The sequence below is a fragment of the Oryctolagus cuniculus genome, chromosome 8 (assembly GCF_964237555.1).
Source record: "Oryctolagus cuniculus chromosome 8, mOryCun1.1, whole genome shotgun sequence".
Lineage (NCBI taxonomy): Eukaryota > Metazoa > Chordata > Mammalia > Lagomorpha > Leporidae > Oryctolagus > Oryctolagus cuniculus.
The window spans coordinates 141,705,475-141,777,563 of NC_091439.1; the positions used below are offsets into that span (position 1 = coordinate 141,705,475).

The window sequence follows — 72,089 nt, forward strand, 5'->3', positions numbered from 1 at the left end:
ATTTATCTAGGGATTATGTTGTATTTTCTCTGTATACAATAGTATCATCCAATATATTAACAATTTTGTTGCTTAAAAGTTTATCAAAAATTTATACCTAATATTTCCTTTTTTGTTGTTTTATTTACCTGATTATACTTCCAAGATGAAGTTGGAGAGAAACAATGAGAAGAGATAGACTTGTCTAGATCTGTTCCCAGGAAAAAAGCTTGCAATGTTCTGTAGTAATTATGCTGCCTTAGGTTCATTTTACACAATCTTAGTTGGAATGTGGAAGTTGCTGTTTTAATATTCTATTAGTTGTTGTGTGTTTATGGCCCAATGATGAATTTTATTATATGTTTTTTAACATTTACTCTAAATGATCACATTATTCTCTTGTATTTTTCACCCATGTGAATGTTTACTCTATTTGTTCCAGACTGTTAACCCCCTTTGAACATTTTAGTATATTCTGTTCATTATTAATTTATGATCATTTCATATTTTTGCAGAACAACCCCCCAAACTAGTTGGAAATGTTGTTTTAGAACCCCAAACATGGCCTACTTGTTCAACATGCAGAAAGCCAATTACTGACATCAATGTAGAAGCAAAGAGGTGTTTATTTCAAAGACAGAGCAAGAATCCATGCAGCTATTGCTTAATTCCTAGACTCCCCAAGGAGTAGGGTTGAAGGTTTTTATAAATGAAAGCTAGGGCTGACAGGTAGAGGTTTGTCTTGTGTGCAAGGCCCTGGTGTTTCAGTGGTACTCATGACCTTCCTTTGATTGGTGGCATGGTGCACTTTGGGGGATTTTTTTTTTTATAATGGCCCAGTGGGCTTCAGTTAGTCGGGGGACTACATATAAGTGGTGGTTATCTTTTTCCCAGACCTGGAATTTCCATGCTGAATCTGGAATCCCCCTAAACAAACCCATCCAGGGAATATTGACCAGCAGGATTTGATCTACTGCAGGAGCAAGTGCTTCCTTGTACTGTGGGAGAATGGCATTTAATTTTAATCATATCCTTTGCCTTTTACATTAAAAGCATTCTAGGTGCAGGCACATAGGTGACGAATGAAGTAATAAAGTTTATTTAAAAGGTAAGAAAGCAAACACAAACATGAGTGGGCATAATTGAAGAGTAGAGTTGGTCAGAGAGAGAATGTGTAGGGGAAAGGAAATATAGAGATGGCACCTCACCACCTCCATTAGTCTTGATCTCCAATGGAAGACAGCATAAGCACCTCCCAGCACCTCCTTTTATGAGATAATGTGGTCACTTGTGAGGTTTATGGAAGCTCCATAAAATTCCAAGTGGAGCTCAATATACATATTTACATGACTTTCCCCTAGGTCCCAGATGAAAAGAAGGTTTCCTGGGAAAGGAGGTGTTCTGACAAATATTGTAGAATTACACGGGGGCAGGGCTTTATGGCTTTTGACCTCCAGCTCACTTAGCTACCTTATCCCATATCACACGAGCCTGATGATTTGTCAGTACAGCTGTATCACTTCTTCAATTCAGTGAACTTCTTTTGGTAAAGGACAAGCAAGGACCTTGGTCTAGCGAAACAAATGAGATGATGGTTCTGCCTTTACATTACAGGGGTTCAGTCACAATATGTAATTGAATATGATAATACTTTAAAATATTTGTATCTCTTATATAGAGAGATGGTCCTTAAGTTCATTTTTATTTCATGTCCTTGTCTGACTTTGTCATCAATGTAATGCTGATTCACACTAAAACTATTTCCTGTTTGGTTCCACTTTGGATGAATCTGCAAAATTTTGGAATTTTTTTCTTCCTTAAAAGTTATCTCACTGTCCACTCTGCCTGTCAAAACAAACAAACAAACAAACAACAAAACAAAAAAACAACTTTGGGCCGTTCCATAAATCTTGGACTGAAATTTTGTTTGTAGACATGGTTTGTTGGCTCTTTTCATTTGTAAAATATTGATTCACCCTGTTTAGTTTATGAGACATTTTCCTATTTATGTTACATTCACATTTTAATATTCTGAGTTCAAAAATTTGGTGGACTCTTGTAGTGCAATGAGAAGGCCATGCCAAGATGGCTTCTGGCAATGGAAACTGCCTGGCAACAGGCTGTGATTGGATGGCTTTGGAAACCACATGGCAATGGAGCCTGCCTGGCAACAGGCTGTGATTGGATGGCTTTGGAAACCACATGGCAATGGAGCCTGCCTGGTAACAGGCTATGATTGTATGGCTTTGGAAACTGCCTGGCAACAGGCTGTGATTGGATAGGGCATGGACAGCCCCTCGACCAGATTGGCTGCCTTGGCTATTTAAGCTGCTGTACCAACTGAAATAAATAAGTCTGTGGGCTGCTTGCCTCAGGCTGATTTCCGGGGTCTGTGTGGTGACTCCATGCCTCCTGCTCCCATAACACTCCTCCTCTCAGAATGCATCAACCTCAAAATCTGGTGCCCAATGTGACTGAGAGAGAAATAGACTATCAAACTCCACGAGGTCCCCCCTTGATTTTGGCAAGTAGGCCCCTCGGTGTTTTGTGTGCTGTTTGGTTCTGTAAGGGTGAGTACAGAACCCCCTCCTATGCCCGTTTCCTTGTCTTTGTCCTCAGTCTAAGTGCCCCAGGTAGGCACACATCACCCAGAAGCATAACGCTGTTTCTCGGCGCCTCCTTTTACTTTCAGGTTGCCCGTCAAATTCACATAAGGGGCTGATCATCCCAGAATTCAGAACCAAGTCATCTTCCCTCACTTGAGAGAGGTGACACTCCAGAGACACCATGTGGGCATACGGCCTTGACCTAATGAATCAAGGAAGCCCCCCACTAAGCACAGGACATACATACAATCTGATACACCACTGTCTGTCTGTCTAAGGTAGGGAACCCCTGCAGAATGCTATCAGCCACTGAGGTGCTAGGAATTTGTTTTGTTATGGCAGCAGTGCTGTGCATGTCTTTCCTTTGGCTAGAGTTGGTGTGGCGCACTGCTCTTAAGCATTCAAGCATGGGAAAGATACCCCCCTCTCAGAAGCACACACATATTACCGAACACAATGAATCTGGGTAAAAAGAGCCTGTCACTCCAGGCCTCTGCTTCACAGGCAACAGTTGATGAATTAGGGAGAGAGAGCTCCCACAGTGAAAATGACATGACAGTAGACAATGCAACAATGCCTAGTCAGCCACCCCCCAAATACTCATGGAATGAACTTAGACAACCTCGAGGCAATAACCCATGCAAGGTCATCCCATCCACACCCAGTGAGGACTCCCACACTTGTGGCAGTCCTCAGGCACCTCAGGCTCTCAGGGCAGCCCCACCCATATGTTTGCCATTAATGTAGGAGTGGACACAGAATTCAGGACTGGGTGACCTTACTGTGCTAAAAAATAAATGATCTTGGCCAACACTGTGGCTCACTTGGCTAATCCTCCACCTGCAGTGCTGGCACTCCAGGTTCTAGTCCCAGTTGGGGTGCCGGTTCTGTCCCAGTTGCTCCTCTTCCAGTCCAGCTCTCTGCTGTGACCCCGGGATGGCAGTGGAGGATGGCCCAAGTGCTTGGGCCCTGCACCCACATGGGAGACCAGGGGGAAGTACCTGGCTCCTGGCTTCAGATTGGTGCAGCGCACCGGCTGTAGTGGCCATTTGGGGGGGTGAACCAACAGAAGGAAGACCTTTCTCTCTGTCTCTCTCTCTCACTGTCTAACTCTGCCTGCCAAAAAATAAATGAATAAATACAATTTTTTTAAAAATGACCTTACTATGCTAAAAAAGGCTTCTCAAGAGTCAGGTCCTGACTCTCCCTACTTTGAACAGGTGCTCACACAATGGGCAGCGAATCTTCAAACTCATTTTGACTAGGTTACACTGCTCAAATCATATCTGTCAAGACCACAGTTCTTACAGTCAAAAGCCTCCTATGAGGAAGAGGATGAAACTGTGGTGAGGAATAATGCTGCCTATGGAATAGCAGTAACCTTTGATATGCTTAGAGGCCGTGGCACCTACATATATTCTCATGAACAGGCCCTCATTGAAGTAGTTGCCTATTTTGATCAGGTCAGAGATTTGGCACTTAGAGCCTTAAAAAATATAAATCCTCCTAAATATAGTCAGCTCTTTAGAAACCTAGTTCAAGGCCCAGGCCAATTTCCTTGCCAGAGTCTTGGAAGCAGTAGAGAAAAGATTACTTCTTGGCCTCAATCAAGAAAATCTGGTCAAACAATTATCTTGGGAAGGCACTACTAGAGGCAAAAGCTGCAATTGCCCCAGTCTGTAAAGAAGACCTTTCTAAATGGATAGTAGCTACATAGGAGGTAAACCCTGCTGATACACCCATACAAGCCATAGAAGCCCTAACTGAAGCCATTAACAAACTGAACACAAGGAAGTCAAATGAACCTCCAGTTTATTGGGGATGTCAGGAAACAGGACACCTATGGCCAAACTGCCCAAACACTGACAGATGGGGCAAGCCCAAGACGCTGTGACCCAGATGTAATAAAGGCTTTTGTTGGGCAAGATTGCAAGACCAAGCCTTTAAACACTCCCAGCAGGGCGTCCCTCAGCCCAGCAAGTAAGATATTGACCAGTTAATGGTCAATCAATATCTTCAATCTGAGGCCAAAATGGACCCTATACTTAGATGACATTGCCTTTGTGGCTTTAATTGATATGGGGGCAGATGCCATTATCTTAAAAGCTAGGGATGCCGGTGGAAAGAACAGGTCATCAAAGAAGGAGGTACCTTTCTCTGAAGGGGGGAGAGAACTTCCACTTTGACTATGGCCTTGTCTAAATATGATCAGAGTCACCGAACTCAGGGGGCTTCCATAGCCTTGGCAGCTCATGACAAGAGCTTAGGGTGATCACTGATGCCATAAACAAAAGTGTCAATTTGTTAAGTCAACAACAGGAGTCACTGTGCACTTACTCCTCATGTAGTATCTCTGTCCTTAGTGTTCTGTACATTGAGATTTAATGCTATAACTAGTACTCAAACAGTATTTCTCACTTTATGTTTCTGTGTGGGTGCAAACTGTTGAAATCTTTACTTAATGTATGCTAAAATGATCTTCTGTATATAAAGAGAACTGAAAATGAATCTTGATGTGAATGGAAGGGGAGAGGGAGTGGGAAAGGGGAGGGTTGTGTGGGGGGAGGGAAGTTATGGGGGGAAGCCATTGTAATCCATAAGCTGTACTTTGGAAATTTATATTCATTAAATAAAAGTTAAAAAAAAAGCTAGGGATGCAAGAAAAATGCAACATTGGAAGACAGTGCCCAGGCCTGACCTCCAAGGTGTTGGAGGATTAAAATTGGCTGATCATGTCAGCACACCTATAATGTGGCGAGATGACAGCAGAGATACAGGAACCATCTTTTCACTAATTGCTGTGGTTTCCATGACCCTATGGGGGAGAGATGTGCTCTCACAATTGCAAATGGTCCTTACTATGGATCACAAATCTCCACGAGCCTACAGCTTTAATGGAGAACCTACAAGTAAGATTCACCCCCAATTCTATGAGCCACTGTTCACCTCATACAAAAGCCACACCCAAACCCCACTGAATGGGGAAAAACAGGAAACATCTGGGTAGAGCAGTGGCCAATATTACAACCCAAACTTGGCATCTTACAGAATTGGTACAGGAACAATTGGAAAAGGGACACATAGAGCCCTCCACTAGCCCTCACAACATCCCCATTTCTGTGATACAAAAGAAACAGGGAAAATATAGGCTACTACAGGATTTGAGGGCCATCAACAAAATCATAAAAAAGATGAGAACCTTTCAGGTGGCATTCCCCATCCAGGGGCCATTCCTAATGGATAGCACATAGTTACCATTGATGTCAAAGATTTCTTCTTTTCCATTCCCATCGTGGAGGAGGATAAGGCCTACTTTGCCTTTACAGTATGGGAGCCCAATTTCCAGCTCCCCGCAAAAAGATTTCGCCCACAAGGTATGAAAAATATCCCTGCCATTTGCCAAAGATACATTTCTCATGTGACTAGCACACTTAAAGATCAGTGCTTGGTCATATATTATATGGATGATAATTACTTGCTCATGAGAATGCAGCAACTCTGAATGCCTGTCTAATTGAGACAGTAAGAAATTTACAATTCTGGGGCCAGTGCAGTGGTGCACTAGGTTAATCCTCTGCCTGTGGCACCAGCATCCCATATGAGCACCGGGTTCTAGTCCCAGTTGCTCCTCTTCCTGTCCAGCTCTCTGTTGTGGCCCGAGAAGGCAGTGGAGGATGGCCCAAGTGCTTGGGCCCCTGCACCCACATGGGAGACTGGGAAGAAGCTCCTGGCTCCTGGTTTTGGATCAGCATAGCTCCAGCCATTGCAGCCATCTGGGGGGTGAACCAATGGAAGGTAGACCTTTCTCTGTCTCTCTTTCTCCCTATCTGTAACTCTACCTGTCAAATAAATAAATAATCTTAAAAAAAAAGAAATTTACAATTCCTGGGTTTGTCTATTGCCACAGAAAAGGTACAATATTTTCCTCCCTTTCAATTCTTGGATTATCAAATCTCCTCCCATATATCTCCAATGGGCCCAAACCTAAAAGTCAAGCATAAATACTCACTTAATGAACTTCAGCAACTATGCAGCCAAATCAATTGGCTGAAACCCTTCCTTCCCCTAAGACTTTCCTCTTAGACTGCTATTGAACTTACTAAGGGGAACAGCCCTTCTTCAAAAATCATATTGACACCAGCAGCCAAATCCACTATAGGAAAGGTAAACACCCAGTTGTCAAATTTTAAAACATTTAGATATGACTCTCAGGTGCCTCTGTTTGCCCTAACCATATGTACCCTCAAAACCCCCTTAAGGAGTTATTTGGCAACAACACAGACCACTTTTTTGGGTGCACATAACCTGGAGCAAGTGTCGTAAAATAGTTAACAAAGAAGATGCCATCCTTATGATGGGACTTAAATTTATATATATTATGCCAATAAGATATTTAACACAGAACCAGACATAGTGGTCCTATCCCTATCACAATTAGAACTGTCCACATTGATGCAGTATAGCATGCTCTTTCATACTTTAATGATAAATTTCCCAGGACAGGTTGACAATCACCTGCCAGTGGACAGGCTACTCCAGACATTACAAACCTTAGAAAATAGACTATCCAAAACATGCTTTCCCTGCTAATCAACCTATACCCATGGCACCGTGTGTGTTTACAGATGCCAACACATCACTGTTTGGAATAATGATCAAATCCTCAACAGAAAAAGATAAGATCCATGTAGAACCCCATGGGGGATCAGTACAGTTGGGAGAAATAAGGACAATAGTCAAGGTTCTACTCCTTAGCCAGGATGGGCCGGTAAATATATTTTTGGACAGCAAATACTCAGTACAGGTAGCAAAGGTGATCCCTTTTGCAGTCTTTAATCTGACCAATAAGCCAATTGACAGATGTTCACAACACTTAAAGAGCTAACTGAGAACAGAAAACACCCATGGTATATCTCACACAGAAGTTCACATACTGGGTTACCTGGCTTTATTTTCCAAGGCAACAAAAGGTTGATCGTCTTATCTCCTGCAACACGGCTACCATTGGACACCTAGAACAAGCCCATATTCTACACCAAAAATTTCATATGTCAGCAAGCAACATAAAATTGCTTTTCCCAGAGCTAACAATGATCCAGTGCAAACACCTAGTGCTCTCTTGCAAGAATTGTGCACCCCTCATCCTGTTAGGCCCACTGCCACAAGCAGGAGTGAACTCATGAGGCCTTGCTCCTAATAAGCTCTGGCAAGTGGACACCACTCACATTAACTCCTTTGGTAAACTTAAGTTTGTCCATGTGGTGGTAGATACTTATTCAAAGGCTGTATTTTCAACAGCCCAATCTGGAGAAAAGGCTAGTAATGTGATAAAGGCGGTCAAGTCAGCCATGCTGATCCTTGGTGTCCCCTGGATCATAAAGACTGATAACAGGCCAGCATATACATCACAGGAATTCAATTCCTTCCTGAAATCCTGGAACATACAGTCTGTCACAGGTATCCCATTCAACCCACAGGGACAGGCAATCATTGAAACAACTCATAGGACAATTAAAGATCTCTTACAAAAACAGAAAAACAATCATATGCCCCCAGACCCACAGCTTGCTTTGACTGAGGTCCCTTTCACTATCAATTTTCTTACTTTTGATTCCCAAGGGATCAACCCAGCTTACAAACACTGGGGATCCTTTCCATCCCAGACCCAAGCCCATATGGTTAGGTGGAAAGACCCCCCTAATAGGAGAATGGAAGAGACCACACCCTCTGCTAGCCAAGGGTGGAGGATATACTTGTGTCTTTCCAGAGAATGCAGGATAACCCATTTGGGTAGCAGCCAGAAACATCAAGCCTGCAACTGACAGTCAACCAGAACCAGCTGAACAAGACTGAGAGTCCATCTTGTTAGCAGATGCACCTGCCCTATCATCCTAGCCTGAGAAACTGCCCATGGCCACATCCACTACTGCTTTATACCCCACTTAGCTCTGGTCAGCCACTCATATGGCCCACAGCCTGTGTGTGGTTATGCCATTCCTGATTGCCATTGTCCCTCATTCCTACCTCCATCTGAGCAAGCACTCCTGTGGTCTCCCATTTTGAGCACTGGTTAGTCTACGAGGGTACGATCCCCTGGGGGACAACCTAAGACAGGCACAGCCACATATGGAGACCACATGGAAATGGGGTCAACAATGGTATGGCCAAGAATCATGCCTCCTATTGCTCAAAAATAAGCAAAAAAGGGGGAAATGTGGTGGAATGAGAAGGTCATGCCAAGATGGCTGCTGGCAATGGAAACTGCCTGGCAACAGGCTGTGATTGGTTAGGGCATAGACAGCTCCTTGACCAGATTGGCTGCCTTGGCTATTTAAGCTGCTGTACCAACTGAAATAAATGAGTCTGTGGGTTGCTCGCCTTAGGCCTGATTTCACCCAACTCCCAGGGTCTGTGTGGTGACTCGTGCCTCTTGCCCCACCACGTTCCTCCTCTCAGAATGAATCCACCTCAACAGATTTAGATCTCTTTTTAAAATTATACTCCTAATTCAGACACTCCTCTTAATATTTTTTAAATATTTATTTATTTATTTCTTTGAAGGTAGAGTTACAGAGAGAGAGAGAGAGAGAGAGGTCTTCCATCTGCTGGTTCACTCCCAAGATGGCCACAACAGCCAGAGTTATGCCAATTGAAATCCAGGAGCCAGGGGCTTCTTTTGGGTCTCCCACACAACTGCAGGGGCCCTAGGACTCGGGCCATCTTCTATTGCTTTCCCAGGCCATAGCAGGAAGCTAGTTTGGAAGTGGAGTAGCTGGGACTTGAACCAGCACCCATATGGGATGCTAATACTGCAGGTGATGGCTTCATGCACTACGTCACAGTGCTGGCCCCTTTAATATATTTTATATATATACATATACATATATATATATATACATACACACACACACACACACACACACACACATATATATATATATATATATTTGAAAGGCAGAGTTAGAGAGGGAAAGAGAGAGATCTTTTTTCCACTGGTTCACCCCCCAAATGGCTACAATGGTCAGGGTGGGACCAGACTGAAGACAGGGGCCTGGAATTCCATCCAGGTCACCCACATCAGTGACAGGGGCCCAAGTATTTTTTCCATCTTCTGCTGCTTTCACAGGTGCTGGGACTTGAGCAGTGCCCATGTAAGATGCAGGCATCACAGGTGGAAGATTAACCTGCTTTTCCACAATGCCAACCTCTTCTCTTAATATCTTGTTAAGATATGTGACATCTGTAAGGCTAATTCTATTTGATTTGTGAAATTTGTTATTTGTGATGCTTTCCTGTTTTTCTCTTAAACACTTTTATCAGATACGAATTTTGTCAATATTATCACATCCTGGTTGGGGAGCTGCTTCCCATAGTCTATGGACTTGTTGTTCAGCATAGAAATAAAAAGAAGAGGGCAGCACTGTGACATATTGGGTTAAGCTACCACCTCCAATGCCAGCACCCTATATGGGTGCCAGTTCATGTCCTGGAAGCTCCACTTCTGATTCAGCTTTCTTCTTGCTAGTGTGCCTGGGAAAGCAGGATAAGATAGCTCAAGTACTTGGCATCCTGCACACACATGAGAGACCAAGAAGAAGCTCCTGGCTCCTGGCTTGTGCTTCACCCAGCCCTTGCTGTTGTGGCCAGTTGGGGAGTGAACCAGCACATGGAAGAACTCTCTGTCTCTCTCACTCTCTCCCCATACCCAACACTAACTTTCAAATAAATAAATAGCTCTTTAAAAAAGAAATAAGGAGAAAAGTCCAAGAGAGAGTACAAGAGTGAGAGCAAGCTTATTTGCAATAAATGACAGAAGCTCGCACATGTTGGGGAAGGGACTTGGAGTTGGCAATCCATTGCCTCCAGGGGGTTGGTCTGTTTTATGCTATTTCTTTTTTCCCTCTTATGTGTTATGTACTAGTCCCTCACCTGGTGCATGTAGTAGAGGTCATGTTTGGGTTGGCTTCCCTGTCTCTGTCCAGGAGTACAGAAGGGATAAGTAATTGGATCCCCTTCCTCTGTGCAGGAAGTGTTGACTAATATTTTCCATATCCTTGTCTTAGGTGCCATATCACCCCACTTCCTCTCTTTGGTCTATTCTAAATTGTGCTTTGTTACATTTTTTTTCCCCTGGAGAGGTACAATTTTTCTGGAATTCTCCCAAAGTCTACTCTTTTCTCTAACCCTGCTTCAGGGTCCCTCTTGCCCTACAATATGATTTAAAACTTTTTTCTTGCTTATTAGTCTCTGCTGTACATTTTTACTACAGGTATTTCATGGATGTTTACTATTCTTTTTTTCTTTGCATTTATTCTATGCTGTTTTAGGATGCTCATTTTAGTTCTTAAGAAGAAAACCAAAATGAAGAGCTTTCAGTCTTCTGTTCTAACGCATTCACTTGAGGCTAAAAATTTCCTCTAAGCACTGCCTTAAATAACACCTGATGTATTCTTTCTTATGTTCCAGGTCCTGTACCTGCAGACCCTGTCGGCCTCCCAGTTTCTCTATCCCCTTGTGTCTGCAGCTATGCCAACAGATTTATACATCCAACATTGTGCCTGAAATCACAATATTTGCTATCCAGTATCACCATCTCCTAAAATTCTGACCCATGCTCATCCTTGCATTTTTCTTACTTTAAAATCTTGTCTGTCTATAGCCCAGGCCAGTTTTCAAAAGTTTCTGAAAAGGACTCAAACCAGCATCCATATGAGATGTCAACACTGCAGGCGGTGACTTTATCTCCATGCCACCATGCTGGCCCTGACCAAAAACTTTTAAAAGCATGATAGTCATGAGAGCCAGGAAATTCCCTTAGGTATAGTGTTATTTTTTTATTGAATGTTTTAGAAGTAATAGCTCCCTTCGAGCATTTTAGCAAACTGAGAGAACTTGCTGAGATGAAGCTGTTTCCAGGCTTTCCTGTAAAATTAGCTATACCTGGGCCCGGTGCTGTGGTGTAGCAGGTAAAGCTGCCATCTGTGGTGCCGACATTTCCTATGGATGCTAGTTCAAGTCCCAGCTGCTCCACTTCCAATCAGCTCTGTGCTATGGCCTGGGAAAGTAGTGGAAGATGGCCCAAGTCCTTGGGCCCCACATGGGAGACCCAGAAGAAGCTCCTGGCTTCTGGCTTTACATCAGCCCAGTTCTGACCATTGCAGCCATTTGGGGAGTGAACCAACAGATGGAAGACCTTTTTCTCTTTCTCTGACTTTCTATAATTCTACCTTCCAAATAAACAAATAAATCTTTATAAAAAAAAAGTCCTTGGGGCCGACACTGTGGCACAGCCAGTAAAGCTGCCACCTGTAGTGCTGGCATACCATATGGGCACCAGTTTGAGTCCTGGCTGCTCCACTTCTGATCCAGCTCTCTGCTATAGCCTGGGAAGCAGTAGGAAATGGGCCAAGTCTTTGGGCCCTGCACCTGAGTGGGAGACCCAGAAGAATCTCCCGAATCCTGGATTTGGATCAGCCCAACTTCAGTCACTGCAGCCATCTGGGGAGTGAACCAGCAGATGAAAGACCTCTCTTTCTCTCTGTCTCTTTGCCTCTGCCTCTCTGTAACTCTGCCTTTCAAATAAATAAATAAATCTTTTTTAAAAAAGTCCTTGCTATGTTCATGGTAAGGTATTGTTAGCATGCTTAGCGAGTCCTCTTCCAAATCTCAGCAATTTAAACAAAATTCAAATGTTTAAAATTGCTCCCTAGTAAGTGCATACCAGTTTGATTATTGTATTTGTTTTTAGTGGAATAAGGATGTACTGATGTCAGTTTTAAAAAACAACCTACATATTTTGGAAAATCCTACATAATGTATTTACTATTTTCAAAACAAAGTATTATTTTATATACTAACAGACTATATTTGCTGCAAGTTAAAGTCTAGAAGCATGTGCTGGTGCTGTGTTGTACTAGGTTAGGCCTTTACCAGGGGCATTATCATCCCATATGGGTGCTGGTTCATGTACCAGCTGCTCTTTTTCCAATCCAGTTCTCTGCTAATGGCCTGGGAAAGTTGTGGACAATGCTGCACCTTTATGGGAGACCCAGAAGAAGATCCTGGATCCTGGCTTTGGAATGGCCCAGCTCCAGCTATTGCAGTTATTTGGGGGAGTAAATATACAAATTTAAAACCTTTGTCTCTCCCTCTCTCTGCCTGCAACTCTACATATGTTATAATACATAACAGCCATAAAGTGTCATGTATTAAAGAGCTTAGTTAAATGTTTTTTTTAAAGCCTTAGAATGAATTTTACCTATTTCACACCCAATAAGTCCTTTATTCAGGAAGAAGGGTGGAGGGAAGGAGAAATTGTGGGACTAACTTGATCCCATTCCCTGATAAGCTCCTGTATGAATATAGACTGTGTACTCAGCTCTTTCCTGAGATGTCCACTTGATCTATCAGGAGTATTTCAGCCCCCCCTAGTTCTTTGCTGAGATGCACATCTGAGCAGTCAAGTGTGTTCTCTCCATTAAACTGTGTAACTTTGCTTATACCTGTCTGAATGGCTGAGTACTCTCTCAGATTCTGTCTAGAGAGGGGTCCATCCATTCTGACAAATTCTCTACCCACTAATTCTTGCTACCTTCCTTATCACTACTCTCTTACATCTGTTCAAAGTCCACATTATGTTTATGGGTAATGCTTTCAGTATTGTATGTAAAACTAATTTTTGTACAGAATTCTTACACATTTTATTCTTACATATCTGTGCTTTCTACTTTTTTAAAAATACAAGTTTAGTCAGCACGTTTGTGCTTGTTTTTTGAAAAATTTATTTGTTTTAAAGGCAGAGTTATACACAAAGAAAGGGGAAGAGAGAGAGAGAGAGAGCTCTCATCTGCTGATCCACTATCCAAATGGCTGCAACAGCTGGTGCTGGGCTGATCCAAAGCCAGGAGCCAAGAACCTCTTCTAGATCTCCCATGTGAGTGGCAGAAGCTCAGGGACTTGGGCCAATTTCTGCTGCTTCCCCAGGTGAATTAGCAGGAAGCTGAATTGGAAATGGAGTAGCCAAGACTCAAATCAGTGTTCGTATGGGATGCCAGCACTGTAGGCACCAACTTTGACCTGCTAAACCACAGATCTGACCCCTTATTCACTAGAGTGACTTCATGTGTTATTTGCACAGTATGCATTTTTTGATTTTCCCTTATTATCACCCATTTGCATTTTCACTATTTTTGTAGACTACATTACCTGTACCAGGCTGCCTCTGTCCCTTTGACAAAGATTAGTAAATTAATAAGTATTTGAGACCATTTATACCTTGCCATTTACCTACATGTCTATTCTTTGTCCAACATTATGAACTTTCTTTAGATTTATTTATTTGAAAGGTAGAGTTTCAGAGAGAGAAAGAGAGAGATCTTCATCCACTGGTTCACTCCCCAAATGGTTGCAATGGCCATAGCTGGGCTTATCCAAAGCCAGGATCCAGGAGCTTCTTCTGTCTCCCACCTGGGTGCAGGGGCACAAGGAGTTGGGCCATCTTCCACTGGTTTCCTAGGCACATCAGCAGCATGCAGGATTGGAAGTAGAGCAGCAGGGATCTGAGCAGGTGGCCATATGGGATGCCAGCACTACAGACGGAGGCTTTACCCACTAAGCCACAGTACTGGCCCCATATTCTTGATGATTGTATGTTTAGATTAAAGAATAAAATTAGGAATTGTAGATTCCTCAAATTTGCTTTTATTTTTTATTTTCCAGACTTCTCAAGGATGAAAAATAGCTTTTAATTGTCTACAGAATAGCTTACTGAGATTATTGTTGAGATTGTACTGAATCTATTGCTCAAACTTGGAAGAATTTACATCTTAATAATATATCATTTGATCAATAAAAAGACATATATACACAAATTGATTTAAATTTTCTTGTCTTTCAATAGATTTTCAAAAAACTTTCCACACACATCTATATACATTTGATGAATTGATGCTTCAATAATTCTATTATTTTATTCTCAATTATTCTTTTTTATTCTCACTTCTTTCTCTTATTATGTCTTGTTATTTTTGGTTTATTGTAAATTTTTGTGTTATTTGAAATTCAAATTGTCCATGTCTGGTATATATAGTATTATTTTACTTTCTATATTGCCAGTTAAGTTGGTTTCCTGTAATTTCCATCAAGTCTCATCATATATAAAATAATGGCAGGTATTTCTCTCTGAATTTCCAAAATAATGTCAGTGGATTGTCAGAAAAATGAATTTTAATGATTTAGTGAAAGAACATGAAGTGCCCATGACTGCCACTTCACCAAATCCTCTTGCTTTCCTATTCTATGTGTCACAGCTGCTAGAGGGGATGCTAACCTGCCTTTTCTGCCTGCTGTGGCTTGCATGCATGCACTTGGTATGAAACAGTCATGGTATCCCTTCTTTTTGTTGAATTCTCCCTGAAGTGGATTAAGGGTTTCATCTCATTGGACACAATTCAGGCAGACATATCTAGAATGGTTGGTCTGAAATTTGGTTGGTGTATACTGATTTGTGAAAGCCACATGGGAGTTCAGTTTAAATGCAGGTGTGGTCTCCTTTCAGATATTCAAAAACAAAAATATAATATTGTGTTCAAATGTCACAACTATAGAGAAAACATGTCCAGAAATAAAGAATTTAAACCTCTTATTGAGTAGCATGATCATGCAGAACAGGCAGTTTTTCTTTTAAAATATTTATTAATTTATTTGAAAGTCAGCATTACACAGAGAGAGAAGGAGAGGCAGAGAGAAAGAGAGGTCATTTGTTCATTTGGTTCATTCCCCCAGTTGGTTGCAATGGCCAGAGCTGTGTGATCTAAAGCCAGGAGCCAGGAGCTTCCTCCAGGTCTTCCCATGTGAGTGCAGGAGCCCAAGGGCTTGGGCCATCTTCTATGCTTTCCCAAGCCATAAAAAAGAGCTGGATCAAAAGTGGAGCAGCTGGGACACAAACCAGTGCCCATATGGAATGCTGGCACTGCAGACAGTGGCTTTACCTGCTACACTACTGTGCCAGCCCCAGAACAAGCATGTATAACACAGCAAGTTAGAATATTGGATTTTGAATATGAATTCACATTAGGATATGCTGTATATTGTAGGAGTTTATGGATAGAGGTTATGGGCAAACACAAGACTTGTGTAGGTAAGTTTTACATAGATACTTAGGCATGAAGATAAATTTTTCATTACCTACACAATCATATTATTGAAAAATAAAAATAGAGATAAAGGATGGAAAAAGAAAGCAGAGGAGTCATATGTGATTTTTTTCAGGGCCCGTATAAATAGTGACACTTTGGTAAGGGATTTTTCATGAGATTGTTTTAAGGAAAGAAATTTTTCTGAAAAGGAAACTCAAATGTAGCACACACTTATTTTCTATATTTCTGCTTAAACAAAGTGCTTATGCATGTATTACTTTCTTGTAAATTCAAAATGATCAGACAGTTCATCGGGAAAAACAACAGGAGAAAGTCAAAAAATTGATTTAGAGTTCATTTTTCTTTTACAATGTAGATTGATTGACAAAATATTTTTAAAATAAATGTAACCCTTGATATTGTAGAAATATTGCCATATTGCACATGTGTGAAATATGGGAAATACTTATAAATAGTAAAAACACAAAAAGACACACACACACACATAAACTGTACACATATTAGGGTCCATTCTTATCTTTAGGGGGAAAGGACTCAAAGACAAATGTCTCCCCAGTTCTTTAACTCAGAACTACTCTCAGTGGTTCACACATTTTACTGATGAGTAAACTTGCTTCAAGTTTTCCATGAATAGAAATTGAGAAATTTTTCAATTGTACTCTATGGAGCATGTAAGTGACCATACCATAAACTCTCAAATGCAATGGTGTGTTGGAGTTGTTTCCTGGATATTGTTCCTGACCATGTGGGCAGTGAGAGCCACAGGAGAGTTAAAGGTACTCCAGCTGACAGATCTGTTACTTGGAGGCTCCACAAAGGAATCAATGACATCTTTGTGCAACTTGAGGGCTCAGCTGCTCCTCTCCTGATCCAGCTCTCTGCTATGGCCTGAGAAAGCAGTAGAAGATGGCCCAAGTCCTTGGGCCCCTGCACCATGTGGGAGACCTGGAAGAAGCTCCCAGCTCCTGGTTCCTGGCTTTGGATTGGTGCATTTCCAGCTGTTGTGGCCAATTGGGAAGTGAACCATCAGATGGAAGATCTCTCTCTCTCTCTCTGCCTCTCCTCTCTCTGTAATTGAGACTTTCAAATAAATAAATAAATCTTTAAACAAAACAATCAAATAACCCAGCATACAGGTCTTAAGAGTACCTGAAGATGTAGAAAGAGAATGGAATAGAAGGCCTATTTTGTGAAATAATCACAGAAAACTCCCCCAATTTGGAGAAAGAAAGGGATGCCAAGTACAGGAAGCACATAGAACACATAAGAAACATGACCTGAAAAGATCTTCACCATGACACATTGTAGTCAAACTTTCCACAGTAAGGCATAAAGAAAACATTCTAAAATGTGCATGAGAGAAATGCCAGATTGTTTTCAGAGGATCTCCAACTACACTCACAGCTGATTTCTCATCAGAAACCCTATAGGCTAGGAGAGAATGGCAAGATATATTTCAAGTCTTAAGAGAAATAAACTGTCAAGCCAGAATATCATGCCCTGCAATGCTCTTATCTAATAATGAAGGTGAAATCAAGACCTTTAATAACAAACAGAAATTGAAATAATTTGTCATTTCTCATAGAGCCTTACAAAATATGCTAAAGGATTTGCTACACACAGACATACAAAAAGAAAGCCATCATCATGAATAAATGTGATGGCAGAAAATTCCCCAATAAAAGTATGAAAGAAATCCAAAGTAAATGATAGGAATATTCATGGAAAATGGCAGGGACAACAAGTTACTTATAAATAGTTACTTTGGATGTAAAGGACTCCACTCTCCAGTTAAATGATACAGGCTGGCTAAATGGATTCTTTTTAAAAGACCAATCTACTTTCTGCCTACAAGAAAGACATCTCACTAACAAAGATACATGAAGACCAAAAGGATGGAAAAAGATAACTGATGCTAATGAAAATCAAAAAATGCAGATTTAACCATCTAATATCAGAGAAAATAACCTTTAACACAAAAATGGTTAAAAGAGACAAAGAAGGGCACTATGTAATGAGTAAGGGATCAATTCAACAGAAAGATGTGACTGTAATAAATGTATATACACCCAATGGCAGGGAACCTGTCAGGTTATTTAAAAGAACTGCTAATGGATCTAAATGGAGACATAGACTCCAATACAACAGTAACAGGCAAATTCAACACCCAATTTCATCCTTGGATAGATCAATCAGACAGAAAATCAACAAAGAAACAACAAAGCTAATTGACACTATGGACCAAGTGGACCTATCTGATATCTACAGACCTTTCCACCCCACAGTTGCAGAATACACATTCTTCTCATCAGTGTGGTGAACTTTCTCCAGGAAAGACCATACACTAGGCTATAAAGCAAGTCTCAGCAAATTCAAAAAAATCAAAATCATACCCTGCATCTTCTCTGATCACAATGGAATGAACTAGATCATATACAAACTCATGGAGATTGAATAACATGCTCCTGAATGAATAGTGGGACATAGAAGAAATCAAAAGAGAAATAAAAAAAAACCCAGGAGACAAATGAAGACAAAATACACCATATAAAAACTTATGGGACACAGCAAAAGCAGAGTTAAGAGGGAAGTTCATAGCAATTGGTGCCTACATCACGAAACTGGGAAGTCACCAAATAAATGAGCTGTGGATGCATCTCAAGGACCTAGAAAAACAACAAATTAAAGCCCAATTTAGTAGGAAGAAATAAATAACTAAAGAAGAAATAAACAAAATTGAAACAAAAAAAAACACAAAAGATTAAGGACATGAAGAACTGCTTTTTTGAACAAATAAATAAAATTGACCTACCATTGGCCCATATAACCAAATAAAAGAGGGAGAGGACTCAGATAAATAAAATCAGCCATGAAAAAGAAAATGTAGATATGGTCACCCTATAAATAAAAAGAGTGATCAGGAGTTATTACAATGAGTTATATACAAACAAATGAGGAAACCAAAAAGAATAGGCCCAAGTCTAGGAGAAGACAGTTTAAAAATGAAGTGGAAAGAGTGCAGTCTCGGGGAAAAGTTAGGGAGAGAACAGCAGAGGAAACTACACAAATTGGAGGAACATAATGGAACTACTTAGAGGGCAAGGACATGCACAACTTAGGAGTCCAGCAGTGGAGAGCCTCTGCACCAATGTTGGAGAGTGAAGTAAGACCAGACTTCAGCAGCACAAGCCACTGGCAAAAATGCTGTAGGAAAAGCCTAGAAGGAATTTGGCTTGGAGCACTGTGGGGGATAGTGTACCTGTCAAACCGGAGAAAACAAGACAAAGGGGGGACATGTTTTCTCTCTCCCTGATCACACTGCAAAGGCATCATGTAACAAGCTGACACCAAGAAAGTGTCATTTTCAACATATGTAACACCTGTGCCAGCTTGTGTCCGCTCCCAGCAACCAGCCAAGCAGAGACTCCTGAGTGTGGTGGGGAGAACATGACTCGTGACTGTGGGAGGCTTGTGTGTGTGGACTTCGAAAACACTCATGATGCGTGGGAGGACTCAGGGTGTGGCTGAGGCAAGAGCAGTCACTGTGGGAGGCTCCACATGATCAGGGCTCCCTGGTTACCTGGCAAATGACATTGCTGGGGAATCTGAGCTTACACTGAAGACTGTCCAGATACTTTGGGTGGTTCTTGTGGCAGAATGGACAAATAATATACTCATTGGGGCTAGCACCCAGGCACTGGCCTCTTTCGAGGTGAGGAGCTCAGCTAAGTCTATGCAAACAGACAAGAAGAAACCTCCCCTCTGATTAAAAATGAAAAGGAGATTTACCACACCAAACCTGGATGTGTCACCTCAGACACACCCTTCACCCTGGAGTACAGAACAGAGCTCCCTGGCCATACCCACCAGACACCTCTAGATATTCCCTGAAAGCAGACACTAGTCACTCAGACACACCTCAAAGACAAAAGCCACCACACCAAAAACAAAAAAACAAAAAAACAAACAAACAAAAAAAAACAAGTATCTCCACAAATGCCAAAAATAAATGCACCAATTCAAGAAACAAGAATAAGGAAGGCAACATGACACCCCCAAAAAGAATACAACACCTCAAACCTAGATTGTAAAGATGATGAGATTGAAGAAATGCCAGAAATGCAATTCAAACAATTAATCATAGGATTACCTAGGAGGAATCAAAAGCAAATTCATGAACTAATGAAATCCATACATGATATGAAAGAACATTTCTGTCACAAAATTGGGATTCTAAAGAGAAATCAAAATGAAATATTAAAAGTGAAGATTTCAATAGAAAAGATAATACTTACAGTGGAAATCATTAACAGAATTGGGGAAACAGAAGAAAGAATATCCAACTTAGAAAACAAAGAACAGGAAATTATATAGTCAGACCAAACACAAGAAGAAGAAATTAGAAAACTAAAAAATACGATTGGAAATCTACAGGATATAATCAAATGACCCAACATATGGATTCTAAGAGTTCCTGAAGGTGTGGAAAAAGAGAAAGAATTAGAAGGCCTTTTTGGGGCCAGCGCTGTGGCACTGCGGATTAAATCCCCAGCCTGCTGTGCCAGCATCCCATATGGGCACTGGCTTGAGTCCCAGCTGGTCTTCTTCCGATCCAGCTCTATTCAATGGCCTGGGAAATCAATAGAAGATGGTCCAAGTGCTTGGGCCCCTGCATCCATGTGGGAGACCCGGAAGAAGCTCCTGGCTCCTGTTTCCTGGCTCCTGGCTTTGGATCAGCTCAGCTCTGCCCATTGCAGTCATCTGGGGAGTGAACCAGTGGAATGGAAGACTTCTTTTTCTCTGGCTCTACCTCTCTCGCTGTAACTCTGTCTTTCAAATAAATAAAATAAATCTTTTTAAAAAAAGCAAGTCCCAAAGGGACAAATGCCATATGTTCTCTCTGATTTGTGAGAACTAATAGAGCACCTAACAGGAAATCTGTAGAAGTGAAATTGACACTTTGAGAAGTGATGACTTGAACAGCTCTTGTCTTGACTGTTGAGGAATGAGTTTTTTTCCTTAATAGAGAATGGGACTGGGAAGGAAAAGGGAGGAGAAGGTGGGGTGGGAGTGTGAGTGGTAGGGGGCTATGGTGGGAAGAATCACTATATTCCTAAAGTTGTACTTATGAAATTTGTATTCATGAAATAAAAGGTTCCTTTGGGAAAAAAAAAAAAAAAAACAAAGATTCCTGCACACAATCTACCAAAATTGAGTCATGAAGACATAGAACACATAAACACACCAATAACCAGGATGGAGATTGAATCAGTAGTAAAGACCCTTCCAACAAAGAAAAGCCAGACATTTAAATAAGAACTAATTCCAACTCTTCTCAATCTATTCAAAACAATTGAAAGGGAGAGTATTTTTCCAAACACTTTCCATGAAGCTGGCATTACCTTAATTCCTAATTCAGAAAATAAGAATAATAGACCAATTTCCCTGATGAGCATAGATGCTAAAATCCTTAGCAAAATACCAGCCAATTGACTATATCAGAAAGATCATTGACCCAGACCAAGTGGGATTTATCCCCAGAATGCAGGGATGGTTCAACATCTGAAAATCAATAAATATGATACATCATATTAACAAACTGAAGAACAAAACCATATGATTATTTCAATAGATGCAGATAAAGCATTTGATAAAATTCAACACCCTTTTACAATGAAAATGTTAAGCAATTTGGGTACAGAAGGAATATTCCTCAACATAAGGCAAAATTATGACAAACACACAGCCAGCAACCTATTGAATGGGGAAAAATGGCGGTATTTCAGTTAAGATCCAGAACCAGACAAGCATGCCTACTCTCACTGTTGCTATTTCATATTGTCCTGTGTCGCTCCCCCTCTTCATGGAGGAACGACACTAAACCCTGCCTAGGCTTCATATCCGAGTCACGGCACCATTATGTCGCTCCCCGTCTTCGTAGAGGAACGACACAGGACCCTGCGCTGTTCTTTTGTCTGCTCGGCCCTCCCCGGGTTTGCTGCTGGTTCTTCCCAGGTTGGCTACCGACCCTTCCACCTCCGAGGAAGGGCGGTTCCCCCTGCCACCTTCCCCACTTCTGCGGGGGAGCGGCACACCGCCGGCCGGCTCTCTCGGGGGCTGCACAGGTGTTCCTTCAGATAGATGTTCCCCTTAGATGTTCCTGGTGCATGTTGTCTCTCTCCTCCTTTATAGTCCTCTTCCGCCAATCCCAACATGGCTGCCCAGACGCCAAGTACGCTGCTCTCTCCTCCAATCAGGAGCAAGATCAGCTCCTGCAGCTCAATCAAATTGGTGAGAGGCAGCTGCATAGAAGTTGTTACTCCCTTCTCAGCGCCATATTGTGGGAGAGCAGATGCATAGAATAAGTCTTAATTCCAGTAACATAGTCTAGTCCGAGTTGCTCCCCACAGATCCCCCTTTCTTTTTATTTTTGGCATTGATACACGCCTGTCTTCGGTGCCCCGCGGCACACTCTCTGCTCTGCTTGCTAGAGTTGCCCACAGGTGCTTACCAGCCCTACCAATCAGGCAAACCGAGCCCGGGCCCTCTCTTCACCATGTTGTGAGGAGGTTTTTAGGCGCTGATGCATGCCTGTGTTCGGTGCCCTGCAGCGCATGCTCTGCTCTGCTAGAACTGCCTGCAGGTGCTTACAAGCCCTATCAATCAGGCAAACCGAATCCAAGCCTTCTCATTGCCGTATTGTGGGGAGACTTATTGGTGTTGATTCGTGCCTATCTTCGGTGACCTGCAGCTCATACTCTGGTCGAGCTGCCTGCTGGTGCTTATCGCCTTACTAATCAGGCAGACCAAATCCAAGCCTTCTCATTGCGGTATTGTGGGGAGACTTATTGATATTAATTCATGCCTGTCTTCGGTGACCTGCGGCGCATAAGCTGCTAGCCACCCACAGGTGCCACCACCTCCCTAATCAGGCAGACCGAATCCAAGCTCTCTCATTGCCATGTTGAGCGGAGGCCTTATTTTTCTCTATTTCTCTATCTCCGGGCATTCCTATCTCTCCCATTTTACTTCTATCTTCCAGCATTCCTATTTCTCTCATTTTACTTCTAAACTTCTGTTTCTCTTATCCCTGCGGCTTCCCGGCACCCGCCCCGAGGCTGCTTCTCGGCGGCTTCCCGGCTCTGAGCCGCTTCAGCCCGCCCTTCTCTCATCTGCGCGGCTTCCCGGCTTCGCACGCGCATTCCGCGGTCTCCGCGCCCCTTTGCGCCCGCACCATGGCCTCGCACTAGCCCCACGTTCCCTATGTATTCATGCCCCACGCGCTCTCTCTGCACGCGGCGGCTTCCGCAAGTCACACAGCCCCAGCTCACGTTTCCGCCACTGGTATTCAATCTAAGTTCCCCGGGCTAACCTGGCGAATTCAACCTATAGCTTACGTTTCCGCCTAACGGTTTGGCTTCCCATCTTTTGCTCCCCGGGCTAATCTAACGGATTCCAACCTGACTTACGTCTCCACCTCTGGTTTTAGCTTTTCGCCTTTTGTTCCCCGGGCTGACTTAAAGAATTCCAAGCTGGCTTACGTTTCCGCCTCGGCCTGCCCCCGCAGCTTCAATTTCCCTAACATTTTTCTCTACCCGGTATGTTTCCCTAAGTTTTCTTCCAACAATATTCCTCCCTCATTTCTCCTGGCTTCTCCCCACAGTCCGTATCCAAGTCTGTTCTAGCTTTCACTTTCGCTTTCGACCTTAGAGATTTCTCCCAGCTTCTCCCCGTAGTCCGTATCTGAATCTATGAAAGCTTTCACTTTCGCTTTCAATCCTAACTTCTTTCCCACAGTCCATATCCGAGTCTATGCCTAGGCTTTCAATAGCTTCTTCCAGCACCTTTTCTGTCCGGCTTTCCCCTAGGCTCTTTGCTAGTCTCTCTCTCCGGTATTTTCCCACTTCTTCCCATTTCTTCCCTCCTAGGTTCCCTATCCGAGTCACGGCACCATTATGTCACTCCCCCTCTTCATGGAGGAACGACACTAAACCCTGCCTAGGCTTCATATCCGAGTCACGGCACCATTATGTTGCTCCCCGTCTTCGTGGAGGAATGACACAGGACCCTGCACTGTTCTTTTGTCTGCTCGGCCCTCCCCGGGTTTGCTGCTGGTTCTTCCCGGGTTGGCTACCGTCCCTTCCACCTCCGTGGAAGGGCGGTTCCCCCTGCCACCTTCCCCACTTCTGCGGGGGAGCGGCACACCGCCGGCCGGCTCTCTCGGGGGCTGCACAGGTGTTCCTTCAGATAGATGTTCCCCTTAGATGTTCCTGGTGCATGTTGTCTCTCTCCTCCTTTATAGTCCTCTTCCGCCAATCCCAACATGGCTGCCCACACGCCAAGTACGCTGCTCTCCTCCAATCAGGAGCAGCTCAGTCAATCAAATTGGTGAGAGGCAGCTGCGTAAAAGTTGTTACTCCCTTCTCAGCGCAATGTTGTGGGAGAGCAGATGCATAGAATAAGTCTTAATTCCAGTAACTTAGTCTAGTCCGAGTTGCTCCCCACAGTCCTGGAAGTTCTAGCCAGTGCCATTAAGCAAGAAAAAGAAATAAAAATGATAAAAAAATGGGAAGGAAGAAGTCAAACTATCACCATTTGATGATAGCATGATTCTATATATAGGGAACCTAAAAGACTCCATGAAGAGGCTATTGGAACTCACAAAAAGGGTTTAGTAAAATAGCAGGATCTAAAATCAATAGCCTTTATATATACAGACAATGCCATAGCTGAGAAAGAACTTCTAAGATTAAGTCCATTCACAAAGTTACAAAAAAAAATTGAAATAATTTGGAATAAATTTAAACGAGGATGTCAAAATCTCTACAAAGAAAATCACAAAAAATTAAAAAACAAAATAGAAGAAGACATAAAATGTGGAAAAATCTTCCATGTTCATGGATTGGAAAAATCAACATCATCAAAATGTCTATGCTACCACAAGCAATTATAGATTCAATGCCATCCCAATAAATATAACATTCTTCTCAGATCTAAAAAGCATGATGCTAAAATTTATATGGAAACACAGAGATCCTGAATAGCTAAAGCAATCTTAAACAACAAAAATAAAGTTGGAGACTTCACAATACCAGATCTGAAAGCATACTACCAGGCAGTTATATTCAAAACAGTCTGGTAGTGGCAAAAAAAAAAAAAAACCAAAAAAAACCAAAAAACAAAAAACAGACAGACAGACAGACAGACATGTAGACCACTGGAATAGAAAAGAAACTCCAGAAATCAATCTATGTATCTACAACCAATTGAAATTTTACAAAGGAGCAAAAATCAATCCCTGGAGCTAAGACAGTCTCTTCAACAGTTTGATGCTGGGAAAACTGGAACTCTGCAGAAGTATGCAATAAAATCCCTACTTTACACCTTACAAAAAACTCCACTCAAAGGCCAGAGCCGTGGCTCAATAGGCTAATCCTCCACCTTGCGGCACCAGCACACCAGGTTCTAGTCCCAGGCAGGGTGCCAGATTCTGTCCCGGTTGCTCCTCTTTCAGACCAGCTCTCTGCTATGGCCCAGGAGTGCAGTGGAGGATGGCCCAAGTGCTTGGGCCCTGCACCTGCATGGGAGACCAGGAGAAGCACCTGGCTCCTGGCTTCAGATCAGCGTGGTGTGCTGGCTGCGGCGGCCATTGGAGGGTTAACCAACGGCAAAGGAAGATCTTTCTCTCTGTCTCTCTCTCTCACTGTCCACTCTGCCTGTAAAAAAAAAAAAAAGAAATAGCAAAGGAGCTGAACAAACATTTTTTAAAAAGATTTATTATTTATTTATTTATTTGAAAGAAGAGTTACAGAGAAGCAGAGGCAGAGAGAGAGAGAGAGAGAGAAGCCTTCCATCCACTGGTTCATTCCCCCAAATGACCACAATGGCCAGAGCTGAGCTGATCTGAAGCCAGGAGCCAGGAGCTTCTTCTGGGTCTCCCACATGGGTGCAGGTGCCCAAGGACTTGTGCCACCTTCTACTGTTTTCCCAGGCCATAGCAGAGAGCTGGATTGGAAGTGGAGAAGCCAGGACTTAAACCAGCATCCATATGGGATGCTGGCACTGCAGGCAACAGCTTTACTCGTTACGCCACAATACCAGCCTCTGAACACACATTTATTTATTTGAAAGTCAGAGTTACACACAGAGAGAAGGAAAGGCAGAGAAAGAGAGGGATCTTCCATCCTCTGGTTTAGTCCCCAATTGGCTGCAACAGCTGGAGCTGTGCCAATCCAAAATGAGGAGTCAGGAGCTTCTTTCCAGGTCTTCTATGCTTTCCCAGGCCATGGCAGGAGCTAGATATGAAGTGGAGCAGCTGGGACTCAAATCAGCACCTATATAGGAAGCCGGCACTGCAGGCAGTGGCTTTATCTGGTATGCCACAGCACCGACCTAAACACATTTTTCAAGAGAGGAAATTGAAATGGCCAACAGACATATGAAGAAAAGAATTTCTATATTAAAATTGAATTTAAGAATCATTTAGAATAACTCCATTTATTTATATTTGATTTTGTATCTTTCTGCCCAGTTTCATAACTATCTATATGCATTTTGGTAGATTAATGCTTTTTTTAAAAGATTCACTTATTTATTTCAAATTCAGAGCCTCATAGAGAGAGAAAGAGAGGCAGAGAGAAGTCTTCCATCTGCTGATGCACTCCTCAATTGGCTGCATTGGATGGAGCTGTGCTGTTCTGAAGCCAGGAGCCAGGAGCTTCTTCCAGGTCTTCCCATGCAGGTACAGTGGCCCAAGGACTTGGGCCATCTTCTGCGGCTTTCCCAGGCCATACTAGAGAGCTATATCAGAAGTAGAGCAGCCGGCCGGTGCCACAGCTCAATAGGCTAATCCTCCACCTTGCGGCTCCAGCACACCGGGTTCTAGTCCTGGTCGGGGCGCCAGATTCTGTTCTGGTTGCCCTTCTTCCAGGCCAGCTCTCTGCTGTGGCCCGGCAGTGCAGTGGAGGATGGCCCAAGTGCTTGGGCCCTGCACCCCATGGGAGACCAGGAGAAGCACCTGGCTCCTGCCTTCGGATCAGTGCCGTGCGCAGGTTGCAGCACGCCGGCGGTGGCGGCCATTGGAGGGTGAACCAATGGCAAAAAGAAGACTTTTCTTTCTGTCTCTCTCTCTCTCACTGTCCACTCTGTCAAAAAAAAAAAAAAAAAGTAGAGCAGCCAGGACTCAAACTGGAACCTGTATGAGCTGCCAGCACCACAGGTGACAGCTTTACCGGCCACACCACAATGCTGGCCCCAGATTAATACTTATTTTTAGGGGTATTGCAAATGGCATATTTTTAACATTTGAATTCCAACTGTTCATTTTGATATAAAGAAATTTCTTACAATAGTTCATATACTAATTTTGTATGTTTCTCCCTATCTCCATCTACAATCACCAACAGTTAAGATATTGCACTTTTTAATATTTATTTATTTATATATTTATTTGAAAGGCAGAGTTAGAGAGAATGAGAGACAGAGAGAAAAATCTTCCATCTGCTGGTTCAGTTCCCAAATGGCTGCAATAACTGGGGGCTGAGTAAAGCTGAAACAAAGAGCCAGGAGCTTCTTCTGGGTCCCCCACATCGGTGCAGTGGCCAAAACATTTGGGCCATCCTCCATTGCCTTTCTCAGTGCATTAGCAGGGTGCTGTATTGGAAGTGGGGCAGCCAGGTCTTGAACTATCACCCATATGAGATGCCAATACTGCAGGCCATGGCTTTAACCCACTGTGCCACAGTGCTGGCCTCAATACTGCACTTTCAAAATGCTAACCTTAAAATTTTGAACACCACAATTGAGTGATTCAGTCTGAGATCCAATAGAAACAGTGGGGAACCACCAAGTTGCTCTGAACATTTTGTGCTCAAATGCCTGTTCCTGTAATTGATATTATACAACTTCCTTATAGAGAGCTAGTCTGAAGTTCATGGCCTTAGAGCACATTGGCAACTTAAACTTATTTAAAGATAATGATCGATGCTCTTGCAGAAAATTATCTGAAATGCTGACCAGAAGAGGCCCACAACCACACAGTGGGGGAGTCTGTGCACAGTCATGGTGGTTTTTGATAGAAGTTTAGAACTTTGACAGGACACGAGCTGGCATGTAGCATAGTGGAATAAGCCACAACCTGTAATGCTGGGATAAGTTACAACCTGTGATGCTGGTTCAAGTCCTGGCTGCTCCACTTCCAATCCAGCTCCCTAGAAATGTACCTGGGAAAGCAGTGGCAGATAACAAAGTACCTGGGACCTTGTGATCCATGGGGGAGACCTGGATAAATCTCTTGGTTCCTGGATTGAGTATAACCTAGCCCTGGCCATTGCAGACATTTGGGGAGTGACCTGGAAAATGAAAGTGCTCTCTCTTTCTCTCTGTCTCCCCCATCTCTTTTTAAAAAGATGTATGTATGTCATTATTTGAAAGGCAGAGTTAGAGAGAGAGATGGACAGAGAGAAGTCCTCCATCTGCTGGTTCACTGCCTGAATGAACACAGCAGTCAGAGATGAGCCTGTCCAAAGCCAGGAGCCAGGAACTCCCTCTAGGTGTAGGGGTCCAAGCACCTGGGCCATCCTTTGCTGCCTTCTCAGACACACAGTCAGGGAGCTGGATCAGAAGTGGAGCAGTTGGGATTCAAACCAGTGCCCATATGGGATGCTGGCACTGCAGTCAGAAGCTTAACATGCTATGCCACAATAAGTTTTATTGTAGTTGAGTCCCTTCAGGTCTTTATAGATATTGTATATTAACCTTTTATCAATTATGTAGAGTACAACTATATTCTTCAGTTCTGTACGTTCACTTTGCTGCTGAGTGTTTTCTTTGCAACACAGAAGCTTCTTTGCTTTTGGCTCTTTCTTCTTTCATTGCCTGTGCTTCTGGGGTCTTTTCCAAGACATCTTTGCCTATGCCAATGTCTTGCAGAGTTTCCCCAATGGTTTCCTCTAGTAATTTGATAGTATCAGGTCATAGATGTAGATCCTTGATCAATTGTGAGTTGATTTTGTATAGGGTGTTAATACAGGTCTTATTTCATACTTCTGAATGTAGAGGTCCAATTTCTCCAGCACCATTTGTTAAAGAGATAGTCCTTTCTTCAGAGATTGATTTTTAGTTCATTGGTTGATTGTGGATGCATGGATTAACTTCTGTGGTTTATATTTTGTTTCTTTGGTGTACATGTCTATTTTTGTGCCACTTCTAGGCTGTTTTGTTTATAACTGCCCTGGCCCTGTAGTATGTCTTGAAATCTAGTATTGTGATTATTCTGACTTTATTTTCCTTGTTTAAAGTTGCTTTAGCTATTTGGGGTCTCTAGTGTTTCCATACAAATCTGAGAATAATGTCCTTGGTATTTTTACTGGGATTTCATTGAATCTATAAATTGCTTTGGCTGGTTTGAACATTTTTATGATATTAATTCTTCCAATCCACAAATATGGAAGATTTTTCCATTTTCTTTTGTGTTCTTTTTTTTTTTCTTTAATGTTTTGTAATTTCCATTGTGGAGATCTTTCACATCTTTAAATTTTTTCCAAGATATTTAATTTTTGGTTAAACATGTTTATAGCATCAACTTCCCAAGTGTTTCAAGGATTATTTTTGATACAATATTATAATTATAAAAGGCATTGTTAAATACCCATCCCAGATAATAATTTCTGTCAAATCATGTGAAAGTAGATATAATTATAGATGTGAATTTTAATTACAAATATAGATATTGATGAATCCCTTAAAATTCACTATGGTATTTTTGTTTAAATTTTAAGTCATTCCTGAATATAAACTCATGAGTATCATAAAATTTCTGGCAGTGAAGAGTGTTCATAACTTACATTCCTACTTTCTCTGCATTCTGAATGATTTAAAGCTAGACATAAAAGGAAATGTGAGCTTTATAGCCCACAGAGTTGTTAGTCTTGGTGCTTAGCAAAAAAAGACTTCCTTCTGTTGCCCCAGTACCTTGCATCCTTACCTAGTCACTTGCAGTGCACATATTATGTTCTAAATTTACAGTATAAATGAGGGCAGACAAGAACTCATGTTCATTTGTAGGCATCCTAAAAACATCCTAAGTACAACACAAGGAAGTATGGTAGCTCATTTACTCCTTCCCATATCTCGAATCATGTAAGTCATTAAGAAATCCCATATAGAGGAACAACTGAGGAGAGGTCAGGAGCAATGCTCTAATATTTAGGCATTTTTCTTTGTGGAGTGGGCTGAATCGTTGTCAGTCTAAATTCAAACACTCTGCCCCCCAAAAAACAAGAAGGCTAGAAAGGTGATCATACCCAAATTTCTTCTTTTAATTGTAGAGAATCACTTGTGTGGGGCCAGCATTGTGGCACAGCAGGTAAAGCTGTTGCCTGCAGTGCTGGCATCCCACATGGGTGGTGGTTTGAGACCTGGCTGCTCCCCTTCCAATCCATCTCTGTGCTATGGCCTGGGAAAGCAGTAGAAAATGGCCCATGTCCTTGGGCCCGTGCACACACATGGGAGACCTGGAAGAAGCTCCTGGCTACTGGCTTCAGATCAGTGCAGCTCCCACTGTTGCAGCCATTTGGGGAGTGGACCAGCATATAGAAGACCTCTCTCTGACCGCTTCTGCCTCTGCCTCTCTGTAACTCTGACTTTCAAATAAATACATATTAAAAAAGAGAATTTCTTGTGCCAACTACAGTCACCATATTAAATACTGAGAAGAATGTGAAAATTTTGAATTTGAGCAAGGAATTCCTCTCATATGACATGGGTATGAATCTATTGTAAGAACAATATGTATGAGTACATGTTTATAGAATATTCCTGCAGTGGTTTTAGAGTTCTGTGGACTTCAATTTTGTAAAATGATGCCAAATTATTTTTACTTGTTTTCTCAAGAGATAAATCAATTATTTTTCTTTGAAGTGAAGAGACAGCTTTGCACAGTGGCAGTATCGTAGCCAATGAGGTTTATCCGAGGTGCGATTATTGTTAATTGAAGTCAAGAAACAAATCATAAATGGTTGGAAGCAATTAATTCTGGTAGGTGGTAGTTTGCAATAACCAGTAAGGATGAATGAAAATACTTATATATAGATAATGTTACAATTTTAACATGCAAATAAAAAATGCATTTCAAAATGAACATTTTATAAATGGTTCAAAAATAAACATTATAAATTCTCTCCTTAAAATGTATTTCACTTTATAAACTCTCACTTCTTATTCTCAAGACATTAAACTGTGACATGCTTTTATTGGGAAGCAAAGAAAAATGTTCCATTTCACAATATTGAAAACATACAATTTTAAGTTTTGTTGAACAGTTTATAATAGTTGTACTTAAATTTTTAGGCATAAGTATATTTTCTTCATGATGCACCATGATAGATATATTATTTTAAAGGTAGTGGAATATCTGGGGTAAGTGATCTAACAGATTTGTTTTCATTAGAGCAAGCAACTTGCCCCTGTGTATCTAAACTTAGACTGAGTTTCATATCACAACATAATTTACCTTCTGTGCAGGAAAAGTAAAAGATGTTAGATTTCAAATCACAAAATAAGACAGTCCAATTTACTTCTGGTTCTCAGTGATATATTTAGTGTGGTTTATAACACCATGCATTCATGAAAGCTAGATGTTTATTCAAAAATTCACATTTGTACCTTTTTTTTTTCGTTAGCTCTATAGGTCTAAAATTTTCCTAAAGGACAAGTTTTTTTTAAAATACATGTTCATATGTGTTTTCTGCTGTAATCAATTTCTAAAGTGTATACACTGACAAGAAGAACTACACAAAGTACGGTCATCGAACAAGGTATATCTCCTGAGAGGGGCTCCAGGCCGCTCAGCCAGTGCTACTGTTTGTGTTTCCCACACCGCAGGAGCCCTCAGGAGGATGCTAGGACTCTGGTATGCAGTGGGCTGGCCGTCAGGACCACGGGGTGGTGTGCAGTCCCCGCCTGCAGCTTCTTTGAACCCTGGGGCATCAGCTTTCCAATCTCTGTGTGGTGAGGGAGAACTTGAACTTCCAGTATGACCTGATTTCCTTGAGTGAGGCAGCAGATCTCAAGCAGTCCTCTCGGCGTAGGGGTCTGGGTCAGTTTTCTTGTTGCTAATCGTGCAGCAGCACAGGCTCGGTGTGTGAGAAGGAAGCGGTATTATTGACCTCATGGTTTTGGCGCAGGGTCTAGGGGCAGCATCAGGTGATGATCTTCTTGTTGGTAGAGTCCTGGGGTGGCACAGAAACCAGTGGACAGACAGAAGGGGTGCAGAGGGGGCCAATCCAAAGTGGTCTATGTTGCGGTCCCCTAAGGATAAGGCATTAATCCATGAACACATGAATGGATCCTGATCACTTCCTGCAGGGCCTCACCTGTTCTCACTGCTGAATTTCACATCACTGGATTAACCGTGCCCATGAGTTTCAGAGGGGATAAACCATGTTTAATAGAGAGCATGCAGGCTAGCAGGAGGTCCCTAAATTTCCAGGTCTCCTCCCACCTAGTTTTGAGATTTAGTGCTTGTGTCCCTCATGTGGAAGAAGGCACCCTTTCTTAGGGCTTTCAAGGAAAAAAGGAAAGGACTTCAAGTTTTTCTTCTTACTAGGATCACCTATTATTTTCATTGCTTGCAACCTCATCAGATTTTCTGAATCACGAACATGCATATTGCCTGAGTATTACCAAGAAAATCTTACAAGTTGTCATGTGACATGCTAGAAAGGACCCATGTGTGTTAAATGTCCTTATGTACTTCTGGTGTCATGTCAGGGATTTTGTGCTTCAAAAAATGTTCCCAAGGTCATATGTTTATATTTGTTTTTGACAGGCAGAGTTAGACAGTGAGAGACAGAGAGAAAGGTCTTCCTTCCATTGGTTCATCCCCCAAATGGCTGCTATGGCTGGTGTGCTGTGCTGATCCAAAGCCAGGAGCCAGGTGCTTCCTCCTGGTCTCCCATGTGGGTGCAGGGCCCAAGCACTTGGGCCACCCTCCTGCCTTCCTGGGCAGCAGCAGAGAGCTAGACTGGAAGAGGAGCAACTGGGAATAGAACTTGGGGCCCCAACCGGGATTAGAACCCAGGGTACTGGCGCCGCAGGCAGAGGATCAGCCAAGTGAGTCATGGCGCCAGCCTATGTACTTTTTTTAAGCAGTTCATACTGAACAACATTTTCATTATTTTCAGTTCAGGAGAGCCAAAGTGTTATCTTGTAGTTTTTTTTTTTTTTAAAGAATAAGCGAAGAAAAATCCTGTAGTACTTATAATATACAAATGAACTATACTATTAGATATAAATTAAATGTTATATTTTTATGAAGATAAATGCCTAGTAATAAAAGCAAATTTTAAGTTTATTGATTTATAGAATTTCATTTTTGGAAGGGAACCTTCAATATCAGCCAGTTTCATTAAAATTATAATATTTTTTCACTTTTAAGCAATCTCTGGTGTTATTAAGATTTCTTCACTAAACTTACACATTAATAGAATTATCTTAAAATACATTATTAATTACTTAAATACATTAATATAACACATTGGAAAACAAGTCTTACTACCTGCTATTGATTATAGTTATCAGAAGTATTAAGATGTTGTCACAAATTTGAAACAAAAAATTGTTTTGTCTCTGAAGTGATTTTTCAGGAATAATGAATAATGGAAATCTACAAGAGATGTTTGGATAACATTTGCCTCATGGACAATTCATAGAAATATAGCTATTTATCTCTAGTTGTAGGCTTAATTTTGAAGTTATCATTTTTATGGCAATTGTGATAATACAAATGACCACAAATCAAATAATAAAATAATTGAAATTCCTATACTTTGAGAAAATGGATAACTGCTCTGTTAATGTACCAAACATAATTTTTCTATACTAATTTATTAGAAACATTTCAAAAATATCTCTTTCAATTTGGGGAGAGGTAAAGTAATGAAAAAATCAAAATTTCTGAAAATTAAAGTATTTGCATTTAATTTGTTCATTTTCTGCCTCATCACCAATGTAGTTCTTTAATTGGATAGAAAAAAAGTAGATTCAGAATCTACATTTGTTGACCACTAATAACAGAGTAGGGCAGTGAAGCATCATTAGCCCAATGACAGAATTTCAGTGGTGGGGAAATCAGGACTCTTTCTGAATTTTGTTAGGGAAATGTGTTCTCATTTTATGTGGAGCTGTCCACTTTTGGTATTTTTATTTTAATATATATTTTAAAGTTTCAGCAGAACTCAGCCCTACGAGTGTCTACCTTATTTTTTGGGAAAAATCTGACTAATTTTTAAGAATGGGGCATCAATATTGTTTCCTTTTCTCAGTTTTGAATATAGTATATCATTCTGTGAAAACCACCTTGCCAGTGTGCTTTTTGTTTAGTTTTGCTTTTTAAGTGCAAACTTGAAAGTTTTACATATAAAAAGTGACCTTTATGTTTTTCCATATGATTGACAGAGCTTTTACCCAGTTATCTTCATTGTATGACAATAAATCTATTCAATAAAGATTAACAAATGCATTAAAAGTGCAAATAATCACTATGGTATGCTTGCTGGTTTTATTTATGATGATGTATTGATCATCTCTGTCAGGTACTGTGATAGATATGTCTATTGGAAAATATAATTTCATTTCCCAAAAAGGCAAGCAAGTTAAAATCCTTCTGCAATTAGGAAGTCATCCTCTGATAACTTACTGATTCATTTCTTGCTGTCAAAATCAAGAAACCAATTATCTGTTCCACTTGGAGATATTAGGTCCCTGTGGTACTATGAAGAAAATTATTTAGTGCCTTTCAGCTAGTGAAATGATGATTGGTGGGTCTGTTTGTTGAACAAAAGGGAGGGGAAGAGCACACATTAGCTATAAGGTTGTAGCTATCTCAGTGGAGGTAGTCATTTCAGTCTTTGGAATTAATTCTAGAATTTAATGATAACTTTAAGTTTGCGTAAAAAGTGGTTAGTAAAAAAATTTATTTACCTTATATAAACATAAGACTATGTTTTAAAACCTTCTTTACCAGCCAAGATACTCATTTTAATACAAAATGGAAAAATATTCAATACAGTGTCTCCTTTTGGAGGCTTCCTACAAGTGAAAGCAGATTTGTGGGGGATGATTGGGTTTTGAGCAACTTCCTTGCTTCAAAGACAAAACCCACATTGCCTTCGCCTGTCCCTAAAGTGCCAGACTTTTAAGAAGCTACTGTACTCCACCTGCCTTGGATGAAGCAAGCAGCCCCTTTGCTACCAGAATTCCCCAGAAACAGCATGGGCATTTTCCATGGTAGAGACAGCCCTTGTGAACTCTGCAACTGCAGGAGCTCTGGAGCTCTACTTGCTTGCTCTGTATGATATAGAGAAATTCTCACGGCCTCATATCGCTAGTAACAAGTAGCATCTCATACAGAATTCCAGAGTACCAGAACTAAAGAGGCCTCTTCTGAAACTCTTGGCACATGGTGCTGGAAGGCAGGACAGTGCATCATTTTTGCATGCCTTGTAGGCACAAAGGAAAGTTCTCTCCACTATCTAAAGCTCTAGGATTGCTGCTGCTGGTGTTATAAACCCTGGAATAACACTCATCTGTGGGAGTTATACAGTCCTATCTTTGTATGCTTCAGGCTGGAATTCAATCCCTGGAATAATTGGCAGTCAACCTGAGAGACCTGGATAAGGACCCTGCTGTATCCTGTATCTCCAGGGCTGGCACTCTGTGTACTGTATTTCAGAGAGTCATGTAAATACACCTAGACCCTAGGGAATGGAGCCTATAAGCATTCCAGTGCTCCAGACCCAGACCTGCTGATACACAACCCTCAGCATAAACTGTATTCACCCTGTAGGACTCAGGGAATGTCTCCTTAACATTTCCCAGACTTGGGACTTGAACTCATGATGCTAAATTTCTGGGTATTATTCAGGCTAACATATCAGGACCTGGGGAATGTCTTATCCACATAGTATAGTAAAAAGGCCATAAATTTTGCTGCCACAAGCACCAGAAATATTCATGTTTGCCTGGTAGAAAAGGGTAGCATGACCAGAAATGTGGATACAGACATCACAAACCCCAGTATGACTGACAACTCTAGGGACTAAGAACCTATGGAAGCTCACGCCACTTCAAAGTCATACTGTAACATCCACAAAAGGCTGAAGAACGGAAACCTGTGGCACATGTAGACAATGCTGACACTGATTACTAATAAAGAAATCAAGTCTCAAAAACTTCAAAAGATTGAAATCATACCATGTACCTACCTTCTCAGACTGAAATCAATCAAACTAGACATCAATAATAATAAAAAAGGGCACTGGAAAGTTCACAGGTACATGAAAATTAAACAACATGATGACCAATGTATCATTTTAAAAAATTAAAAAGAGGTCAGAAAATTTCTTAAACCAAATGAATATGAAAACACAACATATCAAAGCATAGAACACAGCAAAAGCAGTATTAAGAGGAAATTTTATAATGACAAGTGCTTACATTTAAATTTGAAAGATCTTAAATAAATGGTCTAATGCTGCATCTCAAAAACCCAGAAAAAGTGGCCAGCACTGTGGTGCAGTGGTTTAACACCCTGTCCTGAAGTGCTGGCATCCCATATGGGCAGCGGTTGGAGAGCCAGCTGCTCCACTTTCTATCCAGCTCTTCTTCTTCTTCTTCTTCCTCTTTTTTTTTTTTTTTTGGACAGGCCGAGTTAGACAGTGAGAGAGAGAGAGACAGAGACAGTTATAGACAGTTAGAGAGAGACAGAAAGGTCTTCCTTCTGTTGGTTCACTCCCCTATTGGCTGCCACAACTGGTGCTGTGCCAATCTGAAGCCAGGAGCCAGGTGCTTCCTCCTGGTCTCCCATGTGGGTGCAGGGACCCAAGCACTTGGGTCATCCTCCATTACCCTCCCAGGCCACAGCAGAGAGCTGGACTGGAAGAGGAGCAACTGGGACTAGTACCTGGTGCTCCAACCCGGACTAGAACCTGAGGTGCCAGCACCACAGGTGGAGGATTAGCCAAGTGAGCCATGGTGCCAGCCTCTATCCAGCTCTTTGCTATGGCCTGGGAAAGAAGTAGAAGATGGCCCAAGTCCTTGGGAACCTGCACCTGTGTGGGAGACCTGGAAGAAGCTCCGGGCTTCAGATTGGCACAACGCTGGTCATTATGGCCAACTGGGGAGTGAACCAGTGAATGGAAGACCTCTCTCTCTGCCTCTTCTCTCTGACTTTCAAAAAAATATAAATCTTAAAAAAAAAAAAACACAGAAAAAGAAAAACAAGCCATAGGCAAAAATTAGCAGGGCACAAGAAAAAATAAATATAAGAACAGTCATAAATGAAATTGAAACTAAAAGAATATTAGAGATATAAAACAAATAGCTGGTTCTTTAAGAAGATAAACAAAATAGAACAGTCTTTATCCAGAGTAACAAAAAAAGAAGAAAAAAACCTCAATAAATAAAAGTTGAGAAGAAAAGTAGACATTACAATTGATACTACAGAATATGATGTGTCATAAAAAGCTGCTATGAACTGTGTGTTAACAAATTAAAAGCCTCAAGTAAATTCCTGAATAATACTACTGAAGTAGTAATTAATAAAAGTTTCCCAACAAAGAAAACCCTAAATTCTATAAAACATTTAAAAAGGAATAACTCAAATACTCTTCAAATTACTGCAAAATATTTTAGAGTATACAAAACTGTAAGGGGCCAGCACTGTGGCAGAAGCAGGTAAAGCCCTGGCCTGAGTGCCAGCATCCCACGTGGGTGCCAATTTGAAAATTTGAAGCCTGGCAGCTCCACTTCAGATCCAGCTCTCTGCTAATGGCCTTGGAAAGCAGTAGAAGATGGCCCAAGTCCTTGGACCCCTGCACCCATGAGGAAAACCCAGAAGAAGCTCCTGGCTTCTGTCTTAGGATTGGCTCAGCCCTGGCCATTGCAGCCATTTGGTAAGTAAACCAATGGATGAAAGACTCTTTCTCTCTTGCTCACTCTTGCTTTTGCTATTTATCTTACCCTCCCCCTGCCTCTGTGTAACTGCCTTTCAAGTAAATAAATACTTTTAAAAAAGAAAACTATAAAATACTTTTCAGAAAGCTGGCATTACCAATACCAAAACCAAAGACACAACACAAAAAATAAAACTACAGACCAGTATGCTTGATGAACATAAATGCAGAAGTTTTCAACAAAACATTAGTAAACCAAATCCAAAGCTACATCAGTGATTATACATAACAGTAAGTTTGATTTCATCTAAAGATGCAAGGGTGATTCAACATTTGGAAATCAAAAACCTCATAAATCACATCAACAGAATGAGGGAAAAATCATGTGAGCATTTTAACAGACACAGAAAGCAGTTGATAAAATCGAATATCTCTATAATAAAAAAATCCTCTACAAATTAGGTTAAAAAGAACACATCTCAAAATTATAAAGCCTTTATAAGACAGACCAACAGCGGCGCCGGCGCCGCGGCTCACCAGGCTAATCCTCCGCCTTGCGGCGCCGGCACACCGGGTTCTAGTCCCGGTTGGGGCGCCGGATTCTGTCCCGGTTGCCCCTCTTCCAGGCCAGCTCTTTGCTGTGGCCAGGGAGTGCAGTGGAGGATGGCCCAGGTGCTTGGGCCCTGCACCCCATGGGAGACCAGGAAAAGCACCTGGCTCCTGGCTCCTGCCATCGGATCAGCGCGGTGCGCCGGCCGCAGCATGCTGGCCGCGGAGGCCATTGGAGGGTGAACCAATGGCAAAGGAAGACCTTTCTCTCTGTCTCTCTCTTTCTCACTGTCTAACTCTGCCTGTCAAAAAAAAAAAAAAAAAAAGACAGACCAACAGCTACTTTTATACTGAAAAGTATAAAGCAGAAATCACTTCTTTTCAAATATGGAATAAGAGAAAAATGTCCATTTTTCACCAGTCTTATTCAGTATATTGTTGGAAGTACTAGCACGAACATTTTGGGAGGGAAAATAAATAAGGTAATTAAAATTGGAAAGTAGTAATTCAAAATAGCCATATTTGGGACCAGCTCTGTGGTATCATGGGTAAAGCTACCGCCTGCAGCATGAGCATCCCATATGATCACCAGTTGGATTCTTGGATACTCCACTCATGATCCACCTCTCTACTGATGCACCTGGGAAAGCAGCAGAGGATGGACCAAGTGCTTGGGCCCCTGAACCCATGTGGGAGACTTGGATAAATCTCTAGCTCCTGGCTTCAGACTGACCCAGGCCTGGTTGTTGCAGCGATTTGGGGAGTGAACAAATAGATGGAATATTTCTCTTTCTATGCCTTGCCCTCTCTGTAATTGCCTTTCAAATAAATAAATAAACTTTTAAAATTAAGATTTGCAAATTTTATGATGTTGTACCTGGATGAAAACCAAGCACTACAGCAAAAATCTGTTAGAATTTATAAATCAGTTCAGTGAAATCACAGTTACAAAGGGAGCAAACCAAAACAGTAGGATTTTTATGTACCAACAATGATCTCACTGAAAGAGACATCAGGTTTGAAATCCCATTCACAATATCACAAACACAATCCAATATTTAGGAATAAATTTAACCAAAGAAATGAAAGATCTCTACAATAAAATTTATAAAATATGGATGAAAGAAATCATCAAGGACATAAAAATGTGAAGATATTTCTTGCTCATGGATTGTAAGATTTATTATCATTAAGAATCTATAGCATCTTAAGTATGCATTCAGTGCAATCCCTGTCAATATACCAATGACATTCTTTATAGAAGTAGAAAAACAATCCAAAAATATGTATGAAAAAAACTACCCAGAATAGCAAAGTAAACTTGAGCAAAAAAGCAAAAACAAAAACATGCTGGACAGACACAGAAAGACTAATACCACAGGTTCTCCTTTATATGTGGGAGCTAAAATCACCAAAAAGAAAGGCCTGTATCAATTTTGATGAAAATACAATGTTTTCTCAAACTTCGTTTAAAATCTTTGTCAAACAAACTGATAGGAATTATGTACTACTCTATATTTTTTTAAATAACACTTGAAGATATTACATAGATTAGTCCTTCCTTGTTTCATTTCTTGTATGGGTATTCATTTTCTAGTCTGTCTGTGTCCTTTAAAATTGTTTCCTATTTGTGTCTTCTTTGTACATAGCAATTCTGTTGATTAGATGGATAGATAGATATGTCTCATTTAAAATAATTTTTAACTTTTTTCTTTATTAATTTGAAAGGCAGAGTTACAGAGAGAGAGAGAAAGAGGAGAGACAGAGAGAGAGAGAGAGAGAGAATCTTCCATCTACTGATTCACTCTCCAAATGGCTACAACAACTAAACTAGGCCAGGCCAGAGCCAGCCAGAAACCAGGAACTTCTTCTGGTCTCCCAAATGGGTTCAGGGGTCCAAGAACATGGAGCATCTTCCACAGCTTTCCCAGGCTATTAGCAGGGAGCTGGATCAGAAATGGAGGTACCAGGACTCAAACTGGTACCCATTTGGAATGCTAGCTTTGCAGGCAGTAGCTTTACATGCTATGCCACAATACCAAGCCCTATATTGATCTTGTACCTAGCAATCTGTGTCATTTCATTTTTCAATAAAGGTCGAGGCATCATAGTACCTAATTCAAAGCATATTACAAAGTTTCAGTAATAACATAAAATTGTCAAATAGATCAATGGAAGAAAATAAAATGTCCAGAAATCACTTCATGTGCATTCAGGCAACTGATTTTTGACCAAAGTTCCATAGAATGTACATTTAAAAAGGGGTAGTCTTTTCAATAAACAGTTCTTCAAAACTAAAGTGTGTGTGTGTGTGTGTGGTATTAACCTCTCATTATATATAAAATCAACTCAAGGTGGATCAAAAACCTAAATTTAAGATTTTAATCTATGGCTCTGAACTTTCTGAAAGAAAATATAAGGGGAAACTCTCCAAGATATTTGTGTAACATGATGACTTCTTGGATAAGACCCCCAAAACACTGACAAATGAAGAACTAGACAAATGAATTTATATCAAACTCAGAAGCTTCTGCACAGCAAAAGAAGCAATCAGGGAGTTAAGAGAAGTCTGAAAAATTGGGAGAAAATATTTGCAAGCTCCAACAAAGGGTTAATATGAGAGTATATCCATATATTTTTTTGAAAAGCTCATATTAACTTTTATTTAAGTATGTATATATAAAAGTTTAATCTCATAATTTTAAAGATACATAATTATATATTATGCTGTCAATCTAGTTTATCCATTGTCATGAATCCTTTTGGTCCCTGAACTTGCCTTTGCTTCCTCCCTTACAGCTCTGCGCAGAATACAGCTGCATCCACCATCATGGGTACTAATGAGATCCCAGTCTCAGTTCTTTGAGGATAATGAGGGGCATTCGGCACCATGAACATGTTGTTTGAACATAAATGAGAAAATAAAAACTCTATGAGTGATTTTCATGAGGTTTTTCACATAAAGTGTATTTCATATCCCTATAGATACCAGTTTAAAAATGAGCAAAGAGGGGCTGGCACTGTGGCACAGCAGGTTAACACCCTGGCCTGAAGTGCCGGCATCCTATGTGGATGCCAGTTCGAGACCCAGCTGCTCCATTTCCAATCCAGCTCTCTGCTATTGGCTGGGAAAGCAGTGGAAGATGACCCAAGTCCTTGGGCCCCTGCACACGTGTGAGAGACCTAGAGGAAGCTCCTGGCTCCTGGCTTCGGATTGGCACAGCTCCAGCCATTGTGGCCAATTGGGGAGTGAACCATTGGATGGAGGACCTCTCTCTCTCTCTGACTCCCTGCCTCTCCTCTCTCTGTGTAACTCAGACTTTCAAATAAATAAATACATATTTAAAAAATGAGCAAAGGACCTGAATAGACAGTTCTCAAAAGTATAAATGCAAATGATCAACACACACACTCACACACACACACACATATATATGCTCAATAATGTTAGCTATCAGGGAAGTGCAAATTAATATAACTTCACCCTTATCACAATGAATATTATCCAAAAAGGAGAAAGCATTAATATGCTGGTGAGGATATAGAAAAACTAGAATTTTATACACTGTTATCAGGAGTGTACTTTATACAGTCACCATTGAAAACAATATTGAGATTCCTAGAAATCTAGAAATAGAATCTCCATATGCTCCAATGATCCCAACACTGAGTATTATCCAAAATATTTGAACTCATTGTATCAAAGAGATTCTGCTCCACTATGTTTATAGCAGAACTGTTCACAATAACGAAAATATGGAATCAACCAAATATGCTTAATAAGATGAATGGATAAAGACAATGGGATATATATTCACAATGAACTATTATTCAACTATGAAAAGAATGAAGTCCTGTCATTTGTAGCAAAATGGGTGCTACAAATAGAGAACATAACATTGAGTGAAATAAGCCAGACTCAGAGACACAAAAACTGCTTGTTCTCCTTTGCATGTGGAAGTTAATATTAAAAGAAAAACTTATCCTGAACACAGAATGTTAATTGACAGACACTGGGCTGGGTGGAAGAGATAAAATAAATTTGGATTAAAAAGTTTAGAAATATAGCTGTGGTTCATTAATTGTGATAAGTATATAGGTATAATGATATGAAATATTATTAGAGCATAAGGGGCCAGAGGAATGGGGAAATTTGTAATGTACCACAAAAATCTTGAGGGAAAGATGTCTATATCTGGAAATATTCTATTAGAACCTTTAAAAAGCAAAGAGAAAGTTAAAATTCCATAAAGTCCAGAAAAAGTAAAAAAAAAAAACCTTCAAAATGATGAATTATCAAATGAGTCTAAGATATTTCTAAAAATATGTGTAAAATATGGTAGCCAGGAACAGTTGTAGTATTGTGATGGAGTTGGGGACCTCATAATAACAAAGCCAACCAAGATGGCCATGGGATTCTACTGCTAAGATTGACTTGCACTAGGATGTTAATATACAGGTATTAGTATTAACTATAATTTATAAAACAGATGAAAAAGCATGCAGATGATATGAAATAAATAAATGATGATCACTTTGAAAGATGTGAGAATTTTTGTAGGAGCAATATAGAGTGACCAACAGATATAAATGAAATTGTTGAAAACTAAACAATTACAATATATTAAGAAGAAATATAAATTAAAAATTTTCACAAAATTTAAAAATCCACATCAAATACCATTATAACCATGAAGGAAAAGTGTCAGTAACTTGAATTAAACTATTGACACTTTCAGAAATCAAAGATAAATGTCATAGTTCTGGAAAAATTCATAATTGCCATCAAATATAATACTTGGAAAAGGAGAATGACCAAATTTGCCTAAGAAGTCTCTGAAAAATTGTATACATGAAAATTGTCAGAAAAACTTATGCAATTTTGTGGCCAATGAAAGTTTCTTTAAAAACAAAATACAACCCTGTCGGAAAAAGATTGAAGTCGGCAAACTCAAAAGGCTTCCATAGCCTTGTCAACTCATAACTAGAGCCTAGGGAGATTACTGATGCCATAAACAAGAGTGTCAAATTGTTAAGTCAACAACAGGAGTCACTGTGCACTTACTCCTCATGTGGGATCTGTCCTTAATGTGTTGTCCAATGTGAAGTAATGCTATAACTAGAACTGAAACAGTATTTTACACTGTGTGTTTCTGTGTGGGTGCAAACAGATGAAATCTTTACTTAATATATACTAAATTGATCTTCTGTATATAAAGATAATTGAAAATGAATCTTGGCCAGTGCCGTGGCTCAATAGGCTAATCCTCCACCTTGCGGCGCCGGCACACCAGGTTCTAGTCCCAGGCAGGGTGCCAGATTCTGTCCCAGTTGCCCCTCTTCCAGGCCAGCTCTCTGCTATGGCCCAGGAGTGCAGTGGAGGATGGCCCAAGTGCTTGGGCCCTGCACCGCATGGGAGACCAGGAGAAGCATGTGGCTCCTGCTTTCAGATCAGCGTGGTGTGCCAGCCACAGAGCACCAGCCATGGCAGCCATTGGAGGCTGAACCAATGCCAAAAGGAAGACCTTTCTCTCTGTCTCTCTCACTATCCACTCTGCCTGTCAAAAAAATTAAAAAAAAAAAAGGAAATGAATCTTGATGTGAATGGAATGGGAGAGGGAGCAGGAGATGGGAGGGGTGCAAGTGGGAGGGAAATTATGGGGGGGGGAGCCATTGTAATCCATAAACTGTACTTTGGAAATTTATATTTACTAAATAAAAGTTAAAAAAAATACAACCAAGATGGCCTCAAGTTCACAGTGGTTAATTAGCTTTAAATGGGATACCAAGGATACACATGGGTGATATAAGCTCAAACACACACACACACACACACACAAAATAAATACATTAAAAGAGAATCTAGGTGTTATGAAATAAAATACACTGTGACCAGGGTAAGTAACAATTATTTTCTAGAAGTAATAGCAGAATGACAAGCAAATATGAGGTAAATTACTGGAAATGATAATAATTACCTTAAAAAAGGAAAATGAAATAATTTTCACAAAATGTAAATCAAATGAAGATCATACACTTATCAGAGAAATCTTTAAAATAGATGGATTTTAACTCATTCTATTGAAACTTTCATATATTAATAGGAAGTTTAGAATTTCATGAAATATAAAAAAGAACCTGAAAAGAACCTAATATAGTACCTGAAAAGAGTGACTATCATGTGGGTCTAAAATGTCTCTGAAAACATGTGTGCATGACGGTTGCTAGCACAACTTAGAGAATTTTGATGGAGTTCATGACCTCATAATGAACACTTAACCAACATGGCCATGAATTCACAGTGGCAGGTCTGGAATACACTGGGATATTAAAGAAAAATACAGGTGATGGTAATCTTAAAGACAGTAATAAAAACATGTTGGATTTTTATGAAATAAAATGATGACTGTGAGTAGAAAGGAGTAATTCAGTAGGAGCCATAATAGACAGGCAATGAGATAATGGGAAAGCTAGTGAAAAATAGACTATTATAATACATTAAAAAAGAAATATTTTTAAAAAACAATAAAATTGTAAGTCAAAGATTGTGCTGCTTATTAGAATTAGCTCAAAATATGTTAGTTTTTAAATCTAGTGAAATTTAAAGTTCCATAATAATCAAGAAATGTACTAAGTATATTACCTGGTACTTGTGAATGACTACATTGGACAAAGATAGCCCTGAAAAATTTTGTATATGAACATCATCAGGACAACTTATAGAACTCTGAGGAAGCTGGTGACTCAGCTTCACAGTGTAAGTACTGCCTTCAGCTAAGATACTAAAGATGCTCATAAGTGATATGTCTAAATTCAAAGAAAAGAAAGTTTAAAAGTGATACACACCTTACGATATACAATATATTGTCATTACTGTGAAAAAAAAATCGGTAGCTTGGTCAGAACTATAATAAAATGACAGAGATAAAAGGGAAATTGCTGAGAAGTAGCTCATTATAATTACATTTAAAAAACAACCTTTTCTGTAAATGTAAATTAAAGATGGTATCAATTAAGGGAATCTGAAAATTTGCCAGTATTTGTAACTAGTCTTTCACAGCTTTTTTAAAAAAAAGATTCATTTATTTACTTGAAAGAGTTACACAGAGAAAGAAGGAGAGTCTGAGAGTGAGAGAGAGAGAGAGAGAGAGAGAGAGAGGTCTTCCATCCACTGGTTAACTCCCCATTTGGCCACAATGGCCAGAGTTGCGTCAATCCGAAATGAGGAGCCAGGAACTTCTTTTGGGTTTCCCATGTGGGCCATCTTTTACTGCTTTTGCAGGCCATAGCAGAGAGCCAGATCGGAGGAGGAGTAGCCTGGACTGGAACCTGCAGCCATATGGGATGCTGGCACTGCAGGTGGTGGCTTTACCCACTATACCACAGTGCTGGCCCCTGCCACAGCTTTTAAAGCCCAAAGATGGGGCTTGGCAGTGAGGTCTTCAGCAGAGAACTCCAGACACCTGAACCTTTCCTTGGCTGTGTTGGAATCGCTTTAAGGAGACATCAATGACTCTGCCAAGTATGAGATGTTTACATTTCAGAATGGAGGTGTTCAAATTTTATGCAAATACCCCGAGATTGTCCTGCAATTCAAAATACAGCTGCTGACAGGGAGACAAGTCCTCTGTGACTTCAGGCAGACAAAGGAGAGTGGAAACATGGTGTCCATTAAGGCTCTGAAATTCTGTCAATATCAATTATGCAGCAACAGTTTCTTTTTTCCTATATAATTTGGACAGTTCTCATGCCAGCTATTACTTCTGCAAACTATCAATTTTTGACCCTCCTCCTTTTCAAGTAGAGATTCTCAGAGGAGAATATTTGCATATTTATGAATCACAAGCTCTGTTGCCAGGTGAAGTTCTGGTTACCCATAGGATGTGCAGCTTTTGCAGTAGTCTACATTTTTGAATGCATATTTATTTTTCAGCTTACAAAAGAGAAATATCAATCAAGTGTGCATGACCCAAATAATGAGTACGTGTTCATAGCAGCAGTGAACACAGCTAAAAAATCTGCACTGACAGAACTCTCAGGCACCTGGGCATGGCACACATTGGTCAGGTCCCCTCAACTTGAAGTGAGAGTCCCTTGTTTCCTCGACTAGAGTCTGACTTGACTTGATAGGACCACACCCATCTCCTGCTCATGTTTTGTTCATTCTGGACCAGTGACTCTAAAAGCCAGCAGGATTTGCACAGATTTCCTTGGTGCTGCTGCTTTCTCAGAACAAACACCTCCTTGCAACTAGCTTTATAGAAAGCCCATCTCATATGCACTCAACAAACAGACCTCACTGGGAAGGAATCCCTTTGTCTAGGCCTACTTTTAGCAAGGCAGTAAAACAACTCTTTTATTTTTTTTCTTTAAAGCAGCCATTTTTTTTCTTTAAAGCACAGCCAGCACTGTGATGTAGCAGATAAAGCCGCCACCTGCAATGCCAGCATCCCATATGGGCTCCAGTTCAAATCCCGGCTGCTCCATTTCCAATCCAGCTCTCTGCTATGGCCTGGAAAAGCAGTAGAAACTGGTTCAAGTCCTGAGCCTCTAAACCCATGCAGGAGACCAGGAAGAAGCTCCTGGATCCTGGCTTCAGATCATCTCAGCTCTGGCCATTGTGGCCATCTGGGGAGAGAACCAGCAGATGGAAGACCTCTCTCTCTGTCTCTCTCTCTTTTTCTGTCTCTCTCTCTGCCTCTGCCTCTCTCTGTAACTCTGCCTTTCAAATAAGTAAATAAATCTTTTTAAAAAATACTATCTGGAACATTCAGATACTTAGTGAAAATCTGATTGATTTTTAAGGTTAATCAATTCTCCTTGATTTTGATTCCGTTACTTGAGCTCTGGGCAAAAACAGAAAGTAGGGCGATATCAGAACAAGTAAAGCTGTAGAAGGACTTCTAAAGAAGAGAAAAGATTACATGGATAAAATAATCTAATGAAAATCTTCCTGATAACTATGATTTTTGTCTGACTTTAGTATCTTCTCACTAAAGTATGGACAGGGCCAAGAATAAAGCATTGATTTACTGGCCCCAGAGCCAGAGATAATAATCTGAGGATCAAAAGGATCAAATTGGCAATGTTTTTTCCCCAACACCAAACTTTTCTATTCTTTCAAGATCACCATTTTCCAACACACACACACACACACACACACATACATACTCATTAGGCTGAAAAAGCAAAACTTCTTTATTATAAAGAAACTTTACTGTTGACATTCAGAATGTCTTAATTTATTCTATGGGGCTTCCCATGTCTGTTCATGAAATTTAGGGTAGAGTTGATGTTTTTCTTCACTAACAGATAATCAAAATACACCATGGGCACATCTAATCTTAGTAAAATAATAAAAGCTTTCAATAATCAAAATTATAGCTACCTTTTTTTCCCAATTCAATCCTAATACAGGCTGACCATTTACAGGAGAAATAGGATGTGACAGGTACCTGCAGATAATCTGATTTAGTTAAGCTCTCTCTTCACTTACTATGCTAGAAAAGATGGTAATTCACTTGACTTTTGGCATCACTGGCACTTTCTAGTCAGGTATATGGGTCTAAGGCAATCTGTATCATCTCTCCTGTGCACATGGACCACCTCTGTTCCATGACATAAACTTAAGCAACAATTGTTCTTACAAACTCTAAGAATACAGGTCACTTAAAAAAGCCATCTCTTTGTCATTCCACTTTCAAAACATGTGGCCAATCAGTCTTGGGCATGAGTCAGATTCAAGTCCAACATGGCAGGAGTCACTATTTATGCTCCCCAGATAATCTTCTGAAAGCCCCTCTCTCCTGATCATATGAAGGGAGTTGTTGCATCCTGACTCCTTCCCCTTGGAAGTGTGATAGGACACTTAGCACAGTAGCTAGTCTCTGTTTTTGTTTTTGTTTTTGTTTTTATTGACAGGAAGACCAGTCTGTTCCCTGACTCATACACTCCCAATCCTTTATAAACTTGACATGGTTAAATATCTTGAAAATCATGTAACTCATTTCCTCCTCCTCCTCGTGTAAGAACTAGATCATGTTTTATTCTCTCACCTTCAAACCCTTTGTCTAGTGCCTCAGCTAACATAAATAAGGAGTCTCATTTTAAGATTCTGTCTCATGTGGTTCCAAAACTGCCTCGAATTCAAGTAAGGAAAAATAATTATTATTTTTTTATTAAATGAGGTAGACCAAATGGTGACAGGTGATTTTTTTTTGAGAGGCAGAAAGACATATAGACAGGGAGCTCCCTTTGGTTGGTTCACTCCTAAGATGTCCCAACAGCCAGGGTTTGGCCAATACCAAAACTAGGAGCTGCGAACCCAGTCTAGAAACCTTATGTGGGTGGCAGGAGCCCAAATACTTGAGCTGCCACTGTTGACTCCCTGAGTCTGCATTAGCAGAAAGCTGGAGTCAGGAGCCACAGGTGGGCTTTGAACTCAGGCATGTATGGGACATGGGCATTATAAACAGCATCTTACCCTGGGCTAAATGCTTGCCCTATCAGCAGATGATTTCAAGATATTTACAGCTGAAGTGAGATCACCATTTGACCTGTATTCACCTATCTCCAAGCTTTTATTGGCAGCCGCATGCTCATCTTTATAACAATTAAAAATGTGGTGGAGTTGATGATTTTTATGTAGCAGGGATAAAGGCTCAAATCCCAAGAAAACAGATACGCTACTCTTTTCACAAACCAATAATCTTTCTTCCACAGCGGACTCTCCTTAGAGAATCTACAGGTCAAGAAGAACTCAAGGAGAGGAATATCTGCCTTTCTGGTAATACTATCTTAGGGAACTCATAGGCTATTAAGAAATAATTAACATCAGATAGGTCAAATAATAGATTTTCCATCAAAGAAGATAGTGGCTCCCGGAAAGCCCCAAATAAAGTGACTCTATGTAGAATGAAAATCAGGAGCCGATTTTAAATCAATAGTTTTGTAATATGGAGAAACAATCTAAAATAGAGTCTGCTGGGTTTAAAAATCTCTAGAACTCTGAATTGTGCTTAATGAGAATCAGGCTTTGACTTCCACAGCATTTGGGTTTGGAATTCCTCTTGAATATCAGAAATCTTAGTATTTCAACACGACCCATTTCCACGAGCATCAGAAACACACTAGCTACAACACTGTGGAATGTTTTTCCTGTAATTTGCTGTTTTAACATGTTTTTGCTTGGCATTTTCAAATTTTACTTTTTCTTTTGCCATTAACTATTTCTAGGGTAGCTTTATGAATTTAAGTTTTGGTATTTGTGCAAGATTCACCTGGTAAGAAAGAATAATTTCTAAAAATTACATTTTAATAAATCTTATCAAAGTTCAGAATATGTTAGGATGAAACTATGCACAGTTTACTTTGTGGATGATACCTTTCCTTCATACCCACAGAAAGAACTATATAAACTACACAGATTTGCATTCAGAGGACATGCTAAAACTAAGAGGTAGCATTGACTTAAAATTCTTGGTGGAAGTCAAACCTTTATCATGTAAACATATTTTCCTGTGTAATTTCATGAAAGCTCATTTATTTATCTTGCTAATACCACAGTCCAATATAACTTTATTTCTAAATTCACTTTTACAAGGTATAGCTTTTTGCAAAGATAATAGTAGGAAAACATTTATAAACCATTGATTTTTTTTTCTTTTTGACAGGCAGAGTGGACAGTGAGAGAGAGAGACAGAGAGAAAGGTCTTCCTTTGCCGTTGGTTCACCCTCCAATGGCCGCCACCGCCTGCACGCTGCAGCCGGTGCACCGCGCTGATCCGATGGCAGGAGCCAGGTACTTATCCTGGTCTCCCATGGGGTACAGGGCCCAAGCACTTGGGCCATCCTCCACTGCACTACCTGGCCACAGTAGAGAGCTGGCCTGGAAGAAGGGCAACCGGGACAGACTCCGGCGCCCCGACCGGGACTAGAACCCAGTGTGCCAGCACCACAAGGTGGAGGATTAGCCTAGTGAGCCGTGGCGCTGGCCTAAACCATTGATTTTCATAAATTGGCCCCAATCAGATGTTTAGTAAGCATAGTATTAGCTCCAGTTTTTACTCTCTTTAAAAAAAAAGCACTGGAAACTTTCATTTTGTTAATATTAAAAAAGGCCAATTTATTAGATTCTGTGTCCTACGGACAGCTGAAAGAACCTAACTCTGCTTCCTTTTGGTTCTAACTTCCCCCCTTGTGTATGTATATTTGAGTGTGTGTTCATGAGTATAAAGAAATCATTATTTTTGCAGTAAATGCATTTCTGGCCTAAATGCATTTTAGTCCACTTGCTACAAATCAATTTACTTCCTTCTAAAAATAATGCCTCAGTTGCAATCATCTCCTCCTTAAAATCTTCATGCAAGCAAGCTTAGTTAATAAATACAGATTAATATAGCTGAATACCAATTCCCACCTTAAGCCCTCTTTCTTGGAATATTATCATCAGATTGGTTTATGGAGAGAAGAAAACAACAATAAAGTTGGAAGGGTTGGAGACAGTGGTAAAATAGCAATAAAAATAATTATATAAAAATGCTAAAGATATAACATCTGCTTTTTGCTTAGCCCACTGAGCTTGACAGTTCCTGATTTATGCTATAGTCCATGTTTGAACAGATATGAAAAAGGGAAAGGTAAAAGAATGTCTATGTGAGATTATTAAATAGTGCAGGAAAAATAAGAGCCGTTATTACCCTGGCAAGAAAAAGGGAAACTCAGTGAAATTTCTTTCCATAAATTTGCCTTTGTGATCTGCAAGGTGCTGTTCCTCTGCTTACATTCTGTTACTCTGGCAATGCACTCCTGTGAAATAAAGATTATTAAAGTGCATATGATTATTTTGCTGCTGAGTGAATAAGACAAGCTGCTTCTGAAATGCCTTATCAGAGAAATTCAATTTTAGACCCAATTGTGTTTTTGCCTCCTTCTAGCTTTCTCCTCCTTCCCCTCACTTCAAATAAAGCCATCATCTCCCACGGTTACTACATATTTTGTTACTCATTGACACCCTGAGTATTTTAAGCTTTCTTTTAATTTCATGAACCCATTTTCCCCATTTTATTATAGCTTTAGTCTATTTTCCAGCTATATACCATCTGTTTGGAAATCAGTATGCAATGTGTCTTTGACTTCATTTTTATTATATTGTAGTAATAAAAGTAATGGGTTCTGAACTAAATATAAATACATATATTACCCATTGGATATGCAATATTTGAGCAAAGGATGAGACAAAGAGCTTAGATATGGCATAAGGTATATAATGTGTACATATTTTCCTGTGTAATTTTATGAAAGTTCATTTATCTTGCTAATACTACAACCCAATATTACTTTATTTCTAAGTTCATTATCTGTTTTGCAAAGATAATGGTAGGAAAACACTTATAAAACAGATTTTCATAAATTGGCTCCAATCATATGTTCAGTAGGCATTTTCTTATTGCCAGTTTTCACTCACTTTTAACCAATCTTTAGTCTCTTGGGTATTCCCCATCCCATACCACCCTAAGGTGACATTATAGAGATGGGAAGTTCTATAGTTACATTGATAGTCACACTTTGTTGCCTGATACCTCTACATTTCTATTCAGTTATGTAAGATAGTAGAGGAAAGATTCTCGCAAGTCTTAAAATTATTTAATACCAAACTTCATGAGGTTCTCTGTTATTAGCCAATTTCCTGAAGAGAGAGTGATAATAGTTTTGCTAGCATTATCTATTGATTTTATGGGAACCTATAGTTTTAGCATGTACACAGTCCAAGCAAAGGCTAAGCAAACACAAATTGGCAATGGTTAGTGTGCACTGTTTTCTTGCTATCTGCATGCTGATCTAAGTTTCTCACCTAAACTAGTTTACATCATTATTACATCTAGTTGCCTAAGCTGTACTGCACTACATGAAAGGGAAGATAAAAGAGCAGCTGGGAAGAGATAGAAGGAAGAATCAAAGAACATAAAACACAAAGTCTTCTATTGAGAAGCTGCACCAATTAACTCTAAATTACTGCAGAAAAGAGGAGCCTTCAATGAAAAATATTTGTTGCTGCACTGCATCTTGTTTTAGTGGGGTGTCGTCACTCATGTAACTTGCAGTTAAAGCCATCCCCTTTTAAGAACTACATCTTTTAATCTCTGCTCTTCCCCTCTATAGTTTAACTAAAAGACAATCAACCTTTTAATGTAAGTCAAATGGGAAATATAAAATTGCACCATTTTATCAAGTCTTAAGATACTTCTATTCTCAAAGCATGAGAAGAATCCAAAAATTCATACTTGGCACTTTATTACATTCCAGTTTCTCCGTGCCATCTCCTCATCAGGGTTCTTGGCTGGAATAGCTATTTGAAATCATAAAGGCAATTCAATCTCAGACTGAGTCAAAAATTTTAAAAACAATGGTCAAACTGTACCAATCTGATGTATTATCTTGACCATAACACATGATTCTTAATTTTTAAAATGATATTTTTGTAAATCTGTATTCTTCCTATGTTGAAGTGACACAGTTCTAAAAATTAATGGACTTTCAAGAGAGGGAAGAGATGTATAATTTGGGACATGCTCAAGCTGACCTGCCCCAAATGGTAGAGTTAGAAACATACCAGGGGATTCCAATTCAATCCCATCAAGGTGGCATGTACCAATGCCATCTCACTAGTCCAAGTGATCAATTTCAGTTCACAATTGATCATAATGAAAGGACTAAGAGTCAAAGGGAGCACATAAACAAGTCTAGTACCTGCTAACACTAACTGATAGAATAAATAAAGGGGAGAGTGATCCAACATGGGAAGCGAGATACTCAGCAGACTCATAGAATGGCAGATGTCCTTAATAGCACTCTGGCCTCAGAATCAGCCCTAAAGGCATTTGGATCTGGCTGAAAAGCCCATGAGAGTATTTCAGGCATGGAAAGCCAAGACACTCTGGCAAAAAGATCTCTGTGAGTGAGATCCCAGTGGAAAGAACAGGTCTTCAAAGAAGGAGGTACCTTTCTCCGAAGGGAGGAAAGAACCTCCACTTTGACTATGACCTTGCCTAAACAAGATAAGAGTCGGAGAACTCAGAGGGCTTCCATAGCCTTGGAAACTCATGACTGGAGCATAGGGAGATTACTGATGCCATAGACAGGAGTGTCAATTTGTAAAGTCAACAACAGGAGTCACGGTGCACTTACTCCTCATGTAGGATCTCTGTCCTTAATGTGCTGTGCATTGAGATTTAATGCTATAACGAGTACCCTAACAGTATTTTTCACTTTGTGTTTATATGGGGGTGCAAACTGTTGAAATCTTTACTTAATGCATACTAAACTGATCTTCTGTAAAAAAAAAAAGAAAAAAGAAATTATCAATTCCCAACTTGACTCTCACTGGGATTAAACATGACAATAGGTCTGATCTGATTTCATCATCATTTAAAAAAAATCATCGATTATTTTTCACTTTATGTTTCTGTGTGGGAGCAAACTGTTGAAATCCTTACTTAATGTATGCTAAGCTGATCTTCTGTATATTAAGATAATTGAAAATGAATCTTGATGTGAATGGAAGGGGAGAGGGAGTGGGAAAGGGGAGGGTTGCGGGTGGGAGGGATGGTATGGGGGGGAAGCCATTGTAATCCATAAGTCGTGCTTTGGAAATTTATATTCATTAAATAAAAGTTAAAAAAAATTAATGGACTTTCTTTTCAAGGTATTATTTACTCAAATATGTGATAGTTTTAGGGGAAGTCAGCTAAAATAAACTTAGTAAAATGTTAATGGTTGATAAGCAGGCCTAAATGCTTAGCTTTCCTTTAATTCCATAGCACAAATCCATTAATTTTGGCAAAGGCACCAAGAAATATCCATGCCATTTGAAATGTTCCATGGGAGTCTTTAAAAATAAAGGTCTTGCCTACTCTTTATAGACATTAAAATGCTTCATCCCAAGACCCCTCTATAGCAAATTGCAACCTGTTCTATTTTATCTGCTTTGACAGGATGAAGGGCTGAGCTGGCCCTAGAGAAATGGGATACATGGGATACAGTCTGAGTAGCTCAAACTTGCGATTTCCAATAAACCCTCTCCACAATTAGAGGAAAGGCATAGAGGAAATTCATTTCATCAAAGAGTTGCAACCCATTAAGAATTATTCTATACTTCCTTACTTATTTCATCACTAGCAATCTAACTAAAATTGTATTCCTTCAATGTTTCACTCCAAGCTAACACAAAAGCTCATTTATAATCAGCCTAGTAAAGCACTAGCATGCACACGTGTTCTTTTTATTACCTGACTGTAATACTCATTATCTTAATTCTTGACTTCTTGCAAACTTAAATAAGCACTACTCTTATACAGTCATTATTATTCTTTAAAATTTATTATTTTATTTGAAAGGCAGAGTTATAAAGAGAGAGGAGGAGAGACAGAGAGTGGGAGAGGGAGAGAGACCTTCCATCCTCTGGTTCGCTCCCCAGATGGTTGCAAGAGCCAGGACTGAGCCAGGCCGAAGCCAGGAACCAGAAACTTCTGGGTCTCCCATGAGGGTATAGGCGCTCATGTATTTGGACCATCTTCCACTGCTTTCCCAGGGCCATTAGCAGGGAGCTGGATTGGAAGTACCACAGCTGGGACTACAACTGGCACCCACATCAGATGCTGGTACTGCAGGCCAGGTATTTAACACATTGAGGTACAGCACCTGCCCCAGTCATTATTATTCTTCAGCTATAAGTCCAATTACCTAGTATAGGTTGAAAGCTTGCATAGCTTCCTTTTTTTCTTACTGGCCTAACAATTGCTACTAAGTAAATAATGGGCATATTTTAGTTAGTTAATGCAGGCAAGGCATGAGATTTAAGTTTAATTCTTCACCCACAAATTCCTATACTTGGAATGTTGCTAAAACTTCTCAATATACTACTCAGTTCAGTAATGACAACTCTCACCATCTTTTACCCTTCTGTAAAGTATGTCTGTCTCATTTCTTAGAGTGATTGCATGCACAACAGATACCAAGAGTCTGAAATATTAACTTGGAAAAAATGATGCTTTCCTTTAGATTGTAAAAAGTTATTGTGATTAATCTAGCATTTAAAAAAATATACCAAAGCCACACAATCACAAGTATGCCTCTTTGGAAGTCATCTACAAATATCATATTAATAAAAATGGAAGAATGGGGAAAAACAAAGTCTCTCATCACCACCTCCTAAACATTAACAATAGCATAAATGATAGTCTATTAGGAAAAATCCCAGCAGTTCAGGGAATGTTCCTCAAACACATTATGAAATCCTATATTACAGTAAACACAAGCTGAAGTTCTGACAAATGCAGAAATCATGCAGTCTGTTCCCTTCTCTAATTTCTTATTTTTTGTATGAAAATATCATTAAATTGTACTAATCTGTCAGAAAGGAGAAGAGAATATAATGCAAACTTCTCTCAATTAGCATAGAAATGCATAAAAAAGTGATTTAAAGCACAGACTCAAATGAGATATACCTGCATTTGAGTACTGATTCTACTGACTACTGACAAGTTCTTCAACAGTCTAAGATTCAAATTATTCTTTTATACAATGACAATCATATAAATTTTGTAGGGTTGCTGTAATTGAATGAAATAGGTAAAATGTTCAGCATAGCAAATGTAATATAGCAAGTAAATATTCAACTGTTAGTTGAAACTGAAAGGATTTTCCTGTGAGTTGGGGGAAAATCCACTGGAGAAATATTCATTTTTTTAAAAAAAGTTTTATTTCAAGGGCAGAATAACATACAGAAAGAGAGGGAGAGAGGGAGAGAGGGAAAGGAGGAGAGGGGGAGAGGGGGAGAGAGAGAGAGAATATCTTCCATCCTCTGGTTGTAAGAGACAGGGCTGAGCTAGACTGAAGCCAGGAGCCAGGAGGTTCTTTCAGGCCTCCCATGTGGGCACAGGGATCCAAGCACATGGGCCATCCTTTGATGCTTTGCCAGGCACATTAGCAGAGAGCTGGATCAGAAGTAGAGCAGCTACTCAAAACAGAAAACATTGTATATGAAATATAAAATGGAAAACAAAAAGCATAACCAAGCTCAGAAATAAGATAAAAACCTCCATGGCCCAACATAGAAAAAGAAATTCAAAGCAGGGTGCAGGGCTGAGGCTACTGGCATGCTGGATCCAAAGAGAAATGATGGTAGCCAGAGGTGGGGCTCCAGTGAGGTAAGAACATATGTTTCATAGAAATGGGAAGGAAAGAGTACATGGGACAGCCGGCGCCGTGGCTCAACAGGCTAATCCTCCGCCTAGAGGCGCTGGCACACCAGGTTCTAGTCCCAGTCGGGGTGCCAGATTCTGTCCCGGTAGCCCCTCTTCCAGGGCAGCTCTCTGCTGTGGCCCAGGAGTGCAGTGGAGGATGGCCCAAGTGCTTGGGCCCTGCACCCCATGGGAGACCAGGAGAAGCACCTGGCTCCTGCCTTCGGATCAGCGCAGTGCGCTGGCTGCAGTGCACTGGCTGTGAAAAGAGTACATGGGACATTGAGGGCTGGTACAAGGCTCCTGCTCACCTGAAATAGAGTACAGTGGGGGCTGTGGTTGTGGAGCAGGGGATTAAGGCACCCCTTGCAATACTAGCATCTCATATAGGAGTGCTTGGTCAAGTCCCAAACACTCTGCTCCCAAGTTGGCTTCCTGCCAACAGGCTAGGGTAGCAGTGGAAGATGTTTCAAGCACTTGGGTCCCAGCCACCCATGATGGAAGTCTGGATGGAGTTCCTGGATCCTGGCTTTGGTATAGCCCAAACCTGGCTACTGTGGACATTTGGGGAATGAATCAAGAAGTGGAAGATCTTTCTCCTCTTCTCTCTGTTATCCTGTATTTCAAACAAACAAACAAAATCTTTAAAAAAGAAAGAAAATGCAGTAGCTGAATGTGTAAACCAATACCCAGTAATACTCTGGGTTGAACATCAAACTGTCATTATAAAACCTATGGACGGGCATGTTAGGGAACCAGATGCAGGTAATTGAAAAATCATCATAGGGAGTAAAGAGCAAAGTCAAATAAAAAGAACACTAAGCTCATAAAACCTCCCACTCAAAATAGGCCTGCAAACCAAAATTCACAAAAATCTAATACAAACAAGGTATCAGGGCAGGTGCTGTGGCATAGTGGGAAAAGTTGCTGCTTGTAGTGCCAGCATCCCATATGGGCACCAGTTCAAGTCCCAGCTGCTCTGCTTCTGATCCAGGTCTTTGCTGTGGCCTGGAAAAGCAATGGAAGATGGCCCAAGTCCTTGGGCCCCTAAAGCCACATAGGAGACCTGGAAGAAGATCCTGGCTCCTGGCTTCAGATTGGTGCAGCTCTGGTCATTGCAGCCAATTAGGGAGTGAACCAGCAAATGGAAGACCTCTCACTCTCTCTGCCTCTCATCTCTCTGTGTAACCCTGACTTTCAAATAAATAAATAAATCTTTAAACAACAACAACAAAAAGGTATCGAATAGAATGAACAATTGACAGTCAGAAAATTCTATCATTCCATGTAAAATTAGTTTAATTGAAACAGTTTGACAGGGGCCAGCACTGTGGTACAGTGGGTTAAAGCCCTGGCCTGAAGTGCAGGCATCCCATATGGGTGCTGGTCTAATTCCACTGCTCCACTTCTGATCCAGTTCTCTGCTATGACCTGGGAAGGCAGTTGAAGATGGCATAAGTGCTTGGGCCCCTGCACCTGTGTGGGAGACCTGGAAGAAGCTCCTGGCTTGTGACTTAGAATCGGCACAGCTCTGGCTGTTGTGGCCATCTGGGGAGTGAACCATTGGATGGAAGAACTCTCTCTGTCTCTACCTCTCTCTGAAACTCATTCAAATAAATAAAATAAATCTTAAAAAAAAAACCATCTGACAAAGAGTTAAGAGAAGTACATTTACAATGTTTGAAAATATAAATGAAGGAAGAATTTCTGGCCAAAGTCAGAAATTGTAACATCAAAAAGGAAGAATAAAATAAGAACAGGAAGATAGGGTCAAAAGACGTGAAGTATTCAATGAAATTAACTCAATAACATGGATAAACTCTGGACTTGAATTTGTATATACAAAATCCTGAGGAATCAGCCAAAATTGCTATTAGATCTATTAAATGGGGTCAACAAATTGTAGAATATATCAATATGCTGTGCAAAGATCAAATGCATATCAATATGCTACCAATATATGGGCTACAATATTTGAAAATTAAGTAAATAATTCTTTTTAAAGTGGCATCAACAAAAATAAATACATAGAAATAAATGTTAAAAGAAAAAGGTGTATTTCTATACCTTAAAGTAAAAATGTTAAAAAATCTTAAGAGATCAAAATAAGTGTAAAGATATCTAACAGTTTTCAAGTAAACAGAAAGACCTGTTGACAGCAATGCTCCTCAAATTAATGTATAGATTCAAAAGGATCCCTATTAAAATTTCAGATACTTTCTTTAAAAAACTGACAAACCAATCCTAAAATTTAAGTGGAAATGCAAGGGACCCAGAATACCCCAGGAAAGAGAATTAAGATCCTAAAAGCACACCCATATATTTCTGGTCAATTGAGTGTCAACAAGGGTGCCAAGATAATTTGATGGAGGAAAGAAAAATCTTTTCAACAAATATGCTGTGTTATCCACATACAAATAAATTATGTAATCCCTTACCTCACAGCATATACAAAATTAAGTCAAAACAGATTAAAGACCTATAAAAAATGCTAAAAGAAAACAGAAGGGGGCTGGCACTGTGGTGTAGTGGGTAAAGCTGCAGCCTGCAATGCTGGCATCCCATATGGGCGCCAGTTCAAGACTCAGATGTTCCACTTCTGATCTAGCTCTCTGCTATGGCCTGGGAAAACAGTATAAGATGGCCCAAGTCCTTAGGCCCTCGCACCCATGTGGGAGACCCAGAAGAAACTCTTGGATCGTGGCTTCGGATTGGTTCAGTTCCAGCTGTTGCGGGCATTTGGGGACTGAGTCAGCAGATGGAAGATCTCTCTCTCTCTCGCTCTCACTCTTTCTCTCTCTCTCTATCTGCCTCTGCCTCTCTGTAACTCTGCCTTCCAAATAAACAAATCTTAAAAAAAAAGGAAAGAAAACATAGGGATAATATTCTTCACACTTGCTTAGGATATGATACCAAAAGCACAAGCAATAAAAGGAAGACTTAATGAACAGGACTTTATCAAAATTAAAAGCTTTTGTTTTTCAAAGGACACCATGAAGCAAGTGAAAAGATAACTCATAGAAACTATTTGAAAATGATATAGCTAAAAAAGAACACATATTCAAAATGTGTAAAACACACATAAAATTAACAATGAAAAGACTAAAAATCCAGTTTTAAAAATGAGTAAAAGATCTGAACAGAAATTTCTCTAAAAAAGATACAGAAATGCCACAAATATATGGAGAGATGTTCATTAGTCATTAGTTATTAAGGAGATGCAAACCAAAACTCCAAGCTACCACTTCATGTATATGAGGATGTATAAAGATACAATAACAGATATTAGAAGGTACACAGAAACTGAACATTTCAGATATTGCTGGGGTGATTATAAGATAGTGTAGGTATTTTTGCCACTTCCTCAAAATGTTAAATATAGTTGTCTTGATCATCCAGATAAATTCTACCCCCAGACATATACCCAAGAGAAATAAAAATATATCCATAAAAATCTTACCCATCTATATTCATAGTATGATTATTCACTCTCACCAGGAAGCAGAAATAACCCAAATAATCATCAAATGATAACAAATAAATGAAATGTGGTAGTACTATTCTACAAAAGCAAATAATGAAACACACGCACATGTGACAATATGGACATCAGAAATATTGTGGACGGAGAGCGGCAAGATGGCGAAATAGGAAGGGAGCACACTGATAGTCTGGGGAGAGACAGTTTAATAAAAGTGGAGATACTGCAGGTTCAAGGAAGAGTAGGGGAAGAAACAGCAGAGAAAACTCTTCCAGAACTAGTGATTCACAGTGGACCTGCATGGAGAGCGTGGGAGCCCACAGTTCGGGACCAGCCGCAGACTCAACACACTAGCGCTGGAACGCGAGGTGAGCCGAACCTCAATAGCCCAAGACACCGGCAGGCAAGCGGAAAGAGGAGACTAGAGGGAACGACCCCAGGGGGAAAAGTTCACCAGGCTAACTAGAAGAGAGAGAGAAAAAAAGTGGCTGATACGGACACGGGTTTCTCTCTCTCCGCTCACCTCTCAAAGGTGAGCAAGACAAAGAGCAGGCACCATCTTGGACATACACCATAAGCATAGCAACCTCAGGTCTGAACCAGCCCTGAGCCTAGCACAAAAACCTGACTCTGGATGGGGCGAATTAACAGGAGATTAGGACCTAGTGAATTTGTGGTGCTACTGAACTGAGACTGTGAAAAGAGACGGTGGGGGAGAGAACTCACGGAATTCACATGAGTACTCTCCAGAGACGCTACAATTCCATAACCTTGGCAACCCAGTGGGATACTGAAGGAGAATTTGAGCCCACACTGAGGGCAGAACAGATTCCCTGTGTGGTCGTTGGGAAAGAGCTTCCGATCTCTGGCTCCTGTGGGTATATCATTTGCCTGCTAACTACCTCCAACTTCATTCAGCTGTGAGGAATTACTTCCCTTTTGAATCAAAAAAAGAAAGAGAGAGAGAGAGAGATTTACCATGCCTAAAGTGGGAGTGTCACCTTTGGCACACCAAACAGAGCTCTCAGGCCACACCCATCTCAAGCCTCTAAGGCTCCATCAAAAGCAAACAGTCCACTTAATCTAGAGTCATAGTATAACAAGAAAAAGCACCACAGTGAAGAAACCAAATATCTCCAATATGCCCAACAACAAACGCAAAAACCGAGATAATAGAAACAAGGAAGTCATTATGACCCCCCCAAATGAAAAAGACACCCCAATTCAAGATTATGAAGATGATGACATAGAAGAAATGCAAGAAGCAGATCTCAAAAAATTGATAAGAACATTAAGAAGTTCTCAAAAACAAATTCTTGAACTACACAAATCCTTAATGGACAAGATAGAAAATCTCTCTCGTGAAAATGAAATATTAAGGAGGAATCAAAATGAAATGAAACAACTAGTACAACAGGAAACTGATAGTGACGAGAAATCATAATGAAGTGAAGAATTCAATAGATCAAATGACAAACACATTAGAGAGCCTTACAAACAGAATGGGTGAAGCAGAGAGAGAATATCGGACTTAGAAGATAGAGAACAGGAAAGGATACAGTGAGACCAAAGAAAAGAAGAGGAAATTAGAAATCTAAAACATATTGTCGGGAATCTTAAGGATACTATTAAAAAGTGCAACATTCGGGTTCTAGGAGTTCCTGAAGGCATGGAGAGGGAGAAAGGATTATAATGCCTTTTTACTGAGATATTAGCAGAAAATTTCCCAGGTTTGGAGAAGGACAGAGAAATCCTAGTACAGGAATCTCATAGAACCCCTAATAAACACGACCAAAAGAGATCCTCACCACGACACGTTGTAATTAAACTCTCCACAGTGAAACATAAAGAAAAGATCCTAAAATGTGCAAGAGAGAAACGTCAGATTACTCTCAGAGGATCTCCAATCAGACTCACAGCTGACTTCTCATCAGAAACTCTAAAAGCTAGGAGGGAATGGCGAGACATAGCCCAGGTACTAAGAGAGAAAAACTGCCAGCCCAGAATATTATATCCTGCAAAGCTATCATTTGTGAATGAAGGTGAAATAAAGACTTTTCATAGCAAACAGAAATTGAAAGAATTTGTTGCCACTCGTCCAGCCCTGCAAAAGATGCTTAAAGATGTGTTGCACACAGAAACACAGAAACACGGTCATCAATATGAAAGAAGGTAAAGGAAGGAAACCTCACAGCAAAAGATCACAAAGGAATTCAAAGCATATATTAGAACTTTGGCAAATGGCAGGGCAAAGTTACCACTTATCATTAGTCACATTGAACATTAATGGCCTGAACTGTCCATTTAAAAGACACCGATTGGACAGGGAGGAGGCAAGATGGCGAAATAGGAAGGGAGCACACTGATAGTCTGGGGAGAGACAGTTTTATAAAAGTGGAGATACTGCAGGTTCAAGGAAGGGTAGGGGAGCAAACAGCAGAATAAACTCTTCCGGAACGCGTGATTCACAGCAGACCTGAGTGGAGAGCGTGGGAGCCCACAGTTCGGGACACCAGCGGCAGACTCAACACAACAGCGCTGGAACGTGAGGTGAGCCGAACCTCAATAGCCCGAGACACCGGCAGGCAAGCGGAGAGAGGAGACTAGAAGGAACGACCCCCGGGAGGGGAAAGTTCACTAGGCTAACTGGAAGAGAGAGAGAGAGAAAAAAAAAAGGTGACTGGTACGGACACAGGTTTCTCTCTCTCCGATCACGTCTCAAGGGCGAGGAAGTCAAAGAGCAGGCGCCATCTTGGACATACGTCATAAGCAGAGCGACCTCAGGTCTGCACCGGCCCTGAGCCTAGTAGTTATTTTCTCTGTTCTACTTAATATGACTGGTTTAATTCTGTAATTATCACACAGTTATTCTTAAGTGTTGAAAATTAACTGAAATGTGATCACTGTTAAACATAAGAGTGGGAATAAGAGAGGGAAGAGATGTATAATTTGGGACATGCTCAAGCTGACCTGCCCCAAATGGTAGAGTTAGAAACATACCAGGGGATTCCAATTCAATCCCATCAAGGTGGCATGTACCAATGCCATCTCACTAGTCCAAGTGATCAATTTCAGTTCACAATTGATCATAATGAAAGGACTAAGAGTCAAAGGGAGCACATAAACAAGTCTAGTACCTGCTAACACTAACTGATAGAATAAATAAAGGGGAGAGTGATCCAACATGGGAAGTGAGATACTCAGCAGACTCATAGAATGGCAGATGTCCTTAATAGCACTCTGGCCTCAGAATCAGCCCTAAAGGCATTTGGATCTGGCTGAAAAGCCCATGAGAGTATTTCAGGCATGGAAAGCCAAGACACTTTGGCAAAAGATCTCTGTGAGTGAGATCCCAGTGGAAAGAACAGGTCTTCAAAGAGGGAGGTACCTTTCTCTGAAGGGAGGAGAGAACCTCCACTTTGACTATGACCTTGCCTAAACAAGATAAGAGTCGGAGAACTCAGAGGGCTTCCATAGCCTTGGAAACTCATGACTGGAGCATAGGGAGATTACTGATGCCATAGACAGGAGTGTCAATTTGTAAAGTCAACAACAGGAGTCACTGTGCACTTACTCCTCATGTAGGATCTCTGTCCTTAATGTGCTGTGCATTGAGATTTAATGCTATCATGAGTACTCAAACAATATATTTCACTTTGTGTTTTTATGGGGGTGCAAACTGTTGAAATCTTTACTTAATGCATACTAAACTGATCTTCTGTAAAAAAAAAAAAAAGAAAGAAATTATCAATTCCCAACTTGACTCTCACTGGGATTAAACATGACAATAGGTCTGATCTGATTTCATCATCATTTAAAAAAATCATCTATTATTTTTCACTTTATGTTTCTGTGTGGGAGCAAACCGTTGAAATCCTTACTTAATGTATCCTAAGCTGATCTTCTGTATATTAAGATAATTGAAAATGAATCTTGATGTGAATGGAAGAGGAGAGGGATTGGGAAAGGGGAGGGTTGTGGGTGGGAGGGATGGTATGGGGGGGAAGCCATTGTAATCCATAAGTCGTGCTTTGGAAATTTATATTCATTAAATAAAAGGTAAAAATTAAAAAAAAATTAAAAAATAAATAAAATGTTAGATTAAAAAAAAAAGACACCAATTGGCTGATTGGCTTAAGGAACAAAACCCATCTATTTGCTGCTTACAAGAAACACATCTCTCTAACAAAGATCCATACAGACTGAAAGTGAAAGGCTGGAAAAAGATATACCATGCCAACAGAAATGAAAAAAGAGCGGGCGTAGCCATCTTAATATCGGACAACATAAACTTTACCACAAAAACTGTTAAGAGAGACAAAGAGGGACACTATATAATGATTAAGGGATCAATTCAACAGGAAGATATAACAATTATCAATGTATATGCACCTAATTACAGGGCACCAGTTTATCTAAAAGATTTATTAATGGACTTAAAGGGAGACTTAGACCCCAATACAATAGTACTGGGGGACTTCAATACTCCACTCTCAGAAATAGACAGATCAACAGGACAGAAGATCAACAAGGATACAGTAGATTTAAATGACACTATAGCCCAAATGGATCTAATAGATATGTACAGAACTTTCAAGCCTACAGCTAAAGATTTTACATTCTTCTCAGCAGTACATGGAACCTTTTCTAGGATTGACCACATACTAGGCCATAAAGCAAGTCTCAGCAAATTCAAAAGAATTAGAATCATACCATGCAGCTTCTCAGACCATAAAGGAATGAAGTTGGAAATTAGCAACTCAGGAATCCCTAGAGCATACGCGAACACATGGAGATTGAACAACATGCTCCTGAATGAACAATGGGTCATAGAAGAAATTAAAAGAGAAGTCAAAAATTTTTGGGAAGTAAATGAGGATAACAGCACAACATACCAAAACTTATGGGATGCAGCAAAAACAGTGTTAAGAGGAAAGTTTATATCAATAGGTGCCTACATCAAGAAATTGGAAAGGCACCAAATAGATGAGCTTTCAGTCACCTCAAGGATCTAGAAAATCTGCAGCAAACCAGACCCAAATCTAGTAGTAGAAGAGAAATCATTCAAATCAGAGAAGAAATCAACAGGATTGAATCAAAAAAAACATTTCAAAGAATCAGCCAAATGAGGAGCTGGTTTTTCGAAAAAATAAACAAAATTGACACCCCATTGGTCCAACTAACTAAAAAAAGAAAAGACCCAAATCAATAAAATCAGAGATGAAAAAGGACACGTAACAACAGACACCACAGAAATAAAAGGAATCATCAGAAACTGCTACAAAGACTTGTATGCCAGCAAACAGGGAAACCTATCAGAAATGGATAAATTACTGGACAAATGCAACCTACCTAAATTGAACCAGGAAGACATAGAAAACCTAAATAGACCCATAACTGAGACAGAAGTTCAAACAGTAATAAAGGCCCTCCCAACAAAGAAAAGCCCAGGACCAGATGGATTCACTGCTGAATTCTACCAGACATTTAAAGAAGAATTAACTCCAATTCTTCTCAAACTATTCAGAACAATCAAAAAAGAGGGAATCCTCCCAAATTCTTTCTATGAAGCCATCATCACCTTAATTCCTAAGCTGGAAAAAGATGCAGCATTGAAAGAGAATTACAGACCAATATCCCTAATGAACATAGACGCAAAAATCCTCAATAAAATTCTGGCCAATAGAATGCATCAACACATCAGAAAGATCATCCACCCAGACCAAGTGGGATTTATCCCTGGTATGCAGGGATGGTTCAACATTCGCAAATCAATCAATGTGATACACTACATTAACAGACTGCAGAAGAAAAACCACATGATTATCTCAATAGACGCTGAGAAAGCATTCGACAAAATTCAACACCCTTTCATGATGAAAACTCTAAGCAAACTGGGTATGGAAGGAACATTCCTCAATACAATCAAAGCAATTTATGAAAAACCCACAGCCAACATCCTATTGAATGAGGAAAAGTTGGAAGCATTTCCACTGAGATCTGGTACCAGACAGGGATGCACACTCTCACCACTGCTATTCAATATACTTCTGGAAGTTCTAGCCAGAGCTATTAGGCAAGAAAAAGAAATTAAAGGGATACAAATTGGGAAGGAAGAAGTAAAACTATCCCTCTTTGCAGATGATATGATTCTGTACTTAGAGGATCGAAAGAACTCTACTAAGAGACTATTGGAACTCATAGAAGAGTTTGGCAAAGTAGCAGGTATAAAATCAATGCACAAAAATCAACAGCCTTTGTATACACAGGCAATGCCATGGCTGAGGAAGAACTTCTAAGATCAATCCCATTCACAATAGCTACAAAAACAATCAAATACCTTGGAATAAACTTAACCAAGGACTTTAAGGATCTCCACAATGAAAATTACAAAACCTTAAAGAAAGAAATAGAAGAGGATACCAAGAAATGGAAAAATCTTCCATGCTCATGGATTGGAAGAATCAATATCATCAAAATGTCCATTCTCCCAAAATCAATTTATACATTCAATGCAATCCCAATCAAGATACCGAAGACCTTCTTCTCAGATCTAGAAAAAATGATGCTGAAATTCATATGGTGACACAGGAGACCTCGAATAGCTAAAGCAATCTTGTACAACAAAAACAAAGCCAGAGGCATCACAATACCAGATTTCAGGACATACTACAGGGCAGTTGTAATCAAAAAAGCATGGTACTGGTACAGAAACAGATGGATAGACCAATGGAACAGAATTGAAACACCAGAAATCAATCCAAACATCTACAGACAATTCATGTTTGATCAAGGATCCAAAACCAATCCCTGCAGTAAGGACAGTCTATTTAATAAACGGTGCTGGTAAAATTGGATTTCCATGTGCAGAATCATGAAGCAAGACCCCTACCTTTCACCTTACACAAAAATCCACTCAACATGGATTAAAGACTTAAATCTACAACCCAACACCATCAAATTATTAGAGAGCATTGGAAAAACCCTGCAAGATATAGGGACCGGCAATGACTTCTTGGAATACACTCCAGAAGCACAGGTAGTCAAAGACAAAATTAACATTTGTGATTGCATCAGATTGAGAAGTTTCTGTACTGCAAAAGAAACAGTGAGGAAAGTAAGAGGCAACCGTCAGAATGGGAAAAAATATTTGCAAACTATGCAACAGATAAAGGGTTGATAACCAGAATCTACAAAGAGATCAAGAAACTCCACAACATCAAAACCAACAACCCACTTAAGAGATGGGCCAAGGACCTCAATAGACATTTTTCAAAAGAGGAAATCCAAATGGCCAACAGGCACATGAAAAAATGTTCAAGGTCGCTAGCAATCAGGGAAATGCAAATCAAAACCACAATGAGGTTTCACCTCACCCCGGTTAGAATGGCTCACATACAGAAATCTACCAACAATAGATGCTGGAGAGGATGTGGGGAAAAAGGGACACTAACCCACTGTTAGTGGGAATGCAAATTGGTTAAGCCACTATGGAAGTCAGTCTGGAGATTTCTCAGAAACCTGAATATACCCCTACCATTCAACCCAGCCATCCCACTCCTTGGAATTCACCCAAAGGAAATTAAATTGGCAAACAAAAAAGCTGTCTGGGATGCCGGCACTGCAAGTGGCGGCTTTACCTGCTGTGTTACAGTGCTGGCACCTGGCTGCTCCACTTCTGATCTAGCTCTCCACTAATGTCTGGGAAGACAGTGGAGGATGGTCCAAATGTTTGGGCCCCTGCACACATGTGAGAGACAGGGATGAAGTTCCTAGCTCCTGGCTTCAGTATGCCTCAGCTCTGGCTGTTGCATTTGGGTAGTGTACCAGTGGAAGGAAGTCTCTGTCTCTGTCTCTCCCTCTGTAACTGCCTTTCAAATAAAGAAAAAATCTTTAAAAAATGCTAAGTTCATGGTGTAACAGCTAAGAAAGGTGATGGGTCTGGTAATGAATTTTTTTTTTATCTTTTATTTAATGAATATAAATTTCCAAAGTACGTCTCATGGGTTACAATGGCTTTCCCCCCCCATACCGTCCCTCCCACCCACCACCCTCCCCTTTCCCACTCCCTCTCCCCTTCCATTCACATCAAGATTCATTTTCGATTATCTTAGTATACAGAAGATCAGCTTAGTATACCTTAAGTAAGGATTTCAACAGTTTGTTCCCACACAGAAACATAAAGTGAAAAATAATAGATGATTTTTTTTAAATGATGATGAAATCAGATCAGACCTATTGTCATGTTTAATCCCAGTGAGAGTCAAGTTGGGAATTGATAGTTTCTTTTTTTTTTTTTTTAACAGAAGATCAGTTTAGTGTACATTAAGTAAGGATTTCAATCGTTTGCACCCCCATAGAAACACAAAGTGAAATATACTGTTTGAGTACTCGTTATAGCATTAAGCCTCAGTGTACAGCACATTAAGGACAGAGATCCTACATGAGGAGTAAGTGCACAGTGACTCCTGTTGTTGACTTTACAAATTGACACTCCTGTTTATGGCATCAGTAATCTCCCTATGCACCAGTCATGAGTTTCCAAGGCTATGGAAGCCCCTTGAGTTCTCCGACTCTTATCTTGTTTAGACAAGGTCATAGTCAAAGTGGAGGTTCTCTCCTCCCTTCAGAGAAAGGCACCTCCCTCTTTGAAGACCTGTTCTTTCCACTGGGATCTCACTCACAGAGATCTTTTTGCCAGAGTGTCTTGGCTTTCCATGCCTGAAATACTCTCATGGGCTTTTCAGCCAGATCCAAATGCCTTTAGGGCTGATTCTGAGGCCAGAGTGCTATTTAGGACATCCGCCATTCTATGAGTCTGCTGAGTATCTCACTTCCCATGTTGGATCACTCTCCCCGTTATTTATTCTATCGGTTAGTGTTAGCAGATACTAGACTTGCTTATGTGCTCCCTTTGACTCTTAGTCCTTTCATTATGATCAATTGTGAACTGAAATTGATCACTTGGAATAGTGAGATGGCATTGGCACATGCCACCTTGATGGGATTGAATTGGAATCCCCTAGTATGTTTCCAACTCTACCAATTGGGGCAAGTCAGCCCGAGCATGCCCCAAATTATACATCTCTTCCCTCTCTTATTCCCACTTTTATGTTTAACAGGGATCACATTTTAGTTAATTTTCAACACTTAAGAATAACTGTGTGATAATTACAGAATTAAACCAGTCATATTAAGTAGAACAGACAAAAAAAAATACTATGAGGGATAATGTATTAAGTTGTCCATTGGCAGTCAGGGCTATGCTGATCAAGTCACCATTTCTCATAGTGTCCATTTCACTTCAGGAGGTTTCCTTTTTGGTGTTCAGTCAGTTGTCACCGATCAGGGAGAACATATGGTATTTGTCCCTTTGGGACTGGCTTACTTCACTCAGCATGATGTGTTCCAGATTCCTCCATTTTGTTGCAAATGACTGGATTTCGTTGTTTCTTACTGCGGTATAGTATTCTAAAGAATACATATCCCATAATTTCTTTATCCAGTCTACCATTGATGGGCATTTAGGTTGGTTCCAGGTCTTGGCTATTGTGAATTGTGCTGCAATAAACATTAGGGTGCAGACCGCTTTTTTCTTTATCAATTTAAACTCCTTTGGGTAAATTCCAAGGAGTGGGATGGCTGGGTCGAACGGTAGGGTTATCTTCAGGTTTCTGAGGAATCTCCAGACTGATTTCCATAGTGGCTTGACCAGGTGTAGCCATATTAATATCAGACAAAATAAACTTTAATACAAAAACTGTTAAGAGAGACAAAGAGGGAAACTATATAATGATTAAGGGTTCAATTCAACAGGAAGATGTAACTATTATAAATGTATATGCACCTAATTACAGGGCACCGGTCTATTTAAAAGATATGTTAAGGGACTTAAAGGGAGATTTAGATTCCAATACAATAGTACTGGGGGACTTCAATACTCCACTCTCAGAAATAGACAGATCATCCGGACAGAAGATCAACAAGGAAACAGCAGATTTAATTGACACTATTGCCCAAATGGATCTAACAGATATCTACAGAACTTTCAATCCTACATCTACAGACTTCACATTCTTCTCAGCAGCGCATGGAACCTTCTCTAGGATTGATCACATACTAGGCCATAAAGCAAGTCTCAGCAAATTTAAAAGAATTAGAATCATACCATGCAGCTTCTCAGACCACAGTGGGATGAAGCTGGAAATTAGCAACTCAGGAAACCCCAGAAAGTATGCAAACACATGGAGACTGAACAACATGCTCCTGAATGAACACTGGGTCATTCAAGAAATCAAAAGAGAAATCAAAAACTTTCTGGAAGTAAATGAAGACAACAACACAACATATCAAAACTTATGGGAAACAGCAAAAGCAGTATTGAGAGGCAAATTTATAGCAATAGGTGCCTATATCAAGAAATTGGAAAGGTACCAAATAAATGAGCTTTCAGCGCATCTCAAGGACCTAGAAAAACTGCAGCAAACCAAACCCAAATCTAGTAGGAGAAGAGAAATAATTAAAACCAGAGAAGAAATTAACAGGATTGAATCCAAAAAAACATTACAAAGAATCAGCCAAGCGAGAAGCTGGTTTTTTGAAAAAATAAACAAAATTGACACCCCATTAGCCCAACTAACTAAAAAAAGAAAAGACCCAAATCAATAAAATCAGAGAAGAAAAAGGAAACGTAACATCAGACACCACAGAAATAAAAAGAATCATCAGAAATTACTACAAGGACCTGTATGCCAGCAAACAGGAAAATCTATCAGAAATGGATAGATTCCTGGACACATGCAATCTACCAAAATTGAACCATGAAGACATCGAAAACCTAAATAGACCCATAACTGAAACAGAAATTGAAACAGTAATAAAGGCCCTCCCAACAAAGAAAAGCCCAGGACCAGATGGATTCACTGCTGAATTCTACCAGACATTTAAAGAAGAACTAATCCCATTTCTTCTCCAACTATTCAGAACAATCGAAGAAGAGGGAATCCTCCCAAATTCTTTCTATGAAGCCAGCATCACCTTAATCCCTAAGCCAGAGAAAGATGCACACTGAAAGAAAATTATAGACCACTATCCCTGATGAACATAGATGCAAAAATCCTCAATAAAATTCTGGCCAATAGAATACAACAAAACATCAGGAAAATCATCCACCCAGACCAAGTGGGATTCATCCCTGGTATGCAGGGATGGTTCAACATTCGCAAATCAATCAATGTGATACACCACATTAACAGACTGCAGAAGAAAAACCATATGATTATCTCAATAGATGCAGAGAAAGCATTTGATAAAATTCAACACCCTTTCATGATGAAAACTCTAAGCAAATTGGGTATAGAAGGAACATTCCTCAATATAATCAAAGCAATTTATAAAAAACCCACAGCCAGCATCCTATTGAATGGGGAAAAGTTGGAAGCATTTCCACTGAGATCTGGCACCAGGCAGGGATGCCCACTCTCACCACTGCTATTTAACATAGTTCTGGAAGTTTTAGCCAGAGCCATCAGACAAGAAAAAGAAATCAAAGGAATACAAATCAAGAAGGAAGAAGTCAAACTATCCCTCTTTGCAGATGATATGATTCTGTACTTAGAGGATCCAAAGAACTCTACTAAGAGACTATTGGAACTCATAGAGGAGTTTGGCAAAGTGGCAGGATATAAAATCAATGCACAAAAATCAACAGCCTTTGTATACACAAGTAATGCCATGACTGAGAAAGAACTGCTAAGATCAATCCCATTCACAATAGCTACAAAAACAATCAAATACCTTGGAATAAACTTAACCAAGGACGTTAAAGATCTCTACGATGAGAATTACAAAATCTTAAAGAAAGAAATAGAAGAGGATACCAAAAAATGGAAAAATCTTCCATGCTCATGGATTGGAAGAATCAATATCATCAAAATGTTCATTCTCCCAAAAGCAATTTATAGATTCAATGCAATCCCAAGCAAGATACCAAAGACATTCTTCGCAGATCTAGAAAAAATGATGCTGAAATTCATATGGAGGCACAAGAGACCTCGAATAGCTAAAGCAATCTTGTACAACAAAAACAAAGCCGGAGGCATCACAATACCAGATTTCAGGACATA

The 72,089-nt window shown here is 40.2% G+C and overlaps 2 pseudogenes; both read left to right on the forward strand.

Moving 5' to 3' along the window:
* Positions 1 to 30,670: 30,670 nt before the first annotated feature.
* Positions 30,671 to 30,794, forward strand: LOC127488288 (U4 spliceosomal RNA; annotated as a pseudogene).
* Positions 30,795 to 44,941: 14,147 nt separating this feature from the next.
* Positions 44,942 to 46,787, forward strand: LOC138843457 (inducible T-cell costimulator pseudogene; annotated as a pseudogene).
* The last annotated feature ends 25,302 nt before the right edge of the window (positions 46,788 to 72,089 follow it).